Source organism: Dermacentor andersoni, chromosome 8 (genome assembly GCF_023375885.2).
Source record: "Dermacentor andersoni chromosome 8, qqDerAnde1_hic_scaffold, whole genome shotgun sequence".
Lineage (NCBI taxonomy): Eukaryota > Metazoa > Arthropoda > Arachnida > Ixodida > Ixodidae > Dermacentor > Dermacentor andersoni.
This window is the reverse complement of record NC_092821.1, coordinates 42,920,209-42,992,297: the sequence shown is the minus strand read 5'-3', so window position 1 is coordinate 42,992,297 and position 72,089 is coordinate 42,920,209.

Here is a 72,089-nt window from a genome sequence, read left to right as displayed (position 1 = left end):
AATGTGTCAGTGTAACAGCACATGTAAGTCCACAAGCCTTTGTGCCACATTTTACCCAGTAAAACAAAACCGATACGCAGCCATCCCCGTAGACGGTACGATTTTGATCAGTGGCCGATTTTGAGGAGGCCGGTAGGGTGGTGCTGGTGCCGCGTCGTCACGGCACAATTATAACTATTGGTCACGTCGACTTTAATACCGGTGTCGGTGCTATCAGCATTGCCGGCTTCAAAGAAGCGCGATTGAATACCGCGCAAGAGAAAAGTACAGTGTACATCACCGATGTGAAACTGACATACAATTTCAAAGGGCCGCGACGGAAAGCGCTTCTGTTGCGACTTCAGAACTCGGCCGTCGCGACCGAATGTTTCTGTTGCGACGTCAGAACTGGTGTCGTAACGGCGGAGTCGCTGTCACGATATAAAGCTGTTGTTCCGACTTCAGAACTCTTGTTGTCGCGACAGAACGTTTCTGTTGCGACTTCATAACTCTTGGCCTTCGCGATAGAATGCTTCTGTTGCGACATCAGAATTTCTGTCGTAACGTCAGAAATGTCTCTCAATCAAGAAACGTCAGGAACTTCTGTCGTACAACAGAATTTCTGTAGTTGCGACAGGAATTCCTGTTGTCTTTTTCAACTGGGCACTACAGAAGCTTGTCGCATCGCAGAATTTCAGTGCACTTCTGTTGTCATCATTGGGTACATGTTGCGACGATAGCTTTCCGTTGTGGAAGAACAGTTCTCTGTAGTACAACAGAAGTTTGTCGCATTACTTCAGGAACACTTCTGTTATGACAATTGGGGGCATGTTGCAATGATAGGTTTCTGTCCTACAACCACATTTTTCTGTAGTACAACAGAAGTTGGTCGCATTACTTCAGGAACACTTCTGTTGTGACAATTGGGGGCCTGTTGCCACAATAGGTTTCTGTAGTATTTCAACAGCTCTCTGTAGCACTACAGAAGTTTGTCGGGTTACTTCAGGAACATTTCTGTTGGGACAACAGGGTGCCTGTAGTGATGACAAATTTTTCTGTAGTACTACAAGCATCTGTTGTAGAGCTTCAGCTTTCTGTTGTAACAACAGACATACGACAGAGTGTACTTCTGTAGTCATAACAAGAAATGTCTGTTGTACATCAGAAAAGTATGTCGCTCCATCAGGAATCTGTAGTTACTACAGAAAAATCCTGTTGTACAACAGAAATTTCTGTAGTACTGAACACAACCTCTGTTGTCATTTTTAACTGGGGTATGGGTTTCGTTTGTAGCACTTAGCTGCGTTTGAGTGGATGTCTCATTTTCCCTTCATTATAACTTTATTTACATGAATGATAACAATCAAAAACGTTTCTCCACAACATAGTTTCGTGATCAAACTGAGTGAAATTTCTAGAGAAACTAACCAGCCATTTCATACCACAAGAAACACCACAGTATCTGTATTTGTGCCTTTTCAACACCTACAGGAAGAGCTGTGAAAATTCAACATGGCCAGGATTTGAAAACTGATTTTGCTGATTTAGCAATGGTGGGTTAATTGGTTAATTATCAAAAGTTATTAAATGAGAAAAAGAAGGTCAAAGTTGATTTTTTTGTAACTTTTGTGCTGAAAGCTTAGCGACAGCATGTTAGCGTGAGGTCACGGATCTCAAAGTATTGTTTTTGCAAGCTTCAGGAACTTTACCGAGCCATCCTCGATTTTTGGCTCCTTTATAACACAATGTAATACAGTTCTACCGATTAGCATTTCACTCAACTAGGTCCAAGAAGGCACTGTCAAAATCTATGACTTCACGGTGAACTGGTACAAGAACTTCAAGGCTCCATTGCCATCCATCTTTCCTTTTTGCATCTTCTCTCGCTTGCCAAGTCTCTTCTCATAGTAATATTGGCAGTTTCAGAATTGTAGACAGGTAATTTACTAATGCACGTGGAATTATTTTTGTCTACAATTACAATGCTGGTGAGTAAGAGGCCATGGGTTCTCTCGCAACTGCGGCAGGCATATTTCCTTTTTGGGGGAGGAGGCATGCAAACACTTGTAGATTCGTGCTTTAGATTCATATTTAGGCGGCGCCAGGAGGTCAAAACTAATCTGGAGCCTACTCGTAAGTCATCTCTCATACTCCACTGGACAGTTTCAAGATGTTAAAACACCATAATTTAGTATTTTGACTATGGACCATCATCATGCAAATACACAAGACAAACATTATTATATAATTCACTATAAGCAGTAACATTACTGCGCCCGATACCTGTAACATGTTTTCTGCATCTGTTTGCATTCAACTTGCAACTTTTTTTGATCTGCATAATAGCATAATGATTGTGCCGTAAATGTGTGCCTAACAAAATTAAAAACAGGAAAGTTGATTGCTTTACTTTGGATCTATGACGTCTGCTATGAAAGACAATTGAGTGGATCAGGTTTTTGTGCATTCCCTGTGACGAGATGCATGCCCGTCAAACAAAAAGATCCCAGAGAATGCTCTTTAAACGTCCCCCTGATTTTACCTGATATTATTCCCCGATTTTTAAGAAATATAAAACCCACAAATAAAGCACTCTGCTTATTGCACAATGTTAAGACATAACCAAGGGTGGAAAGAAGTTCAGGACAAAAAAGAGCACCACTTGCAACTAAGTTTATTGGAAGCAGATGGGATCTCTACTCATAACTTCATAAGATCTCTGCTCATAAGAGGACTCTACTCATGAGTAAACAGAATGTTGCAGTATTAATGAAGTCACAAGTTTGTCACCAAGTTTCCCATTTGGGGACCAGTTCACCACTTCCATAGACGTCCAGCAGGTATGGCTCGTATCTCTCACTAGCCTCTTGAATTTTCTGTTCATCTGATCTTTGGGTACAATAGCAGTACCGGTGCCTGTCAAAATACTCTACAACCAGTGTTCTCGTGAGTGTATAGAGCACTCTTCTTGCCACAAGTAGTCGCTCAATCTCATAAAACTCTGGACTATCCTCCGTTTTCATGACTAGAACACTACCAGCTTTGTAAGTGCGTCGATCAACCATTGCACTTCTGACTTCATGGACTGTCGTTGGCAGAACTGCTTTGGCACAAGTTGGGAGTGTGCTCCATTCAATAGGCTTGCTTCCTGCTGTTTCGAGTTCTTGGTATAATCGAAATGTGTGCAGTTTACAGTTCTGTTTTATCTGGTGCTTTTGGGCCAGAGTATGCGTCAAATTTCGAAAATTCTTTACAATTGCTGCCTGTCTCTTGAAACTCTGGTGCTTAGCCTCAAATCTCATTGACCAGAAGTTTTTCAGAGAGCCAACCTCACGCACAAACCTGGCATAGTGCACGATGTAATGCAGCTTGGGGATGAGCACTTAAGGGCCATACTTTTCTACAAACTCAACCAAAAAGCTTTGTACAAGGACATCCAAGTATGGAAGGCGTGAAGATGAGATTTCTGAGGCAAAGATGATATCAATGATCTCACCAAACTTCAAAAGTACCTCCCAATCTTCATTTCCTTCCGGGACCCTTGCTCCAACGATCAGTGGGAAAAATCTCAACAAACACCATTTGCTCGATGCAGTTCCTGCCAAGACAGAATTAGCTTTGAGAAATGAGGTGTTTATCGGTGGAGGTTTGTTTTTTGCGTCATTTTGCCCATACTCAAATGACGACACTTCATCAAGATCTTGCTTAGACAGCAATTTACAAGATAAGAGTGATTTTAAGACTTGTCGAAGGACACATTCTGCTCCACCTTCCAAGATATCGTGCATGATATCCGGAGGTAACTGCCGAGTCACATCAAAGTACGGAAGCTGAAGTAGAGGAGAGGCCTCATTGACACCATAAAGCCGTCTGTTGGCTACGTTTACAGCAACAGCTGCTAGATGCAACTCATGCCTGCCCAATGTGCGTGCTTGACACACTACTTCGCTGGTCTTTTCTGCTAGGTGCTTTGCTGATATCATGCAGTAACAACAAACTCGTCCGTTGCTAAAGCAGCAGGAGAAACCACCTAGGCGGTTCAACGACAGATTGCCTCCACAAAAGGCGAACACAACTACTCTGCCATTTATGTCATGTCCTTCAACACTTAATGTGAGGCCCTCCTTGTGCATCTTCTTCAAATCATCCAACCGTGGCTGCAGTATGCTGCCCAGACCATGAATCTTGACATGCACATAGCGCACAAGCATGATCAGATAGATATTGTCAAGCTGGGATCTATACTTGACGTGGAGGTTCAACAAGCCACAGTATACAGCAAGGAGCTTGTGCTTGCCTCGTTTTGCTCCGAGGGTATTTACGACTTCTATCTCATCTGTGTAAAATAAAAGAATAATGCTGTGTGTGCTGCTCTCAAGGCCATCTGTGTAATCTTTGTACACTGAGTGTTCATGCCTCTCAATATTTGGTGTCGTCAAATGAGCTGCAAGGTCTGGGAGCTGACAAATTACGGTCAGGAGCTTTGGCAATGGGACGTAATGATACTTTGCAGCATTGCCTACATAGTGCTCTTCAGCTGGCACAAATGGAAAATCTTGCATTACATATTTTTCCTGTTTCCATTTGCTGTGAATTCCATTAAACAGTTCAGGCAGAAATGAACAGTCAAGAAGACTCTGTAATTCAGGGCCCATTTCTACTGCCTTCATTGTGTGCACAAGCTCTTTGCCATATGCCTTCAGCACAAGCTCAAACACTACTATCAATTCAGTAAATATCTTCCCAGCTGCAACATGCGGCAAGCTATGTTGTGCTGTAACGGAAAAGAAGAAATTCCATATGGTAGATTTCGCTTGTTGCAGAAAGCACTCAAAGTTATTTGGAGCTGTCCTCTGCTGTGATGGCAAATTTTTCGCGGAGGCTTCTTTCTGCGGATTACAGCTGTCATTGTCTGACATGTCAGCGCTGTCCATTTCTTGAAGAAACTCTTCGCTTGATGGCAGTTCAGCGCCACATTCAACACTTGGAAGCTCGAAGGACCGCTGATGACAGTTGCTGCCATTGTCTTCAAGCACGGCTGTGTGGCGGCGATATAGCTGTGACCTATACGAGGAAAAGTTTCTGTACGTGTTGGCACAGCCTTCGATGCCGCACAATATGCTGAAGTTTGGCTCTCCACTGTGCACTAAACCTATGTGCTCCATCACTCTTGTTAGCTGGTAAGAGAAGAACGGGCACCTCGGGCAGTACTTCACATTCATCGTTGTATTTACACACCCTCAGACCGTTTCCGTGCGTTAGAAACGTGCTCCGTTGCTCTCGGGAAAGCCACGTGTCCTTGCTGTTCATCCAAATAACGGGCGAGAGCCGTCAGGAGCGTGAACAAGTTCTTGATAATCGGAGACTTCACACACATCCACAAGCAATACGAGTATTACCATCTGGCACTCGGAAGATACGAATACGCCGCAACGCCGCTGAAAGCATGGTTGAGTAGCTGCACCTTTCGCTGTAGGCTTCGCGAACAAAACAAACAAACAACGGACAAGCACGGGCCGCTAACATGTCATTTAACAGCGCGTTTGGTAACACGACTGGGTTGGTTAGTAATCTTCAAAAGCAAATCATGGCAGAAAAATTGTTTCAGTTACAGTATTCTTCTTTATTTACGTACCACAGAGTTAAAAAAACAATTATTTAGTCTGTTTGGTCCAAGGGGGAGCAAAAGGCCACGTGGCGCCAGCCGCCGCCCGTTTCAAAGGGTGTAGCCTCTATGGTGTAGCCACCATCTATCCATCCACCCAATCCACGTGTGTATATGTAGAGCCATGTGTAGAGCACATGTGCTGCGGTAGGCTTGTGCGAAGCATTCTTCCGATTTGACAACGACGCCACGCTTGTACGCAGTCCTTGGCCTTAGATAAAACGATGGGATCCAAGTGTCTCCTAACCTACGGTGACAGAAATGTCGTCGTCCCTTTCGACGAGCCGTGGACGGGTCGCCAGTTGATCGAGCAAATGAAGGAACTGGACATGTTCCAAGGAGTTTGCTTCTCTACCCTCGTCTTAACGGTGAGTGCTTACTGGTTAACTTATGTGAATAATACATGCATGGTGCACAATCGTTTTTTTCCCTTCTAAATCGTCATGTCGCGTTTGCAGCTGCGTTTTTGATTGAGTTTTGTGCGTCCTAGTGCCTCGTTCTTGTGCGTTTCACATTAAAACCCCGCAGCGCTAACTTTTACATAACGTTCCAATTAGTTTGCTTTCAAACCTCGTTGACAATCATTGTTGCACCAAATTTCAGCCTCAGTTCTGGTCATAGCATCCGCGGAAGGAATTTCCTTTGTGCACAGAAGCCTGCTTCGGGGCTACGCGAAGTGTTAATTCCAGTAGTTTTGGGCCTCTAGCTCGGCTACGCGTGTAGGAGCAGCCTGCGCTACAAGGAGTGGTCAGATCGCGTTGTTAGTGTGTTAACTTTAAATGTAGTAAAACGTCGCACTTATTACTTGCTATTGCGCTAGTTCGAGATATAGAAATAAACGCCGTTGGCAACAGGAGGCAGCGAATATTCATGTTGGCAAACTGGACTTGCAAACTGTGAAGCCCTCTACAAAGTAGTTCTTTTCTTAGTTGTGGCATTCTTATTTTTTAGCGTTTTGACGAGGACTTTCAAGTCTATGTAGACGTCATGGAAGAAGACGCGATTGAAAATAAATCGAAAATAAACGTCAGAGAGACTAGCCAGGTCCGGTGAGTGGTTTTACATATTTATTAGTTCATTTACAGGTGTCTTGTAACACACTGCATTGGAAAATCCAGCGGTGAAAGTTTCCTAATAAAAGAGGCATCTCAATAGAGAAGCCTCTTTTCACAATTGGTAGTTGCTACTGAAACAGATGAGACAGCATCTCATGACAGCACGACAAAATATATTTTCTTTATTGCCATCATAGAGTAGCAGATGTCCTACAAGAGCCACAACCGACGCAGCCAGCACGAGGCAGTGTGTACTGCCTTCCGGCTGTACCACCAGACATCCTGATGATGGCACAAAGGCACCAGGCTGGGAAGCACTTTGCAGGTCGCCAGAGGATCCTACAGTGGCTGCACCATGACCTCTAATTATATGATGTGTGAGTTGCATCTAAAGATACATACTTGAAAAGCATGTTTGAGGTGTCCTGAAAGTTCCTTTCATGTTAGCATGCTCACTTCAGCTTGGGTCACGGCACTTATTCCCCGTCTAGCAGTGTAAGGCTTTCCTGCAGTGTACAAGTAACATATTCCCTAGCAATCAATGGAAAGGAATAGTTGACCATGGATGGATGGATGGACGGATGTTATGAGCGTCCCCTTTGGAACAGGGCGGTGGCTTGCACTACCACCAAGCTCTTGCTATTATACTGCCTAATGTCCTACCTAGGTTAAAAGAGAGAACAAGAAAAAAAAAAACCACTATAACTCCCACAACCAAATTTTCTGACCCCCTATTGCAAAATTTGCTTTTCTACGTCTCCATTTTATGTCGTTTCCCTACTTCCACCAATCTCCAATCGCCTCTTACTAATCCCCCTTTTGCGGACATGTTTACTTGTCCCCTGCTCTCGCGGAACCCAAGGGCTCCAAGGAGGCCAGTGGTGCCTAAATAGATGTCTTCAAATTCTAATAAAACATGCTCTATTGTTTCGCTAGCTTTCCTGCAGCAAGCACATGCTTCTTCCTTCTTATATCGCTTTATAAGTGCGTGTTCTAAGGCATCCAGATCTCGCTTCAAAAAGTAATGAGCTTCCCTTTGAGTTACCATAAATTGTTTCCTTATTTCATTTTTTCCTCTTAAGTAGTTACTCATGGCAGGTTTCTTTTCCATTGCCGCCATTCATGAGATTATTTCAGCCTCTGACCTTCCACTTGACGTCCTTTGTTGTTGTGTTGCCCACCCTACAGGCTGCACACTTGCTGGTAAGCTTCCTAGTTCTTTTGCTGCTTTGTGAGTCAATGTTTTCACTGTACAATTATCTGAGCACTCTAGCAACCCCCCCAATTGACTTTTTTCCATATTCCTCAGTCGTTCTTTAAAATCAATTTTACTGCGAGCTTCCCTCACTTCAAAACTAGTCCAGCCCATATCACCGTGCACAGCTTCATTTGTGGTCTTCCCGTGAACGCCCAATGCGAGGTGTCCCACTGACCTTTGGTTCCCATCTAGTACCGATAGTACCCCTGATTTCAAGCAAACAACTACATTTCAAAAGCAAGTCCTGGAACCACTACACATTTCCACATACCTCGGAGCGCTCTGTGCTTCCACATACCATAGCGCTCTGTGCTTCATTACGGCTGCATTTCTCTTCCCCTTTACTGTTATTGTTTTTCCCTGTGTTTCCATATAACTATTGCCTTCGTTTATCCATATACCAGGGTCAGGGGCGTAGCCAAGGGGGGGGGGCTTATGGGGCTTCAGCCCCCCCCTGAAATTTACCACCCACCCAAGCAATACCCGGTGCCGGAAATCATTCTGAATTTTCTCTAGAATGTCTTTTTCACGCTCAAAAAGACATTTCAGCGCGAACCTTGCAGACTTGGGCTGTATTTCACGGCAGCACCCATGCACCGCGAGTCACATAACGCCAAGCAGCCCCATCCGAGCACGTTTCAAGCGCGTTTTGATGGCGAACGGGCTCGCCACGGCATCTTGCGGAGGCCGCGGAATCTACGCAGCGCATGGATGTCAATTCCGAAACTTTGTGGATATACACTTCTCAAACTTTTGATTTGAAAGGTGCATTGACATTTCCAAAGTTGTGCTATAGATTTTCAATTGAGGAACTTCGTGGGTTTAATGTTGTTATAAACATTTGACATGAAAGGTGCACTGACTTTTCTAAAGTCTTGTACCGTACATACAAAGAGACAAGGGAGTTCAACACACTATCAGACAAGTTGACAAAGCACGCAGCGTCGTTCGATGAGACGAAGCGTTGTGATAGTTCGTTTGTGCCGCCACGTCACACAAAAAATATCAACATTTTTTTTTTCACCTACGCCAAAGCATTCATGTCAAGATATTAAAGCCAGCCAAGGTAAATATGTTCTTATTTATTTTTTCTACTATGGCTTTTACTTACGAGGACCCACATTGAGCCTCTTCAATTTTCTTGTTCTCATTACCCGCGGGCTGTCAAAGCCAACCAGAGCGTATGCGTTTTTCTCGTGTTGCCCCGACCACCACGCGGCGCACTTCGGTGCGCGTTCGGTTTTCTCTGGCCGAGTGGATTTTCGCCTCGCAGAATTTTGGACGTATTCTGGCTGGCAGACGAGAAAAAGAAACAATGGTCGCTCGCCGCCATCACTGTTTAGGACTCGACGGATTGCACCGTGTTCGCGTGAGCCCAATCTCTTCGGAAAGTCTTCTCTCGACGGTGAAGGATGCCGGGCAGTAGGCGTATGGTTCTTGCTGGACCAAGGGTCTCACGTTTTCTTCGATATTCCTTCGGTAGGCACATTAGGTGCCTAAAGTAGGCATCCGATTGTGGCCAACATACTGTCCTTTGAGTTTTATTCATTTCGGTGCCCCCGCCCCACAGAAATAAAGAATACATTGTTGCGGCGCAGCGAATTGTCGCACGGTGAAAGTTCGATTTTCTTACGTCTTCTTTTGCGGAAAGTAATGGGCCGCGGGAGGCTTCAGTTGCCGGATACTCTGATTATATTTGTGAGATAGCAATAATATGGACACTCAAGGCGTATTCCTGCCGCCACCGTCACGTTCATGTTTCGTATAAAGTCTAAGGGCAATAAGATCATAACTGCGCGCCGCATCTGTATGAGCGAGTGAAAGCGTAGGGGGGGGGGGGGGGGCAATCGGTGAGCCGACGATGGTGGCTCAGCCTTGTGTGCGCAAAGATGAAAAGCGGGGAGCAAGCGCGCCGCCTTTTGTCGCGCGCGATACATCGATGGAATGGAGCCGGGATCCACAATTCTGTCAGTCTGTGATTGCGCAACATGTTTACTTGCCTTGTTTGACGCAAAATATACACTGACTTTTTCATAGATACGTATATTTATTGGAGACTTAAACGTATATTTAAATATCTTGTTGCGAGGTTTTGTGTATACGTGCAGTGAACTTTGTTTCCAGTGACACTTTTCTGCCCTTTATCAGGCTTTATTTTCGCATTTGTATATTCCATTGCCATATTCGGATTTTTAAGGTGCGACGGCGAGTCAAATGAAAGCGAGCCCACCCACCCCACGCAATAATGGTTCGGTTCATTATCTGCGAGGCATGCGAGTAGCATATAGGCATTTACAAAAGTGACACACAAGGGAGGGGATAAATGTTTTTGAATGTTCTCATACACTGGATTCAACATGGTTGCGTGACGTAATAGACACTCCAGAAGTTGAGCAGCGTGGTGCCATGAGGGTTTTGACAGCTGAAGGCGTTTCCCAAAAAGAAATCAGTCGCCGTATGGCTGCCGTGTACGTTGAACATTTCATTTCATTGGCCACTGCGAAGGGTTGGATTAAACGGTTGAAAGAAGGACGTGAAAGTTGCAAAGACGATCCAAGATCGGGCCAAAGCCATCGTGCAATCACCCCTAACGAAATTGCAAAGGTTGATGAGCTGATGAGACAAGAACGGCGGATAAGCATCGATGGACTGGCAGTCACGGTTTGGTTCACGCCATAATTCATGAACATCTCGGTTATCGACTCTTGTGTGCGCAATCGATGCCCAAGATTTTGAACGACCGGCAGAAGACAAAGAAGTTCGGCGCTGCCTTGACTCATCGGATCCGGTATCACAATGAGGTTGACGACCTCTCGTCTGCAATTGTGGTCGAAGACGAACCATGGTGCCCTATTACGAGCCTGAAACATGATGGCAAAGCTTACAGTGGAAACATTCGAATTCGCCTCCTCCAAAGAAAGCAAAGGCCGTCATTTCCGCTAGAAAGGTGTTTTCGACTGCTTTTTCGATCGTCAGGGGCCATTACTGATGCAATTTGCTAGATCTTGAGAGGTTATCAGTTGTTTCCGATATTGTGAAACGCCGGATCGGCGGCGTGTCACAATCAAGAAAGAACGACATGGAAAATTGACATATGGGGTCATCTTGTTGCGCGAACATCCGCGTCCCCACGTCGCCGATATGTTTAATACAATACTGGCAAAGTGCAAGTGGGAAACGCTGCAGCGTCCGCCATACAGTCCAGACCTGTCGCCTTGCGACCTCCATATTTTGGGGCAATTGAAAAAACAGCTCAAGGGCACCAGATTCGTGTCGGACGATGACGCGAAAGACTCTGTTACAGACTTTTTGAAGCAACTACCAAAGGAGTTTTATGAGACGGGAATCACACGACTCATTTGTCCCACTGACTATCGTCTAAATGATCATGGAGACAACTTTTAAATAAAATATCCCGTTTGTCATATACTCCGATTGGCTCACTTTCATTTGACTCGGCCGCGTATATTTTGCAAAGTTCTTGCGTTTTACCTGTGCTCTCCGTTGCGACTATAATTTCGGTGCAGTTACTCAGAATTACCCGACCGGTCACAGCTGCTCCTGCACAATACATTGGAACAAAGGACAGCGTCATTGAGGTTTTTCCCTGGCCGTGGCATATGTACAAAAATGCAAACACGGTTCATGAATAACGAACTTTCAATAAAATATTTATCAACTAATTCATTTCACGGCTTTTACATTTTTTATATTGGCGGCATGCACTGCTTTGCTTGTTTCGAACTGATATATAGTTGTAAAGTTCGTGTGCTATTTTCTTTACTTATTTAACAGACAAAAACATGAAAGCATTGGTATCAGTTATTTCGGGTACAATTTTTGGGACATACGAGTATACTCTTTCATGAAAAAATACATATTGTACTTGTTGTGACAGCGCGTAGCATTCTAGAATTTGTTTGCAGCATCTTTGGCATTGACAATGCAGTTATTATTCATGTGTTTGATCCCTCGAGAAATTATTTAAGAGGAAGCTTTAGCTCGGGCCCAACTTCTACGCGGCCTATTTAAATACATGTAAAACGCAGAAACGCTTTTCTCACAGAATCCCTGGATCGCTTTTAAAGCAATTTGTTCCATTTGAGAGAGAAAGTTAAATTCTATTCTCTGTTGGAAGCAAAATTTGATTTAGGGCTTGAATTTTGTTTAAAATATTTCGAAAAATTTGAAAGTTCGAAAAAAATAGAAGCACGACATTTACAAACTAAGAGCTCTGCATCAAGAACAGATATCGCGGTTCTGTAAACGGCATCTATTATAACAGTCAAAGCGGGCAAATTTGGTATGTCAATTTGTATCTTGCGTGAACTGCTTACGTTGCGTACAAGGATTCTGCAAAAGCTGCATTTCCATTATACAAATTTTTTTTGAGATTCATGTGTAACACATCAATTTTCCCGCTGTAGATGTGCTAGGAGATGGAAGTCACAGAATTGTGATATCATTTTTCAGTGTTGAGTTGAAGTTTTAAACTTGATAGTTTCGTTTTCTTAACATTTGTCATTTTGGCCAATTTTTAAGAAAGAATTGACAACTTAACCAAAAAATTCGAAACCAACGGTCACTAGAATTTGTTTTTGTTTTAAATGCAACAGACTTCGTCAAATTTGGTGCAGTGGTTGCCTAGAAAAACGAATTATCCTTCTACATGTATTTAAATAGGAGCACCCGAGCTAAAGCTTCCTCTTACGGAGGAGGCCGAGGGCACTGTGAGCCCCCCGAGAACGATATTTCTGGCTACGCCACTGACCAGGGTACTTATATTCTCTTACCCGAGGTATTTACTGGCCCTGTATTGCCACTGTCTGTTCACTGTTTTCATTGAATACCATAACACCCGATTTTCTAACACTAAATTTCACACCTAAATTCTTGCCTTCCTGTCCACAGATATTAGCGTGACGTTGCAAATCACTTCGTTTGTTAGCTAGCAACACAGTGTTGTCCACATAAAATATACCTTGAAGCTGCTGCTCTACTACTGCACCTGCCTGCTTATATGAGAGATTAAGCCCGATATTGCTTCCTTCTAGCGCTCTCTCCATCCTCACCATGTACATCATAAACAACAGTGGAGATATAGGGCACCCCTGCCTCAGTCCCTTGTTTATATCAACTTTCTCCTCGCTCCTCATCCCTTCCCATTCAATGCAAACAGTATTTGCTAGGTAAATCTCTCTCAAAAGCTGTAGACAATCGCCGCCTAAGTTTCCCTTCCAGAATATCCCACAAATTGTTGCGGCCTACATTGTCATTCGCTCATGTAATGTCTAAAAAGGCCACATATAACAGTCTGCTTTCTACTATTGATATTTCAATACACCGAGTAAGAACAAATAAGTTATCATCCAAACGCCTACCTATTCTGAAGCCATTCTGAAGTTCTCCCAAAATGTCATTATTCTCTGCCCATGCTTGCAGCGTTAATTTGATTGCATGCATTACTAGCCCTGTATATTACTGATGCACAGTCGTCGACCGTTGATTTGAACCTCACGGGGACTGTGGAAATGTCCGAATAAACAGGTGTCCGAAAAAGCACATTAAGAAAAAAAAAGAAAGAAATCCTTTATTTCCATGCACTTATTCGGGCTCGGCAGTAGGCTTGAATAAATTGGGAATGCGCCGTTGCACGCTGTTCTGTTTAAGCGCAATCAGATAAGCCTGAATCTCTGAGAGGGTCGTACGGCTGAAAGCACGGTCACTGCTTGTACACGCTCCGCATGTGGCGGCAGTGTAGCAATGGTGTGTCATCTTCCGACTCGGAGTCATCATCCGGCTGTGCATTAGAAACCTGACGAATGATCTTGCCGTCGTCGAGTGCTGCGCATGTCAGTACAGCAGTGTCAGCACCTGTGAAACTGTCAAATGAGACGGTGTCCGGAATCGCAATACAACCGCTGCACAGGTCTTCGAAGGAACATTTTCGGCGTCAGTAGGGAGCACATCGGAGGGCCACAAATACTAGGCCTCCCGGCACCCGCTTGCCGGCATGCCCCAGCGCAGTCTGCGCGGGCACTGTCGGCGCCATTAGACACTTGACGCGATGTTTCTGTATGCCGCGTTGGATCAGCGCAACCTCGACACAGCACACAAAGCAAACACCACCACGTCGTCACACCGACACCAGTCGCACAAACGAAAAATGTGGCCTAGTTGCAGCGTCGTGCACGAAGAAACAAACAAATCGGCCGCTGGATTGTCTTGACATGGCTTACTAAGCTGAGACCGAAACTGCTGAAGCAACTCTATCGAACCAGGCAGAAACGATGATGATGAGCGGGGATTTCCAGCAGCGCCACTTCGTGGGGCAGCAAGGAGGCTCCGTTCAAAACAAAGATGGTGTTCAGCAAGTCGAACCATGCTCCAGTCACGAGTCGGTGCATGGTGCTCTCGATCGAATTGGCTTAAGGAGTGCCCGGAAAATCAGACGAGAGGTTGCAAGGTGTCCGAACTTTCGGCAGTTTTTACCCATTATGGTCTATGGGGAAAATGGCGGTGCCGCGAAGCAGACCGAATAATCGAGCATGTCCGAATTTTTGGAGTGCGAAAAATCAGTCGGCGACTGTTATGGTCAATGGCCTATAGGAGTGAATTTTATCTTTCTCGCCCTTACCTTTATAAGTTAAATTCATTCTAATTTGTCGCCAACTGTCTGGTATTCGTCTATCTTTCAAACATTTTTTTCCACTGTTTTCACCAGAGCTTCCTTACTTTTTGGTGCTAGTTCATTCATCAGTCTAACGGGAACCTCGTCTAGCCCTGTGGCTGTGCGCTTAGGAATTTTCTCTTCGGCTTTCTTCCAGTTGAAATTTGTCAGCACCAGCTCCTTTACCACCTGGTTTTCTTTCATGCTGTTCTTTTTTCTGCAAATACAACCTCTTCATTGCCTTGGAAACATTCGGCTGTTATTTTTCGGATGTAATTTAATGCCGCTTTTTCTTCCAGTTTTGCTTCCATCGTCGTCTAGGATATGTTGTTGTATGGTTGTTGACTTTCTGCCTAATAATTTTATGAGGTTCCAAAATATTCCAGGTGTGGCCTTCTTTTTCTCGCGTATTTCTGACAAGCAGCATTCACTTTCACCTTTTATCTTTACCCGCCGCGGTTGCTCAGTGGCGATGGTGTTGGGCTGCTTAGCATGAGATCGCAGGATTGAATCCCGGCCACGGTGGCCGCATTTCGGTGGGGGCAAAATGTGATAACACCCGTATAATTAGATTTAGGCGCACGTTAAAGAACCCCAGGTGGTCGAAACTGCGTGCCTCATAATCAGAAAGGTTTTTTGGCACATAAAACCCCATAATTTACTGAATTTTTTTTACCTTTTATCTTTCCTTGCACCAGTATTTGAACCACAGACTTTTTCTCCCGGTATATTTCTTATTTACTAGCTACTTCATCCTGCGGCAACTGCGCCTTCTTTGCCTACCTGTGCTCTCGGGATGCTTTCTGTCGTTCGGCAATCCCTTCTCGTATCTTCCTGTTCCACCAGCTTTTCGTTTTTTTTTCTTTCCAACGAATGTGTTGTTTCTTTCCATATTTCTGTCATTATTACACCTATCCCCGAATGCAGAGATCTAACTTGGCTCGCACTTGACTTCTGACAGTTTCAAGACTGCTTCGCCGCCCGTCTTAAATCGTGCTTGACTTTGCGGACGACTTGCGAACGACTTGGCTGGGTCGAAGTGCGTTCAAATTTCAAGTCTGCTCCCGGGCTAGCTTGAAACTGACTTCGTACGTTATTCCAACATGGCAGCCTCCCGAACGGACGTCGTGCGGAGGTTCGCTGCTTTCGAGTTCGCTTGCCACGCCATGGATACAGGATTTTCAGAGGCGCATTCCTTGCCGAAAATTCTGCGACCCGCCCTACGTGACCCGGACAGGGGACTCTACGGCGCTCGGTACTCCTCGTTCGCAGCACATGTTGCAGTTCTTTTATTGTTCATGACTCCGACCTAGCGTGTTCAGATGGGTTGGCCTTTTCTTGAAAGGGTCGCGTAGCCCGACCAGAACTAGGGGTGTCACCTTCCTGCTGGAATGCCTATAGGCGAAAAGGGACACGCGAACTCCCTCAGAAACCGACCGTGTGCCTCGTCTCAGCCTCTTGCATCCAGTTGCCGGCCCAGACGGCGCATGAACACCTTGCGGCAATCGAGAACAGAAGCCGCTGAAAGACCGCCATACAAACCAACCATTTCGTTCGCTTCTCTACGGTCAGTTATACAAACGCGCAACAAGACCTTTAAGTTAAGAAGAAGGTAAAACTGCAATAAATGTGACTATAAATTTATTTTCACTCAAATACACTGTCGTGTAAAAGTCGAGCACCATCTTGAAAAAATTGTAAAACCTGCAACTCAAAAAGCGCGCCAAAATACCGAATTGAAGACAACTTAAACCCGCCGGTAGTGGGCGCTTTCCGCAAGCAACACTGCTCATTGCAGCGGCGGACGTCGCCAGATAGAACAAATTTACCCAAACTATACTTCAGCACTTATGCCCTGCTAGAAATTTGGAAAGATACATACTTTTTTGCTGTACAGCGTGCCTTACGCTAATAAATTTATTATTAACCTCGAACACGGACAAGCAACCAGCTTTTGCATTGAAGCACAGTCTTCACGATGCAAGTGAGCTTGAGCGTCTATGAAACGCGAAAGCAGACTTGGGTGTTTTGAAGTCTGCTTCTTGCTTCGAGCCGACTTCGTCAAGTACAAGCATGATTCAACTTGGATCTCTGCATTCGGGGGTTAGAAGCTCACTATATTCCCACTCCTTACTTGGCCATTTGCCAAGTTCTTCCTCGATTCTAGTGACTATATTTGTTATTTGTTCAGCCTGCAAATCTGGACTGGCCATTTGGCACTTCTTGCCCTCTTTCCCAACTACATATCCCATTTTCAAAATGTGTTTATGGTCACTCCCTATGCTGCTATACCCTTCCTCATCAGTGACCATTTCTCTTAAGTTATCATAAATTCCTTGTCATCAGACAGTAATCAATGGTTAATTGCCGGTTTCCCACTTCCCATGTAATCTGCCCTTCACACTTAGGCTTCGACTGTTCGTCAGGTGCAGCGAGGCTGGGCGCTACATGATGAAGGCTACAGGGCAAGTCAAACTATAAGCTTCCCCATAGCATATTCAGAAGGTGGACTGACTGGTACGAGCGACGTGCTAGCCATTCATGAAGACGGGCAGCGTGTACGTGATGTCGGCGTGGTATATGGCCGGAACCTGTATTACAGCTCCTGTGCAGTTTATTCACAACACAATATGTTATATATAGCCAAGCAACAATGTTTACATACCTTTAGGAATTGTGAAAGTAACGTCGAAAATTCTGTATACACAGATCATTGACTACTCTATTAAAATAACACATCTTTGCTGCCTTAAGTTTCAGGTCATGATAACTTTGCAGTAAGTGGAAATGCTAGTGGGCCACATTGTTGCACAGCAGTGTAATGACATGTTTCTATTACAAGCAAATACAGTTAACTGCGCAATTTAGTACGTCAGCTCCATGAAATAACTTGCGTGCTGCATTTACATGAGAAAATAACAGCGGTGTAGCTGCATTCAACTCAAAGCAGCAGTGCATGCACAAAAGAAAGAGCGGGAAAAATGGAAAAGAGGGTGGGGGTTCGGCTCGCGCTGTCCTGTTAGTGTGCATAACAAGGAAACGTACAAAACACGGCCAGCGATGGTAGATGCATTAAAGCACGCAGAATATGAGTGGCGGATAACAAGCTAGCCGACATGACAACGAACCACATTCACGTCGGCACGACAACATGTTGTAGCCCTTATGCAAGCATCTACGGTAACAAGGCAGCCAAACTAGTGACAGCCCTACAAAGATTCAAAGCTGAGCAACTCGAATAAACTCAATGACAGGATCCTACACTACTTTCGCAGTCCCTATGCATAGTGACGTAATATTGTGACCCTCAGGGCAGCAATAATAATTTTCTTGACAGCACATTCGTCTCTTAAGAGTTGCAGCCCCTTGGCCTTTTCACGCAGCAGTTGTGTCGCTGTACAGCAGCCTCACCCAGAGTCTTGCTCTATGTGAGCACTGTCGGCACATAGTCCGGATAATTTATCAGCTTCGACGGCAAGTGTACGTTTGACAGAGGAAGGTTACGACAAAGGTTTTTTTATAAACAAAACTTGCCGGTGAAATGCACCCCACAGATTCGAGAATGCTCTGCTGGCTGCCACAATGACCCGTCCGGGTTTGCATGCCTCGCTGCAGATATCCACAGAGCCCTCTTTGCATACATTTTTGCCGTGGAAATCGGAAGAAGCTCACGTTTGCATTTCCATAGTTGTAGTTCTTGCACCCAAAGGTGACACAATGAACTGGCATACTCAAAAAAAAAGTAAATGTAAAAAAAAGCGCAACTTCCACCTGTTTCATAGCAATACCGCCCGAAGCAGCCGCGTTGCTTTCCAAGCAAGTCTAATTACGATAACCACCGCAACGGGAACATATGCCGTGCCGGTTTGACGCAAGCGAAGAAATATTTTTGTACATGGTCAATTGTTGCTTATGAGGATGGTGCCCTTTCATTGGGCAGGCATTCAGAAATGCCCTAGCCACTGAAACTTAAAAAGAAAAAGAAACACTTAATCTGTCCACTGTCAACACACTACAGAAACATCATTCCAACAGTATTGGAAATAACTGAAGTGCCATGGTTTCCTCTCTGCACTTTGAGGAAGTTTCAAAGGAGCACAGCTCCCTGTTGACGCCCCGTGGGTCATGATTAGAAACAAGAATTTTAGGGAAAATGCCTATTTTTTCCTCACATCCTTATCTTATCTAACATAAGCACCAACTATGGGTCTAGAAACATTAGCGGCACCTTTATTGTGCCTTTAAATGCCTCTTTCAATGCATTGCATTTACAGAGCCTACAGATCCTTTTTACTTTCTCTCCTAGCCTTACTTTATGATGTTATCACCCACTAGAGAACTTGGCTGAAGGCAACCGATTTTACTACACATACTTTGCCAGTGTGCAATCTCTTATTAATAGCTTTGTAGCAACGAGAACATCGTTGTGGGAAGGGCTCAAACTCCATTATACACTATGATACACTTAAAGGTGACTTAGTGCTCACTTGACATATTTAGCCGATATCATTGAGAAACTTGAATGCTTGGGTGCAGTGTTGACCTGGAATGTGGGGCTCATTTATGATTTTCAAGAAAGGTTTGCCACCATCTCCAATGGACCTGTTGCCGATACACTTAGTTCGAAAGTTCAATCTCCCTCGTACAAAAAAGCCTGGCTTTTTGGTACAGCAAGAACTATGAAAGGTTCTGACTCGTGAACATTCCGGAATTCCATAGAGCATTGGATCATCGGAGATTCCAGTACCGTATCTACTTGCATAATGATCACACCCCTTAATTTGTTGTCAAAATCAGATTTTTCTTGTTTCCCGCGTAATGATTACACCCCGAACTTGTCGCAGTGATATGTTGTGCGCCAAGTCTAGCTACTAATTATGATCGCGCTTACCATCTGTCAAATGCTACGTGAACGACTCTTCAAGACATACCATGCGGTGTGCACGCGCCAAACAGATTCTTAAGCAGATGCCCCATTTCATTCGTTTCATCAATTTCCGGCCTTCCACGAAAAAAAAAATGCTACAGCCAGAGTTGCCTTGGCCTTATTATTTATAGGCTTTGTAATGGTTGTGGTCAACAACAAAAGGCACCGTTTGATTCCTCTCATCTGCACTTCGTGGGCATGCAACAAATCGCAAGCTGTAACAATAATAGCCACGTTTACACTGATATGTTAAAAGTGTACCCTATTCATACGCTCACGCTTCTAACACAGCTAAGATATTTGCCCACCCTTGACGGAAAAATGCTGTATTAGGATAGCAGTGAAGACAAATGCTGCAGTTTTTGCAGCATGCCTGCCATGTGTTTCTATGTCATTGGCAGCTAAGCATACCCATCTGTTTCTGTCCCCTCAAATCGGACATGGCTATGTTATTGCCACAAACTTGCCAATATTAATGATATTATTCATTACTGATACGGTAGAAACCGTTTCAATGCGCGAAATGTACTCGCAAGAAGGAAAAAATCGTGTTAGGCTTGCTTTGCCAGCCGCCATTTTTTCTTGGTGTCCCACACTGTTACAGCGGCAGCCGGCTGTTTGTTGACCTGTTGTGATCCGACAGAAATGTGGCATGAAAAAATTTTCGCAGAAAATTTAACTCGCTAATGATCACACCCCTGAATTTGCGTGAATGTTTTTTTACACGAAAGTGTGATCATTATGCGAGTGAATACAGTATACAAATATGTGTCCCTAACTTTGGTGGTTATTGAGCATTTCCTTTCTTTACACAAACTAATACTCAGTGAAAAAAGGCAAAGAAACCCAATAACCTTGAGATCATGTTTGTCAACACTTTCACAACTTTTCTCGTGGTGTCTTAGGCACAGTAACTTTCAGATAAATCTTTTATCCTAGGCAACTTAGTTCAATTTGTTTTGTCGGGAGAGTGAAGAGAATTTCAATAAACAGGGATTTAGTGAGCTGTTTCTTAAATATCGAATTTATCCTCAATTGCCCTGCAAATGCGCTTATTTGATACTATACATTCCGATAAGATGGTGCTTGGTGCATATATACGCTTAAAATGACAGCTTTAGTGCCTGTTCTAGGTGCCTAAAGGAGCATTTTTCTTTAATGCTAAACATTGGTTTAAAGTCATGATGCACAGATATCAAGAGTTCAGTAAGTGCTGCTGCAGTGAACATGTTAAAAGGAGTCTAATGTAGTGTGTGTTTACATTTAGCATTTGATCTGAAAGCTCTTTAAGACACTGTTTGGTGTATTGGGAAAGGTCCAAGTCTGTCATAATATCATTCGTTTGCGAATTATTGCTGCCTTTGCTCTCTTATTCTTTCCTGCCAAACTCTCAATAGATACAGCTTGGGTCTGCTAGACAGTGCCTTGCGTTACTGTTTTTGTAATGTATGATTTCTACCAGGTACCTAGGGAGATTATATTGTCACGTGGTGGTGACGTTGAATAACACAGTAGCAATACTGTGAACGACAAAACAAACTTTTATTGGGCGAACCTGTGCCCACAAAACAGGCTACACTTATAGCACAACGATAGCGGCGAACACGCTCGGCGATCGTCGAAAATCTGATCAGCGGGTCAAGCGCGTCGGCTTTTATACGACAGTCGTCGAATGTTCCAGACTAATCATTGGGACCCGCATGCCTTCCACAAAGTTCTACAACATTCGAGTCACGCGATGAAATCAGATAACACAAGGTTCGGCGACAACAGACAGCCGGGTAGAAGCATCGATAACTTTCCAGAAACGTCGGATACATGCACGCGCGTCCCTCGCTGTGCGATTACAGTTGTTAAGCGGCGAAACCTGGTCGGCCGATAAAGATAAGCACACGTGTCAATATACCGAGGCAGCACGGGCACTGACTACCAAGTTCCCCAACCTGGCTGTTGCCACGGGGACCGGCTATGTGAGTGACATCTTGGGAACTAATTTGTACTGTAAAGCCTGCCTAATGATTACCTACTTTAAAGGACCAACAGTGAAGCAAAATCTGTTATGACATTTGAATGGACATGAAAAGATAGGTCTGTAGAATTCGTAGAATTGAACACGGCACTACCTGTTCAATTAGCTAGCCTAATCAGCAAAGGCAGTTGCATACAAGTGATCGATGCAACATTCTATGGTGAAATGCTGCCACCCCCCCTCCTCCCGTAATAGTAAAGATGCAGGCATAACTTTGCTGTTAATATATTCATTGTACTTTGGTAAAAAAGCTGTTTGTTGCAATCTATTAACAACTGTACTAAACCTAAGAGTGAAGCCATGGCCACGGAAGTGCAGCCCAAAGAAAAGAACCGATAGGTTGCGGTGATTACATACAAGCATCAAATCGGCCATCGTCTTTAAAAAAAACGGTGGGCGGGTTGGTGGATGTGTTTTTTTCTACCCCACACAAGCTTTAGTCGTCATCAAGAAAAAGCACCCCTATCAAGAAACAAAGCCCAGTGTGAAGTTCGCAACCGCTACGTGGATTATGTGCAGGGGGTTGTGTACAGAATCCCCTTGAAATGCGGTGCATGCTACCTAGGTCAGACAGGCAGGTACCTCAAAGATCGTCTGCGGGAACATGCAAATAATGTTATGAGTGAAAAGAAAGTTTCTTAGCCCTGCATTGTAGCGCATACGGTTGCACCTCTACGAAAAAACAGAAGCAATATTCACATACAGAGATGATTGAATGCGCATCATCATTGAATCGGCTAGCATGGCACATGAATAATGTCTGTGTATAAGCAAGCCATCGCTGGCCTTATCATAAAGCGAGTTGGCATTCTTAGACACGGCCAGCGCGTACAGTGAGCAATGATGGCATCTTTATAACATTTTACTTCTCGATTGTTTTCAACTTTATTGTTTGTTTTTTACATATATATATTTTTGTTGTTTTCCCCCTTTTTTCTACATAACACCTTGCACCAGGCAACAAAATTTCAGGTGGCAGTAAGTGCTTGTCCTTATTTATACCTGTGTCCCCTGTCCCCCTTCGCACCACAGTATCTAAGTTATGTTTCAGGGAACTGAGAAAAAAAAAGTTAGTTGAAATATTCTAATCTTTTTGCATAGTTCTAGTAATTGCGCATGCTCTTTAGCTAGACATCGGCACTTTCAGATCTACAAAGAGCTAAAGAAGCTACAGCACGATGTTTTTTGTGAAAATTTAGTACATAAAGTACCCACAAAGGTGAGTATATTTTGCCATGGTACATCACATAGCTTAAAAACAATAACAGCTACACAAGAAGTAATGACTTATTTGAAATCTGCATAGCGAACGCTTATCATTAGCTGAACTTTGAAACCTCTAGTATAAGTAATAAAAAAAGTTGTTTCGAGGAGCGTCTCCCCTTAATTGTCAGCGCGTTGCAAAGCATTAGGTTTGAGACTAGATTGAACACCCCACGGGTCTTCCTTCCAGGTGGTCTGTTGCTGCTGGTAGCAGCTGCTCTAATAACGAAGCAGCAAGCATTGTATTACAATCATTGTATATAAATATGCGTTCTTTCTTGCAGGAACCTGCCAAGGTACATTATGTGCCTACAGTGGCATTTCTTGGTAGCTTGTTGACTGCACAAGAATTTACCGTGTGTCTGGAGGGCATTTCCATTCAAGAAAAACCTTGTTGGCAGCTATTGCGACCCAAATGGCCCTCTATTGGGCGCTAAACATTGCCTTCCACAAGAAAGCGCAAAGAACTTTTCATCTTTTGTGTGAACTACTAGGAGTGCCGAGTAGTTTACGGGCTACACCACTCGCGCGTGTAGTTCACACACTTTTTAGCCAGTGAGCCTCTCATGCCAATGCCAGATTTTTATAAGTGGTCATAGTCATACTAGTCATAATACTAGTCATAAAGTATTTTGGCACTTTTTTGGATTGCTTTTGCACAACTGGATATTATTAATGCTCTCTGCTTTACAAAACCTGATGAAAAATCAATCAAGCAGTTTGAATGGGGGCTATCACGTTCCTTGAAACATTTTTTCGGTTGCCACTTGGGAGATCTGGTGGGCCCTTGGAGAGCACTCGAAGCAAGCAACCATTGCTTCCTTAGCAAGCGTTGTAAAATATATACCGCTGCTTCTTTGAAAGGCATCGGAGAAAAGCAGCTATTGGTCTCTAGGGTAGTATTGGGAAAGGGTAATTGTTGATCCTGTGAGGAGTATTTGGAAAGAGTAACCGTTGCTCTCTTGAAGAGTATCGGGAGAGAGCATCCATTGCTCCCTTGAAGAGCATCGGCAGAGAGCATCCGTTGCTCCCTTGAAGAGTATCGAGAGAGAGAAACCGTTACCCCCTTGAAGAGTATCGGGAAAGAGCAACCGTTGACTCCTTGAGGAGCATTGGACAAGAGGAATTGCTACTCCTAAAGGGTGTAACTCCATAGGGAGCAACAGACCATCCCGTCACAGTTACCCATTAAAGGGCGGAATGGCTGTGGCAGATCAGTTGCTCCCCTAAAGGAGTAACCTCAATACCCCATTTCCTCCTCTTCTTCTTAGAGTGTACTCATGTAAGAGTTCCTTAATCAGAATCAGAATTTATTGTTATAAGTTGGGTCAAATTACAAGTATTTAGTATGCAGGAGGAGGTCCCATAGTCGAAGACTGTATGGGGACCTCCTGTACAAGAATAGTTATGATAATTGACATGCCAAAGCAACAGTGTTGTCTAGGTTGTGGAGTAAACCCCTTACGTTCCATTGTATTATCTGTGTATCTATAATGTATGTGTATTGTGCTGTGTGTTTAAGAAATATAGATTAGATTATCTCACGAGACCTTTCCAGGCCCCATGAAACGAAATCTCTCTATCTTCCGGACGCGCTCGAGGGAGCTGCGCCGTTCATTGGGCGTCTGAGACGGTGGATACTGCCTCCGCGGCGGGCTCTGTCGCGGGAATGTTGGGCCGATCTGCTTGGACAGTGGCCGTGGGGACGCTACAAGGGGACGCTACAAGATTGGAAGCCTGCAGACGCCAGCCATGCATCGCCACTATAACCTAATATAATATACCCAAGGTTGGATAATTACACCAGGTTAACCCTTGCCGCCCAGAATACGGAAGTGAGGAGAAGTGAAGAGAAGACAGGAGAGATGAAAAGGCTAGAGAGGAAGACGAAGATTGAAGAGGAGGACAGGAAAAGGCGACTGCCGACTTCCTCCAGGTGGGTCAGTCTGGAGGTGCCGTCTATGTGAAGCCGAGGCCGAAGAGGTGTGTTGCCTCCGCCGGGGGACCTTAACGGTCCGAACACCCAGCATCGGCTCAACCCCCAGGATTCCCCTTTCCCCAGACACGGCTAAGCCGCGCACGGCTACACGCGGGAGGGTCCAACCCTCGTGTGCTCGGGTACGTGGTGTCGCAACACACCAAACGCCTGCTCACGCAGTCGCCCCTGCGGGGACTGAACCTACAGTCCTCATCATAACAAATGCATTCATCTGTACATATGTCATGTCATATAATACGTGTCACATATGGGTCATGACTTTCTTTTTGTTGTTGGTATTGTTGTTTCAATTTTATTTACTTTATGTGCTCATGCTATATACGTTATTTTGCGCGAGTGTTACATCGCTTTTTATGTTACCGTGAATTGTACCTTTCATTACTTTCCCGACAACTCTCTGTATTGATTTACCGTTCTTATTTGTTACACTGTTTTTCAAGCACGTGATCATTATCAACGTTTTAGCTCTCACATTTTTAGCGCTCTTATCTGCTTTCTCCTGTCATATGTTTAATGACGCCCCCCTTAGTCAATGCTCCCCTTGGGGCCTGTAAGGTACTTTGAAATAAATAAATAAATAAATAACTAAATAAACAAATATTGTACCTCAGAAAGTACAGACTACTGCCGCTTCCACCATGCTAACGCCAGCTTATACAAATAAGTTATTGTAACTTAGGTCAATCTTTTTAGTGCCTCATTCTTGGCACTTTGCGGTAGATACGGTACTAGCTCGCCTTGCTTTGAGAAAAAGCAATCAAGGGCACTTCAAAGTTAGTCACAATGGCGTAATCAAAATATATCAACAACAAAGTGCTTCTTTTAGATCGCCAACCTCCCCGGCCAAATGCCCTATAAACCACGAAAATACCCCCCAAAAATGGAGCCTCCTGTGAATAGCAAAGTGGTGAATTGGGCTATTGTTTACATTGTAAAATGAATAAGAGAGCCGCGGAAACACACGGCGGACCACATAAAGACGACAACGCGTCAAGGTGGACCCGTCATCTTCGCCTGGTCTCTCATGTGTTTTCGCTGGATCCGGTTCGAGTAATATTTGTAACACTTCTATCATGGCCAGAAACGTTAAAATTTAGTGACACAATGCACTTCAGATGACCCTCATTTCTATGAGGCGTAAGCTCTGCAACCAATAGTTCCTTCTGGATGTTGAAAAATGCAGCTGATAACGGCACCGGAACGTTTTCCAAAAGTTGCTGACAATGTTCTGTTGTTTTTATTTTTTTTTTCAGCAGCAGCAGCGCTTTTTGACGATAGCGCGTCTTTTCCTCGTAAACACATTCGCTATATCTCTCTGGCCGATTTCTGCTAAACTTCATCTTCGTGGTGCTTGTAATTATGCCAGGGCTACGTCGGGAAAGGGTAACCTCCGTAATATTGTAATATTGCGTCGTAATATTGCGCACCTCCTAAAAGTCACCCATAGTGCTGGAGCACCTCAATAAGTATTTTGTTGCACAAGCTATGATTAACTGAAAGGCTTTGAATTCTGTATATACATAACCCATAACGTTTCCTATATTTTAACCAAATATGAACTTTGCATAACACGGATTTCTCACGGCACACTGCTAAACATAGAGTAAAAATACGATTTAAAGCTTTTAGAGCACTTCACTTCGCACATAAATTTGTCACATTGGCTTCACGTTCACTAAATTTGATCTTGGTAGCGTACGTAGTTAGGCCAGGACGGTGGACGAAATTTTCTGGCATGCGTAGAACGCACTCATAAAGCTGCGAAGTTCATTATTGCGTAATTTATTGCGAATGTCAAATTATTGCTGCAGACGTTGGACTTTGCGCATATATTGCCCATAATGTATTTCTGACGACTTCGAAATATAAACAGCGTGCTTAATATTTTATTTTTATTTTCCCAGCCCTACAGAGAACTGAAACACGGACCCCGTGTTACGCATCGAAATGGGGGATAAATGTGATTTCAGTAATAATTTTCAGCGGTCATAATTAAGACAGAAACTTTAGTATTTTCACCACATTGTAATAAAATTGTGCTCTTGTTCTCTTAAGAAATGGGCAAACGTACCTGATAATGGCAGCGTGAGACTTTGATACACTTGCTCAAGAAATCGTTTGCAGAAGCGATATTTGACTCATACATATTTAACGCCGTACAGACATGTGCCATACTAGTCAGCCTCGTTTATCTATGTTTCATCTTGGTGGTCCTTGTAGTTGTACTAGAGCTTCGTGCTAAATTTTGAGCCACTTAATCGTACACTCCTAGGATCAAGTGAATACGTATTTTTCAAAGCTTGCCTAAATAAACGACGCAATTCTAATTGCACCATAAGAGAATGCAAGGCGTTTCCCCTACTCTGGCGAAATATCAATTTTGTGTAACGCAGGGTTCATTCTGGACCGCGAGAAACACACCGTAAAACGACAATAGAAAACTATCAAGCACATTATAAATATTTTTTTCCAACAGCTGTATGTATTCAACCAGTATTTATTTTAAAACAAGTGTTACATAGCGTTCCCTGCAAATCTGTGAAATTTGATTTTCTTGACTTTTGCGGTTGTGCCAAGACAATGGGCAAAATTTTGCTCCACACGTAAAACGTAAATATGATGCCGCAGAGAATTTCCATGCGCAATTCATTGCAGAGGCCGCCATTAACCTACAAGCTTTGAACATTACCTACAAATTACTATACCGGGCCCCATATTTCCTATTTACTTCAACTAAGTAGGAACCCTTTATGACGCATAAAAATAGGGAGGAAACAGGGATTCAGTAATTATTTACAACGCTTGTGTTTAAGTCAGGTGCGTCAAAGGTTCGCCTCCAATAGGCGTCACAGTTTCCTCATTTCCGCCTTGCGGAAAGGTGGTTACTTGTACACTCGCTTTAGCGCTCCTGGAACCGTTGCTCCTAATGGCTGCATCACAATCTGGAAAGCTTGATTAAGTCTACAAAGGCTGTAATTGAGCTACACAGAGTAAGATTTATCACTCATGACTCCAATACAAGCACCGTACCTTGTATATTTCAAAGAGCAAATCGGAAGGAAGCAACTACCTTTCTCGCATAAATTATAAAAATATCTAGACGGCGAGCATTAGGTAATTATATTCAAAGTACCTCATTAATCTGCACACTTCAAACTTTAGGTGCACAGTGCCCGACCATTTTCCCCATTGCTCAACATGTGAAACCGCTGGCATTTTTTGTCTTCCCAAGGAAGCCGATAAAATTTTAAAGCATTTAATGAAACGCCTCTAAACGGGCCAAAACGAGGGCTTATATATGGTTATTTCTCCCGTAATTCAGACACACACTTCAAATATTCACCGCGTGTGGCCCTTAATACCCTTCGCATTTGTTAACATATAAACGTCGTAAGTAAAACCATTTTTCCAGAAAACTGTAAACTGGACTAAAACGTTCCTGAGCGCTTCAATAGTCCAGTTAGCGACTTCACTATGAAACAGTTTCATATTCAGTCGAATAATAATGGGAAAGCATAATTCTTTCAGTGATGTAGAAGGCGCCGAAGTGTTCCCTTGGCTTTCATAATATTAGAAATTCGCACACATAATCAATGGAAATATGCCCTGAAATAAAAAAGTATATTCCTAACTTTTGTTGGGCGACACTCACATGAAAAGCGGCTCCAGGTGGATTGAAGGTAACCGGAAGCACGTAAATATATTACCAAACAAATTTTTGTTTTGTATCGGAAGGTTCTGTAGGCAAGCAAGAAGTACATTTTGCGAAACTGCCTCGCGCATGCGCCATTCGTGTTGAAGCACAGGAAGAAATTGAACGCCATCACGCATTTTCTTGGCGAGCCTCAAGCTATCATCTTCAAAGGAAAGGCAACCACAAATTAGGCGTTCTATATGTGTTCGACGAATCATACGCATTGGAATAACCGCTTACAGCGAGTTTGATTTATATGCGCTAGAGTCGCTGAAGGCGCATAGTTGGTCGGTCAAACATCGTATTAAAATGTTTAAATCCTTACAGTTCTCTCGAAAGTATATGCGCCTACGACATTGTGCCTGAATAGACCATAATATAACAGGGACTAGAAGAACCATGTTTTGTTTTCTTCTTTCTATTCCTGTTTTCTTTCCTTTTTTTCACATTTGCCGCGACCAGTGATTCAAGTCCACTCTCACACATCGTCTATGGCCTGCTGATCCCGTTGATCACGCGGGCGAATCGTCGCTCTAACCATTGTTGAAGGGCGGAAAAGGGTAAAAAGGATTAGCACAAAAAAGGCGTCGCTGCGGTATCCCCACCCAGACTCCTGCGACATTGGAGGATAACAACCAAATTTCCAGTGAGGGCGTTTGTTTTGAGCAGTTGCAGTGGAAAATTCAGGAGGCTGTGATACAACGAGAGAATGTACAAACATGTGCCGCATAATTCTCGCCACTTTGAAACGATAAATGTATGCTTGTCAGAATTTCCAGCACGAGTCCAAGTCCACAATCCTTAACGTAATTTTTGGAAAAGAAAATTCACAGTCAATTCAGCATACGCTAAAGCGAATGCCTGCGCGCTCACGAGACATTATTTGAATTACTTAACATTCTCATTCGGGTGAGTTGCTACTTTCTAAAGCTTCATTCACCCCCCCCCCCCAAGGCTCTTGGTGTGAGTGACTTAACTTTACTTCATTAAATGTGCGTCATTTCACTTCGCCCTAATAAGCACCAATGGCCGTGGGTTCGAATCAAACCAAAGGTCATTAGGTCTAGTGCCGTATTTAACTATTTCTTAACTGTGCCCTAAGAATACCAAAGGTTGCGGGTTGTACTTCCACTATAGGCCATGTGTTCAAGTGACTTAATTACGTTGATACTAATTAAACTACCTAATGAACCTCTAAGGTGGCGGCTTCAACTCCCACCGTAGGCCATGTGTTCGAGTATCTTAATTACGACGATCTTAATTAACTGCGCCTAATAAACCTTTAAGGTGGCGCCTTTCACCCCCACCATAGGCCGTGTGTTCGAGTGCCTTGACTACCTTTATTCTAAATTATTGTAGCAAATTAACACCAAAGGACGCGGGTTCGACTGCTACCATAGGCCGTGTGTTCGTGCGTAAATTCATGACCATCATCAGTCTAGTTACGCCCACTGCAGGCCAAAGGCCTCTCCCATACTTCTACAACTACCATGGTCATGTGCTAATTGTGGCCATGTTGTCCCTGCGAACTTCTTCATCTCATGCGTCCACCTAACTTTCTGCCGCCCCCTGCTGCGCTACCCTTCCCTGGAATTCAGTCCGTAACCCTTAATGACCATCGGTTATCTTCCCTCCTCTTTGCATGTCCTGCCCATGCCAATTACTTTTTCTTAATGTGAACTAAGATGTCATTAACTCGCGTTGTTCCCTCACCTAAACTGCTCTTTTCTTATCCCTTAACGTTACACCCATCATTCTTCTTTCCATGGATAGCTCGTTGCGTCCTCCTCAATTTATGTCGAACCCTTTTCGTAGGCCCCGAGGTTTCTTCCCCGTACGTGAGTACTGGTAAGACACAGCTGGGTGGGGGGGGGGGGGGTATTTTGTAAGCGTCCATCTAGTGGGCTGTCCATTTCGGCCATTGCGGATTGGATGCAGGTGTACGAGAGAGGAGGAGAGGAGCGGCCCTAGCAAATGAGCGGTGGCCGAAATGGACAGTCCACTAGGTGGACTCTTACAGAATACCCCTCCTGTTATACACTTTTCTCTTGAGGGATAATGGCAACCTACTGTTCATGACCAGAGAATGCCTGCCAAACGCACTCCAGTCAATTCTTATTCTTCTGATTATTTTAGTCTCAAGATCCGGATCCGCGGTGACTACCTGCCCTGAGTAGATGTATTCTCTTACCATTTCGAGGCGAAATGTGAAAACACCCATGTTCTTAGATTTAGGTGCAGGTTAAAGAACCCCTGGTGGTGAAAATTTGCGGAGTCCTCCACTATGTATATACGGCGTGCCTCATTATCAGAAAGTGGTTTTTTCACGTAAAACCCCACAATTTCATTACCACTTCGAGTGCCTTGCTACCTATTGTAAACTGCTGTTCTCTTCCCTTGAGACTGTTAAACATTAATTTGGTTTTCCGTAGATGGGACTCCCACCATAGGCCGTGTGTTCGATTGTCTGTCTCTTTTAATCTGCAATGAAAGAATTTCCACTATGATACAACTATTATAATTTTCTTTAAACAGAACTAAGAACAACACCAACCTACTTCCTTTAAACAAAGTGCCTTCTAACGAAAGTAAAAACAGAGCCTACTAACTTTTCTAAAACTTGTAACAAACTTTCTTAAAACGATAGTAAGAAGAGAGCCTACCGACTTCCTTCAAAATTTCTGTTACCAACTTTCTTCAAACGAAAGTAAATACACAGCCTACCAACTTTCTTATAACATGCGTTTATAGGAAGAAACAGTACATAGAATGTTAATGAAGTTGATAGAAAGTCGATAAGAGTTCTTAAGAAAGTAAGGATACATTTATGTACGGGAGCTCCCACGTGGGGACGTCGAGGTCTTGCGTCTTCGCCGCCTCGCAGCCTTGCTGGGTAGCCCACAGTTGGTCGTCGGGGCGGGAGCTGCGCAGGGCGGTGTGCCTACTCGACCAGGGGATGCCATTATTATTTGGCGGATATTGGTGTTTACGTTACTAGAGCATACTCGTTGCATAGAGAATCGCATACTCATTGCCTTCAGACTAAAGAGCTGGTTTTCCTTCGCTTCATTTATGCAACGTCTCCAGAATAGCTGTTCCCACGCCCGACACACACGCGCCCGAGTCAACCCAAACAAGTTTCTGGTTGCTACTGTGTCATTTCATTGTAGTTAACCTAGGATGAGTGATGTTCATGAACTATTGTTGTGACCTTTTTGTCAAAACGCGTACGCTCACTTTTATTGCTACGCTCTTTTGCAAATCCTGCCCTGGTTACATTTGTTGCAGTTCGAACCTTCTGTTTCTTGTGCGCGAAACAAACCGGGACAGAGAAAGGGACCAACCACAAGGACAAGCGCTCATTTCAACCAACCCGACCCGCAGTGCATTTTTACCATATTTGGCATGTGGTCCGATGACTCATGGCGGGTGCAGTCTCCATACAGCAAAAACTGTATTGTCATGGTTTGCTTCTTTAACTAGGTTTCATTTTTTTTCTTTTACCCTGCTTTTCCTGCATGTAGTGTAGTTCTAACGAATCTATTACAACCATCTCGTGGAGCATTTTTTTCCCTCCTTCTTATTCTCGGTTTTTAACAACAGGCTCATGTTTTCTGTAAACCCTGTTTTTCCAGTATATAGTGTTGCTCTGCGAACCTGTTACATCCCGTCGCATGCTTTTGTTTGCGTTTTTTTCTTTTGCTGACGTGTATTGTTGTCAACGAAGGCCCGACCCCGGCCGGAACTTCGAAATCAATGCGTCGTGTTCTTTTTCTTCTGCGCCCTCAACCGACAAGTGCATATATAGCTGTGGCTACGAAATTATTGTATGTAAACCTACAGCATAAGTTTATTAATCGTTCAGGTAATACTTGTGTCGAGCTTATACCCAGTGGTATATAGTTACAATAAATTACTTCAAACACTCACAAGAAAAAACGACAGCAATATGAAAATTGCTATTACAGTAAGTCTGATGCTGGAGCTGTTTCTGACAGTTATAATTATATTGACATAGACCTATTTATCAATCACATAAAGTTAACCGTCGGGGCTAAAACAATTCTGCAAGCACAAGGGGCAATCATGGCCTCAGAGAGATCGTGGGTCCCAGCTGCAGCAGTACAGCGCACATGTAAATTCGAATTTGCCACAACATATTCTAATAATTAAACAAAAAAATGTACTTGATGTTTAAATATACAGCACAAATTTATCAGTCTTTAAGCTAATAGTAGTGCTGAGGTTATAAGGCACGGTATACAGTCACGATAAATTACTTGCATTACTCGCAAGAAAAAAAAAAGAGAAGACAGCAGGTCTGTGAGACCTTGGACAATTACAACCCAATTTTCAGCGAGGCTGTTTCTTTCGAGTAGTTGCAACAAAATTTTCAGTTTCAAGTAATTATATCGCATGCTTCCAAATGTTGGCAGTATTTATACGACTGTTCCGTTTGAAAATTGTCCCGTATGTAATGCTTCGGTACACTTCCTGACGGTAATTTTTGAAGAGGTAGAAGTTCATCGACACACATTTACTTCGACAAAACGTTTACCGTGGTGTGCTCCCTCACTCCTAGTTCCTTCTTCTCTCACCCACTCACTTTCCTCTAGATTTGGTATCGGGTGAGTTCTCCGGGGCAACGGCATCAATTCTTTCTTCGCGAAAGCCATTCGGCAAGCTTCGGCTGGCTTGCATGCGCAAGTTACTGCAAATGTCATAAATAGTGCCCTGTGTGTGAAGTTTGCATACATATTGCCTATAAGGCGCCCTTTATTTTGACCAAATGTACACGAAACGGCTTCCATAGTTTCCAAGGACAATGCTTAAACCATGTCGCCACGTGTTGTGACGTCTGAAAATAGGGAAAGAAAAACGACGGCTTAGTAGAAATTTGCAGCGCCGATAACTGGACCAGACACGTAAAAGTTTTATCGCACTCTGCACTTACAATGACTCCCCTTCCCTTTCCACATAATGCAAATCTATTTGGACTTACAGCTATGTCGGTACACTGAGAATTGCATATCTGATGGCGTCCAAATCAAAACCTCTAACACTTGTACAATAATTTTTTTTCAAGGGATGTGTTTCGTGCAATCGCATTTACTTTTCACAAAGATTTTCCATAGCGCACCAGCGCTTTTCGCTAACTAATGCAGTCGTGGCTTTCATAATTTTGCCAGGCCATCCGGCTCAATTCTTCCCAGCTCCTTAGGCACGCTCATAACAATCTGGATTGCTTTCACATGAAATTTATGGCGAAAGGCCAACTTACCCGTCTATTGTAAACTTCATCTACACATCACCGATTAACTTGTCCTGGTTAACTTGAGATCTGACGGGACGTAACGAAATCTAGCCAATTGCATCAGCGGGATACTTTCGAACAATTGCTTACAATTTTTTAACCCTGTATTTCATCAACATGCATATATAATGGCACATAAACTTGGCGTATTCTTGTTCTTAGGTTCTCAAAATTTCACCGCAGTTGTAGTTGCAATTGTACCATTGTAACGGTCCAATTTTTACACTGCTCATAAAGCAGACTACTAATGCTATGGTCCACTTCCATAGGCATTCCATAGAAAAGTGAGCATTGAACACACCCATTTGCAACCTTGAATATACCTTCGCCTCTCATTCGCCTTATTGTCGCCAGACGTTGATATGATGCGTTGTTTAGCTGACCGAGGACCAGTGGCGTAGCTAGGTCGTCTGGCACCCGGGGCCCATAGGTCTTATGTCACCCCCCTCCCCGGGTGTAGCCGGCGGAAAGAGGGGTGTTTTCAGACGTATATGACATCCCCCCCCCCTCACTGGCCCCTTGCACCCGGGGCCCACGGCCCCCCGGCCCCCCCTGTTGCTACGCCACTGCCGAGGACACCAGAGAAAAGAAGCGATGAATCTCGTATGATGCAAGAAAAACGCATGAAGAAAACCAGGGCTTAGTAATTATCCTCAACCCTTGCACTCAAAGCGGGAAAGAGAAAGTTTCACAACAAATTAAACATAAAATTCTCTTTATTTTCGCAAAATTTTACCAGTTTCTTCCGTTGTTGTTTGGGGGGTCTGGGAAACATTTATATTAGCGGTAAGACACCCTCGAACGCTTAAATTAGAAACTTTCCACAAAGGCTGTAATGAAGCTACACAGAATAGACATACATCGCTCGTCGCTCAGAACATTGCTTCGTACTTGGAATAAATATAAACACCGCGCTCAGCATATCTCACCGAGGATACCGGGAAAAAACGACAAAATACCGTGTATAACGCATAAATATAGGCAAAAAGCGACAATTAGGTAACTGTGTTCAATGCTAATTTGCCACATAAAGAGTGTTCATATACATGACGTGTACCAGAACTTGTATGCCACATACAAGTTCTGGTACATGTCACCATAAGTGGTCCACACGAATGTGAAATATCTGGTGCTGTTGCTGCTATCGCGAAACAAGTAATCGTGCAGCTCTTATTTAAAAGGAGCATGAAAATGAAATCGTCAAAGTTAGAAGAGATAGTTGCCTTTGCAACAAGTTCAAGACTGCATTCTGTTGGTATATGAAAGGCTCTGCAAGCTCAATCAAGGTAATCTTCATGAGCATTTAGGCGATATTTGTGATTACACAGTGAAATTAGACAGTTGTACCTGCAAGACGTTTGAAGAGATTTGATGGTGATGAGATACTGAGGCTGCAACGCTATGTAGGCTATCTCTGGACGGATAATAAGTTGTTCCATGATTTGATAACCCAGCGATTCCGTGCCGTAAGGCACACCAGTCTTTGGGCGCGGATGATAATAAATGTTTATACGGACCTTCCCCTCGCCCGCTGGTCAAGTTAAGCACGCTAATTCTGTTTTCGAAAATGGATATAGCTGTCTAAAAAAACTGGCCATGGTGCAGGTTGCGCAAAATCAAATTTCCAACGGCGGGAACTGAACAGCTCCAGGTGATCTCCGCAACGCGAGACTGTATTTTGAATCCCCCGCATCGTCCGGTACTGGACGCGGCGAGAAGGCACAGAATACTATCCTCATGTTCCAGGCAGGGGGTGCGTAGTAAAGAAAAGCATTACTTATGCGGCAACTCCAATAAAAAGAAAGTTACGCGTCAGCTTGGAATTTCCAGTGTGCAACCCAAAGTGCCCGCTTTCAAATATGGTGGGGAGGAGGCAAATTACATACTTTGCCCCTCCCCTCCCACCACTAATGAGAGTGGCGGGGATAGTGGTCATATTGCTCTCCCGGTAGATAATGGTATGCACGCGTACCACCAGACCTGTATATGACAAAAAAGAGAACGCGCAGTTTCATGGAAAATGCACTAGCTTTAAATCAACGACTGTGTTCGCTAACGCCAGCTCTCCTTTCCAAAGCGAGAGGCAACGCGAAGAATTTAGAGAATTCACCAGACAATATCATGACTTCACAGTTCCCCTGTTTTTGACAACCGGGCAGGAAATCATTGTGTCCATTCGACACCTCTCATTAAATCGCAAACTCGGCAAATAAGACGTTCTTGCAAGGAAGCTGTTCAATGGGAACATTACTTCATTCTAGCCTTCTCAGGTTTAGAGTATTTTGTGGGGAGGGTACCTTTCTTGTGCATTGCACTGCCACATCTACAAATAAAAATGTTATGCAGATCCCACGCACTGTGGGAATCGATGTAAGCGAAGCCTTCTGTGCTTGTTGCTGTGATTCATGATAATTAGCGGTGATGTTAACGGTGGAAGGTTAATTTCTTCAACACGAGAGTGGGAAGTTGATGGTAAACGTTATCTTGCATGCACCACTGCTATTTGTCTGTGTAGTACGCAGAACACAAAGGGAGAGTGATTTTCTTGAGGCGTTCCTCTGAGCCATGTTCCATAACCTTTGAGAAGGTTGAACATTGTCACTGCCTCACGTTGCACATTGCATCGTGGCAGAAGTATGAAACATGAATTGCATCATGGAGCTGTACGTGCCAAAGTCACAATCGGATATTGAGGCATGCGTAGTGGCGGACTCCGGATTAATTTTGACGCCGTTGTGTTCTTTAATTTGTCCCAATATCTAATTTCACATGCGTTTTTTTTTCAACCCGTCCAACTGCGGCTGCCACGGTCGGGATCAAATCGGCGACATCGAGCAAAGCCATAGCCGCAAAGCTAGCGCAGCCGGGACGCAAGTGTTGATTTCATGCGCGACCACTTGCTAGTGTCTCCTGGACCCTGCGTTACGTTTTAATTAGTAGGACGCCCGTTTGTCACGCATTGCGTAAGTTGTTTATTTTTCAGAAATAACAGAATGGCAGCGCATTATGCTAAATATCCTCCGATTAGCGTCCATCGATGTACCTAATCGTTCTGGCAGAGAACTGTATAATTTGTATTGCCCCAAGAATTGGGTTTAACCATGTACCTAATCCTTTTCATTTTAAGAGTTTTGTGTATCTATATATCTACATTGTTCGTTTTTGACGAGCTGTTTCACATGCGAAGCAAATTGTTTAAGTGAGATCGATGTAAAACATGTCATTACTCTCTTTCCTTTCTCCAATTTCGTTGTTCCTCCTTCCCTTCTTTTCGTTCTTTTTTTTTCTCGCTCCTAGCTCTCTGCTGCCTTTTGGACCTTCTGATTTTTGGGACCAGTCAAGTTGATTTTGTAGCAAATCTTTCCTAATACCTCGGCATTTTGTTCCACTTGTTTTTATGAATAAAGGTATTTTTATTATTATTACTATTATTACACTTACAATTAAGTTTATCGAGTTTCCCCACAACCATTGCCGTGATTAAAGTAGTAGGTTTTCCTTATCTTTCCACCTTATCCCCCCCCTCCCCTGCCCCATGTCTGGGAACTCGCGCTCCTTCCCCCTCCTCTCTAAAATTCTCTGTATGTCTCCTCTGGACTTGTCGATTAGTAGAAAAGTGAGCGCTGCACTTTCTGCAGTGGCTTTGAAGGGGGTCACGGATAAATGTCAAAGGGCTAATGCGACTATGCCCCGAGAGCTCAAGAGTGATTTCTGCACATGCCATGCTGTAGGCTTCGAGGAATTTCTCGCTTCGCCTTCCCTTTCTGCTTCGCACCTGTCATGGGTGCAGAAGCCCTGAACCACCATTCGACACGGTGTACCAGACAGCAGCAGAAACAGCTGCAGTGGGAAAGTCGAAGAAAGAGGGAATGAAAGCTTCGCTTTAAAAGGTTCCCGGTGTGTCACGGAGAACGCAGTAGTCTTGGAGCTACGATTGTGTTTGCAACTTCACGTTTGCTATCTAGTGGCTTCTGGTTGCGCTATCATGGACACCGAGATGGATGTCGATACATGGGCCCAAGCAGTCGATAAGGCGATAGCCGATATGAAGAAGGGCAGGAAAGATTTGGCAATACACAGGCACCTCCTACTGAAGACTTTTTTGCCAGGATTTCCACGTCTGGAAGAAAAGGCGAGGCAGCCACAATGGGACAGCGCCAAGAAACGGCTTCCGTAAATTACGGGATCTTCTGGAGACCGCCGACTGCAAAGGCGACGTGCTGAAGGAACGGAAGGTAGGCTGATTTCAGAGCACTTCACTATTAGGATAGCATGTATATGGAGAATACAGGCACATTTTTCCTATTAACATGATGTTCGTCGCCGCGCGCTTTATGTGCGAGTGAATACGTGCGGTGATGAGCCTATGATTATGGCTGATTGTCGCGCGCTCAAGGGAGGAAGGCGTGCAGGAAGCGAGCCGTGTTCCATCGATGGAGGGGCGTTCTACTCCAGCAGTAGTCCGGATAGCGGGGCTGCAAACCCTATCTTCAAGGTGCCGTGAACAATCTCTCGGGCTCGGTGAAAAAAAAAAAACATATTCCGCGAATGGCACACGCTGCTGTGAATATCTCAGCACAGTTTTTCAATCGTGCGCGGCGCGTGGAGGTCGCAAGCGGAGCGTGTGTTCACCTTTGACTCAAACACTCTAATTTCAGCACAAGCCTGCTCATCCCTCTTTTCTGGACGCTTAATTTCGTAATAAAAAGGGGATTCCTATACGCAGCTTCTATTCGCCAATAGCTGACGTCAATGAAGAAGGGTGTTTGGATTAGTCCGCTTCTTTCCACAGTCACCATGCATGTTTACGTGCGAAATTCAATAAACAGGCATATGTAAGCGAAAAGGTGCCAGCAAATTTTGATATTAACCACTACCGGAGGAAGCCGAATATCGTCTGCTGAACTGGGCCGCGGCATTTCACTTAAGAAATAAACTATGATCATCCTGCTTATCGGCATCGGAGCCATCGGGTCTCGTCAACTTCTAGTAGTTTTGAACGCTCAACTACCCACGATATCCGGGAAAGTTAAGGCCAGACCGTACTCGTGCTTCCCTGCGTGAGCTGATTCTTGGCCACACCGTGTAGACGCCTCGGAAGATTAATTGAAAGCGCTTCAAAAATATCCATATCGCATGCCCGCAGTGTGGGAATCGATTTAAACGAAGCTCTCTGTGTGGCTAGCTTTGATTGACAACAATTAGCGGTAACGTTGACGGCGAATGTTTATGTTAATCAACGTGTAATCTAATACGACAATGGTAAATTGATGTTCAATGTTACCTTACGTGCACCATTGTTGCATGTCTGCACAGTACCAGGAACACACATGCGTAAGTGTATGCTTGAGGAGTTGGACGTCATATTTCATAAAGTCCGAGAAGGTTGAGCACATTCAAAGCTTCATATAACAATAGCATCGCGGCAGAAGTATAAAACTTGAATGCGAGTGTGAGGCTGTGCTTACGCACGCCTTGCATATGTTGTCGACTTGACATATTTGTGAGGTGTTTATTTTTCTGAAATAGCCGAACAATACCGTATCTTGAGCTTCAATTTCTCCCGTTCAATCGCACCCGCTATCGTTCCTTCCTTCTCATGTCACATTTACACTTTCACGTCCACCCCCCCCCCCCTTGTATGGGAATGGCGAGCGAAGAGTGGCGAGGAAGTCATCCACTCGTTGCGCGACTGCATTGGTTCTCCCCATTCTTTGCCTCCTCTCCCCCTTCTTTCTACCATTCTATCTAGATTCTCTCTGTATTGCACGTCAGTAGAATGGTAAGCACCGCAGTTGCTGGAATGCTATTGCGGGGGGTGGTGGGGTCACACATGATAACAGCTGTGTGATAATAACGGCGTGGCGAAGCTGAGGAAGCCTCATAGGGCATTGTGCAAATTCGACACCGTCCACCGTCAAACGAGTTTCTCGCTTCACTTTTTCTTTCTGCTGCGCTGCCTTCATGTATACACGTTCTGAACCACCCCCCGACGCGATGTGCCAAGCACCCACAGCAGAAGCGCCAAAGTGGAAGGAAGGGGCAAAGAAAGCTTGCTTTCAAATGCACAAGTAGGATGCGGCCACTATCGGTCGGTCGAGCTGGCGAAGCAAAAAATTATGCAGACCCCATGCACTCCCATCGATGTAAGCAAATCATTCCGTGCTGGATGCTTTCATTTGTGATATTTAGTGGTGATGTTGACGGCTAAAGGTTTATTTCATCAAGGTTCAGTCTAACCCGAGAGTGCTGAGTTGATGTTAAACGCTTCCTTGCGGGCACCACTGTTGTTTGTCTGCGTAGTACACAGAATACACAGGGAGTGGTGTTTGTCTGTGGCTTTGTTGTGCGCCCTAATTCGTAACCTCTTAGAGGCTTGACCATAATCGTTGCCGCACGTGGCACATCGCATTGTGGCAGAAGTATTATACTTCAATTGGATTATGGGGCTGTACGTGCCAAAACTACAATGGGATAATAAGGCAAGCCGTAGTGGTGGACCCCGGAATAATTTTACACAGTGATGTTCTTTAACGTGTCCTAAAATCTAAGTGCACGTGGGTTTTGTATTTCGCCCCTGTCGTCATGCGGTTGGCTCAAATCCACGGCCTCTATTAATGCCATAGCTGCAAAAGTAACGCGGCGGGCACAGAAGTGCTGATTAGACGTTCGACCACTTGCGCAGTGTCACCTGGAGCGTGGTGCGCTTTAAATAATTCGGCTGTGTTTCTGCGCACCCTCGGATAATTTCCCGCTTGACACATTTACATTGGGTTTATTTGTCAGAAATAGCAGCAACGTACTGTACCGTACCTCGAAATTAAAAGGGCCCTCACCAGGCCCCTTGGTACATTTTAGTTATAAGCTGCAAGTTGTTACGTGTCGTTGAGGGAGTGTTCTGCCGCAGAAATTTTTCAAATCGGTTCATTAATAGCCGAGGTATAAATATGTCAGTGCAGCGAACCCATGATTTCAGCAGCCGGGCTCCACTGCCAAGAAAGACTCTCTCCATTCGCCCCGCGTAGGTACCGCAAGGGAAATTCCTTCCCTGCGTTCTCCCGTACCGGACCTCGAGGATCACGTGACGCACACTTGATGGCCCCGCCTTCATTTTTTTTCTCCTCGCTTTTTTTTCTGCGCTACGCACTTCTGTGACGGCGTCGCGCGCGAGGTGTTATCTCGTTCGCTCAGCGCACGAATTTTCTGCGCTGTGTACAAGGCTAAACATGACTAGCGGTATAACTCAGTGCTGTACGAATATTGAGGCAGAACCAGCGGATCGCAGAGCATGATCACGCGCTGGAACACGGTGGAAAATGGCATGGCTTCGGTACCTGCGCATGCAACCGCATGACCGTGTGAACAAGCCGACGAAGCGGAAGTAGATCTCTCTTGATTCGGTGCGAAGTCAGAAAAAACACGCAGCCATTCCGTTTGTGTTTTAATATTTCTCTAAACTTCAGTTCGTCGATTCAAGCAAAAGATTGCACAGATAATGTTGCCTTGAATAATTATCAAAATCACGTGTCACAACGAGCGACGTCACACTGCGGACACCAGTACGTAGGCGCAAGCACACGAGTGCGTCATCTCCTGCTTAGTGTGCGGCGGCCGTGAAAAGGAAAAACGGCGTTCGGTTTGAAATTTCACAACTTTCCTCGACGCGCAGCGAATAAATTCTTTGCAGACACGGTCGTTATCGCGCAATGTATGCTCTGCGCTTGATAGCTTAAAATGGCCAGACCTGGTGACAAGACATTTATGCTTATCCTGTGTCCCCGCAACAGCGGTCGTATAGTAGTAGGGTTTCCGTGCCTTCTCACATCACCTCCCGCCCTCGCTATGGGGACTGCCTCTTCTACTCCCTCTATTTCTTTTGCTCTTCTCTTTACAGTTTCATCTTCGTCCCCTCTGGCTTGGAACGTTAGTAGAAAGGGAAGCGCTGCAGTTTCTGCAATGCTTCGGAAGGGAGTCACGGATAATTACTGCTGTCAAGCGGCTATTGAGGTGACGGCCAGGGAGCTCCAGGGGGTATTGTGCACATTCGACGCAGTGGGGTGAAGATAAGTTTCTCCCGTCGCCTTTCCTCTCGTAGTAGCGCCTGTCATCGATATACACCCTCTGAACCACCCCCCGACGCGGTGTGCGCGACAGTAACATCCACAGCAGCAGTGGGAAAGCCCAAGAAAGAGGCTAAGAAAGCTTCACTTTAAAAGACAGCACGTAGCATGTCCAGACTGCTGTGTAAGAGGGCGAGCATGATCTCAAGCATTGTTCGGCACAAAGCTAACGCTCAGCGTACGCAGTACGGTTCCATTGAGCTGCGGTCTGCTCGTAGCGTAGCTACCACAGCCACCGCGGCTGGCCGTGACGAGTCCCCTGGCTAAGCGCGACAGGCTAGCTGGGAACAGACCTGTTTTTGCGCATTGTAGGCGCCAAAATCGCTAGTGGCGTCATCTTTGAGCTGAGTGTCTCACGGCTGCCATCTTGAATGAAGTTCAGATTCTCCCACCATGCGACACCACTCTGTCATCTGTGGTGATCTTTGGAAAAAGGGTAAAAATCTGTTTTTAGCCATAGCAGCATATTCCGGTCTGTCCCTGTCGCGACGCTGCGAAAGGTGACCTGCAGTCTGGCGTTATGGTGCAAAATGCCCACTACCTCCTTCTTTCAAGGAGAGGTTGTGCCTGGCAAGATTGTTTTGTTGCTGAGCGCGGTGGCCTTGCCCCCCTGACACTTTTAAAATGGCTCGGTCGTACTCATTGCGATGTAACATGACTAGTGCTGCTGGTGGTGGCTATAGCAATAGTAAGTTATTCGTCATTGCCGCTTTTGACGTAAAGCGGCCCGCATATGCTTGCGGGCCGCTTCTTCGAAAACTGTCTCGGCGGATGGCCTACAGACGGCAGTCCTCACGAACTCTGTAGAACACCTTATTTGTAAAAATAAACACACATTCCCATTTAATTGGACGCAACCTTGAATGACGATTATAGTCAACTAGGTTCACTTTGTTTTTTTCCTAGTGCCTGCTTTTTTGTTTTAGCGTTCTGCGAGGTACTGACCCACTGAAGAAATTTTCTAGACTTGAAATGGTAGATGTAGCTTTGTGCCTATAAACACATAGATAGAAAGGGAAGCAAATTGCTATTCACCGCAGTAACTGTCTAGCGCCGTCTGCTGAGACCTGAAGTGCGGTCAGCAGTGGAGGAAGGGTGGCATTAAGAGGAGTAGGCTTGAATGTTAGTAGACAGTGTAGAGTAAAAATGAAATAATTACGATAGTGCGACTATGTAAAGAATAGCAAAAACGACAGTTCGTTTCTGCAGTGACTTTCTCAAGAAAGGTTGTCACCGGCACTGTGAGATCGCGTGGAGCAGCGGGGTGGCGAGACCCAACCGCACAAAGTTCCAGTGCTTTTGCAAACAACACATGACCACGTGCACGTGCATAGAAATTAGAATTGTGTGCGCCGCTTTTCGACCGCATGTTCCGCGTGGCCTGATTCCTATACTTCTCTACGTTCAGAAGGCCCCATAAAGTCGTTTACATTACTTCGGTGCCAACATTACACCAAGCCCCTTTGCTTGCCTTAGAGGACGTCAAAAAGGATAATTTTATATACACGCGCCAGGGAAAGGCTTTGCGTGTAGGCGACTAAAGCATTATTAGCTTCATGCATCCCGAAAGAGAGGTCGTTCATGTAAGGGACGCCGCTACTTCTTGCTTTTTTTTCAGTTGTGTAAGCAAATTGCATAAACGTCAATGGGGAGTAGGCTGGCCAACAAATGTTCTTGAACCATCGTCGAATGTTTACTCCTGCAATCGTCGATGCTAAGCAGCGTTTATCCGATCGAGTACATAAGAGGGGGACTACTTCCAGGAACGCCGACTAATGATAGGGCTCCCTGCTGTGCATTTCTTCAAATGCTCACATTATGCGATACAGTTATGCTGACGCCGGCGAGAGATGTCTCCTTCATCACACTCGACACAATTTCTCATCATCGAAAATGCATCAAAAGCTGAAGGAAGTCGAGCAAATGCTGTCTACACAAGGGTCGAGATAGGGGGATGGGACTGGACAGCGTCCCTACTTTATGTTGATGATGTTGAACCATCCGCGTTTCATGCGCTCCCACTGCCTAAGCAACTTATTCACGAAGAATTCCACAAGAGAGCACGTGAAGGAAGGAATGCAACCTAAGCAATTCTGCTTCCGTTTTACTGTATACTCTCAAGATAAAAGCACAGGTAAAGCAAGGCATTATGATCGCACTGATAAGTGTCACTCAATGATATAATGAATAGGCATACATAAAACTCTATTATTTAGGTATGTTTCAACGTTTCACACCTGTAAATTACTGATGTCCACTTATTTGCGGGTAGACACAAGTATACTGCGGTTGATTAATCGAAAAGTAAAGTGGACAATGTGGGGTTTCGAGCATTCTGCGAGCCCGATGATTAGGCGGGTAAATAGAATATATCTTGGTACATGGAAAGACCCCTTACAGGAAATCGCCTGTTTCAAAACTTCTGTTGGCGTCGTAATGAGACATGTCAAATTTCATGAAATTTTCAGGGGCACAAAAAAATAGGTTTCTTTCATTTTTTTCAGAATAAATCAAAAAATAAAACGAACGATTATTGTGCACCGAGCTATGAAAAAATCTGACACATAAATTTCTCACATACTGACAATAATATAATTAATACATTAGTGCATCAGAGAAGTCCAAGCAGAACTTCATCGTTCCAAATATTGGCATGATTTGAGGCCAAGGCGTTGATTTCACATCATCAAGAGCGACATTTGTATCAATACGTGTCCAATGACTATCCACTTGATAATTCAACGCTTCGCTGTGTAGCATACGAAGCTTTGCGGACATTGAGGTTCGAGTGCACGTACACAAGTTATTGCACGCGATCCACATGGAGCCTGTAACTTGGTGTGCACATTTTCAAACTCAGACCACTTTTTATCACATGCTGCTGAAGAAGGGGGAATTTGCAGTATGCAACAGGCGAGGGGCCTCAAGGGTTAATTGAAGCAAATTCCTTGCCACCACCTAGACGGATCCAGTGGGTATGCAGACAAGCTTTTAGACACGTCGAAAGGAGTCGCATCGCAACAGAACAATTGTGCGGGGAAGCTGTTCTTTCTTTCTTTCTTTCAATTTTATCCTGGGTAAAAAAAAAACACGTAACAAAGTTCTCTCCCGAAATTTTTAATTTTTTTTCTACCCCATGCATCTCCGGTCAGGACACGTGGCGTTCGATTACTTTCGCCCAGCTTGGAATGTTGAAGATTATGCAGCCATCCACACTTTTCGCTGCACTTGGGGAAATAAATGCTCGCTCATTCTTTGCTTCTAATCCTAGCGATCAACGGGCGTTGCTTAGAACAGGGAAACACGGGAGATGGGCTATCAACGCTACGGCTGTAGGTGTACATTGGACATAAGTTTTTCAGAACTAAGATACTAGTAGGGATTTCGGAAAATTGAATACCTTCTACAATAACGTCCTATTCGATTCGGAATTATTGTTCGATTCGTCATTGGCAGTATTCAATTTGGTGCCAAAGCACCAAATTCGCGCGTCCTACAAATAGATAGCATGGTACTCATGTTTAGGCTGTTTCATTGGGATGGAAATCACGCGAACATCAGGCACGTGTACCGTGTTTTCGCTGGTGCGCTGGGCACCCGCTCGGTAGCCTGCTCAGCTCGCGCACATGGTATTAGAGGTCGCGTCGTTCGCCTTCCACAGCAGGGGTACAGGGAAATGTTAAAATCAACGGTAGCACAAAAGGCTCGCTTTACGAACTAAAATGCCACGTTGGGCTTGTTGCCATATTATAATGGCGGCAAAAGGCGTGGCGCATCAGAACCAGGACAAAAGAAGAACACCGACGACATACACGTTTGGCGTTAACTTCTAACAACGAGGAAATGCACACGCGCTCACCGCAGCTAGCAGCCTCTTAAACAAACTTGCACCCTATGGGTCGTGTCTCGCCAGACAACAATAATCGTCATCTGTCGTGAATGCATTTCGTTGCTTTAACACTGCGAGCCCGGTGCTTCCAAGTCACGAACGGCACACGCCTTATCAGAAAAACAGCATTCTCGAAAACAAAGCATTGGGCTCAGCATTTCAAGAAACGAAACGCAAGCTAGGCAGATGAGCATTATTGTTGTGAGGCAAATATACACCCCAAAGGGCGTACAAATTGTCTAAGAGAGAATTAATCGCGCAAGTGTTAAGGTCGCAATGGCCATCGTAAGCACTCGCACATAGCCTTGCGCACAGCCCTCAGATGTTTCCCAAGTTTATCCGACGGCCGTTTTCGTGGCTTTCGCGAATTTTAGTTTCTCTAATTCCCATGACATAGGCGTCCAATGCCATGCCCTCGCACTAGCCTTTGGAATAATATCACACGCTTTTCACAAGCAGGAACTGTATACAATATTTATTTGCTAAAACTACTTTTTTTCTAGCTGCCATCAGTCTACGTAGCCTCAATTGTGTAGGTATTGTCTGCCTGTTTTGCTTGGTTCGTGCTTTTATATTTTTCTCTACTTCTTTTTTTTTCTGATGAATTCGGCGACTTTCGAGCGCTTGTGCTCTGTTGCCAATGCTATGGCGGAAAAGCTTCGCAAGAAAAAAATGGTGGAAATATCTGCTCGATCGGCCCCGCAACATTCACTGCAGCAATTTTCGAGGGCACAATGATTACTCGAAAAAGTGGTCAATGTTGGGGCTCCAGCGTTATGCGAGTGCGGTGATTACGCTGGTAAATACGATATAGCTTCGTACACGAGAAGGCCATTTATTGGAAATCACATGTTTCAACGTTTCACCGGGGGTCGGAACACGTGGAATTCGGTTTGCTACGCGGCGCTTGGGTCTCTACAGGTCATGCAGGTATCCGCACTTTTGGCTGCAGTACGGTAATTAAAGACTGGCTCGTTGTCTTGCTGCTGATCCTATTATTGTACCGGCGTCCCGTATATTCGGGCGAACATAGTGCTCCGAAAAAACATCGCACCTCACCACGTGCGGAAAGCAAGTTTCCAGATATCGTCGTACGAGTCTGAGAACTAGGAGGAGGGGAAGGCAAGTTCTGTGTGCACTTCAAAAATGCTTCCGTAGTCACCTGTGAACAAAAGTGATCATCCAGGAAATTTCTGGAACCTTCCTTTATCTGCTATTCTCCTGGGCACAATGTAACAATAGCATAACCTACTGGTTAGTTGGTATACATCAGTGATTTACCGAGTACGGCGCTTTTCTTTTTCTCCCAGCTGCCACAAATAAGTGAGCTGCGTTGGGGCCACGTTTAAGGCCTGGTTACAGACAGGCGTGCTTGAAGGAATGTGGATTAGGCGCAGCGACTAGACTGAGTCAAACACACAGATGTGGAGAAAGAACCCTTCCGGGTTTTGCCTGCGTTCTAATATTTGGTGGCGCCACATTTGACAAATGTTGGAAATGACCTGAAATAGCTTGATATTTTTTGCACAGATGGCGCCAGCACCATGAAACGCTGATCGGATTTATTATTCATGGGAAATCATTTCGTTCAAGCACTGTTTAGTAAAACTCGCATGTGCTAGTAATTACAAATCATTGTGTGACTCTACTAAGGTGCAACTCTCATCGTGAATAAGCATGTATATGAAAATGAATGTCTGTTTTCCGCACTTGGCCAGCAGAAAAGTTTGCTAAATTCATAACTTCCATGTAGAGTCCTTCATCAATATAAGGAAGTCTTCTCTTCATAGAATCGAAATAAATGGGTTGTTCCATGGCTATTGAAAACTTGAGTGTTTCAGCTTCAATAGTTCTGCCACATCTTCGGTAATGCGTGACAAAGTATAAGCAGCAATTGCATATATTAAGTAATAATAACTCATTCACGAACTGTACATCAGAACACACATGGCACAGTATAGCCCAGAAAAGCACTAAATACTATTGTTCTGCAATGGAAAGACGGAAAGATAGCCATTCATAAGTTTTGTTGTTGTGCCCATAGTTATTAAAACTATATGAATTTCTAATTGCTTTAAATCCAATATCTCTCTCTATAGAGAGAGAGAGAAGGGAAGACGGAAAGGCAGGGAGGTTAACCAGACTGAGTCCAGTTTGCTACCCTACACGTGGGGAGGGGAATGGGGAGTGAAAGAGGGAGAGAGAGAGAACTTAGATGTAGGATGTCTATAGTCGGGCACTCAAGTCTGTTGCCCTCAGGTAGCGAAAAAGCGCTCGAACTGCTTTCTGGGCCAATGAACTGTGAGGCCAGGCTCCCAAGATCTTCGCTTCCGTAAATGGCCTGTCCTCCAGTCTATTTAAGGCACACTGGAGAGTCTCGCGTTGATTATCGAAGCGAGAACAGTGGCACAGAAGGTGACTGATGGTCTCTTCACACTTGCACTTAGCGCACATTGGTGAATCCGCCATTCCAATACGATAGCTGTAGGAGTTGGTGAATGCTACTCCTACCCACAGCCGACACAGCAGTGTTGCGTCAAGTCGTGGAAGGTTCGCTGGTAATGTAAGTTTCAGTGATGGGTCAAGGCTGTGTAAACGACACTTAGAGTTCTGAGGTGTATGCCAGCAACCTAACGTGATTGTACGAGCGAGACTGCGAAGCTCTCTTGCAGCGTCGACTCTGGATAAAGGTATAAGGAGTGTCGGTGAGCCAGCCTGGGCACGTCGGGCAGCGTCATCGGCGAGGTGATTACCAACGATGCCACAATGTCCCGGCAGCCACTGAAATATCATATGATGTCCTCTTTCAGAAGCGCAATGGCAGGTTTCGTTGATTTGTGACACCAGCTGTTCATAATTGCCACGTCGTAAACTTCTCAAGCTCTGGAGGGCTGCTTTCGAGTCACAAAATATTGCCCATTTGTTGGGCGGTTCTTTTTCAATGTATTCGACAGCAGCGCGAAGAGCGGCCAGTTCAGAGCCTGTAGATGTCGTTACGTGTGATGTCTTAAACTTGATGATGACCGATTGAGATGGTAGAACAACGGCGCCCGTAGAATTTTACGAAACGGAACCATCCGTGTAAACATGAATTCGGTTAGCGTATGAACAATGCAGAAGTTCCAATGTGATCTGCTTGAGAGCCACGGTGGTCAGGCTAGCTTTCTTCACTATTCCTAGAACAGCAAGGTACACAGGAGGCTTCTTCAAGCACCACATAGGGGATGGCGTTCTTGTTGCGGGTGAGTGCCTCAAAGACAAAGAGTGCCGGTTAGCCACAATTGATATGGAGAACGCTGCCCTGGGTCTTTTCTCAGGCAGTCGAGCGAGATGGTGGTCAGGGACTCTGGATATATGGCGAACATGCACCCGGAGTGCGTCGATATCTATATAGGTCCTTATTGGGTGGTCTCTCGCGGTGGCAATTGTTGCCACGGTTGAAGCATTTCGAGGTAGCCCCAGACATGTTCGAAGGGCTTGGCCTTGAATGCTCTGTAGGACATGGATGTTAGTTGTGTTAGCATTGGACAGCACTGGTGAGCTGTATCGCAAGTATCCTAGGAAGAGCGTCCTATATAGTTGAAGCATAGATGCCACGGATGTGCCCCACGTTTTACCGGCAAGAAGCTTTAGTATATGGGAGATAGAAGTAAGTCTCTTCTTCAAATATGTGATGTGGGGGCTCCATGAAAGGTCTCTGTCTATAATAACGCCTAGGAATCGGTGAGTTTTTGCGTAGGAAATTGGTTGGTGGTCAATAGAAATGGGGTACCGGGTCATGGGCTTGTGGGTAAAGGAACTAAGGCGCACTTCTCGGTCGAAATGCTGAGGCCTTGCGCACGCAGGTACGATGATGTTAGGGTCACTGCTTTTTGGAGCCGTGCACGCACCTGGAGACGTGTAACTGCCGAGGCCCATATGCATAAGTCGTCAGCATATATGGAAAGGTTTACTGTATGTGGTAGAACGTCGGCAAGGCCAAGGATTGCAAGGTTGAACAAAGTGGGGCTAAGAACCCCACCCTGAGGGACGCCACGGTAAGTGTAATGGTCAGCAGTTCGGCCATCTGCACTGTGCACAAAGAAGGATCTTTTGAATAGATAGCTCCGGATCCACCGAAACATGCGTCCACCTATTCAATTATTTTCCAGGGCATCAAGGATGGCTTCATGCGTTACATTATCATAGGCGCTTTTCACGTCGAGGAATAGTGCAACCGATATACGCTTGTGGTGTTTTTCCTGTTGTACAGACGAGACTAGGTCGATGACGTTGTCAATAGAGGAACGGCCTCTTCTAAAACCAGTCAAGGCATCGGGGTATACGTTGTGGCGCTCAAGATACCATTCTCTCTATAGAAACCTTGTATAACATTTATTGTAAATGCACAGCAAACTTCATTTGTTATGTTGAGTACGATTCAAGGAAACGCAGTGAAACGAAGTCTAGTACCGCAAGAAGGCCATTTTCTTGCTCTCACTCTTTTGAGTGCCGTCAGATAACGCTTCAGACTAGGCAATAATACTAGGTGTAATTGGAAAGCCCAGAAAGTAAGCGTTCTAGTGCAATATGATTCACATCCTTCCGCTGAGCACAGAAAGCACAGTGCGGCCTGAAACAATGACGAATAGGCGGGGCCCCTGCCACAGGAGTGGGACCGCCGCCTTAACATCGAAAACTACACTACCAAATCAAAATTTTAACTGCTCAGTACAATGAAATTTTTAAGGCAGAGTTCAAGCGGAACGCGTAGTGACCCTTCTCTCAAACGCTCTCATTTCAACCCAAGGCTGTTCCTCGCGCTCTACTGGACACTTTATGTCGTAATAAAGGTGATTATCGTACGCAGCGGCTATTCGCCAATAGCTGACGTCAATCAAAAAGCGTGTATAGATAAGAGCGTTTTTTTTTTGTTACTGTGTACTATTATTGACGAAGTTCAATAAAACAGGCGGAAATAAGCGAGCATGTGCTTTCAAATTTCGATAATTACGTACTTCTGCAACAAGCGGACTATCGTCTGCCACGCTCGTAGCAAATAAACTTGGAAACCCTGCTTATCGGTGTCGTAGCCGTCGGGATTTGCCTACGTCCACCACCAGTTTTGAATGCTCAACTAACCTCGATCCACGCCTAACCTACAGTCAGAAGATACGCTTGCCAGCGCGCGATCGCCGGTAGACGCTCGAGCTAGACGCCTTGGCATACTGACTGATAGCGCTCGAACAATGTGCAAGTCGGATGTAGCTGTCTTGTTTTGGTCAAGCTGGGTAAGGACCAAGCAGGCACGCACCAAGTAACATGGCCAGACTGCTGAATATGTGGGTGAGCATGCACTCAAGCGTTGTCGGGGACAAATCTAAGACTGCCCATGCGCATCACGGCTACGTTTGTCTGCGGTCTTCTCGTAGTTTAGATACCACGGCCGCCACGGGGTGCCCCGACGAGTGCACTGGTTTAGCGCAAGAGGCTCGATGAGAAAATCGCCTTTGGCACGTATCGGGCGCCGAACTTTTAAATTCCGTTGTCGTTAACATCAAGTACTGGACTACCAAAATAACATTTTAGGTGGGGGCACGATGCCATTATGACGGCGAAGTGTTGTGGGAACAGCCCGCTCTGTCGTAGCCTTCACTCTGCAAGGTATTGATCAGTAAGTGGACGCACCGCTGGGGCCGTGTGTGGTTGCCACTAACTCCGCTTCTGCTAAACACGTTAAAGTACCTTTTGCGGCAAAGTATTTCGGAAACAGGCTATGTTCATTTGAAATGTCTTTCTCAACTGCGATTAGGAGCGGTTCAGGGCCCCTTCGGAGCGATTTTCGAGGGGGGAAGAGTCTTGGTGCGCCTACGCGTCGTAGCTTTACATGTGCCGTGTTCTCGCCGCTCAGCTTGTGTTGAAGCGATGGACAGAACGAAGGTGTCTTCGCTCGCTGCGGCTTCCACGCTTCCTCACCTCACCGTTTAGACAGCGAGTGGTCGGTGTCATCCAGTTTGACGTGTGTGTGTGTTTGCTTGTGCGTGCTTGCACCATGCTTGTCAATTTTGTTAATAATCAATTGTATTAGTTTATATGGCCGATAAATCTACTATCCTTATTTCTCACAGATAACTGTATATTAATTTTGTATCACAATCCTGTCTTCGCCTTTCGCTTGAAACCGCTGCATTTTTCTCTTTGTAACAATAGGTCAATGCATAAAAAATTTCTTAACTAAGAGTACATGTAATACACCAACAATGTTTTGACTGTTTGTTTCCATGGGATTCGAGCTCATGATTCCTTGAAGGATTATTCGAGGAAGCTCGTTGCATAGGTTTACGAACAGTAACATGAACGCCTTTCATAACAACACAATTTTATTTAGGAACATGTTTTAATAGTAATGAAACGTCAGTTCCAGCACACGGCTGTGGCCGTCGCTGCAGCGAACGACTTGTGTCTTCTGTTTTCTTGTGCCTTAGACTGTCCTAGCAGTTGTAGCTCTAAATTTAGCCACAAAGCCAACGACCCCGCGACATGCTAGTTTTAATCTTCGCTTGAAGCCAGGTCAGCTCTGACAGCTGCCTACAGGAGTTGGTGAAAGTTTCTTGTTTCTAAGTTCTTTCTTCTTGTTCTTTTCTTTCTAGGTGAACCCTTGAGGCCCAAACGGAGAAAGATCAGCAGGCATGATGGCCACCGAAAGGAGACCCAGCCTGGTGGTTCTTGTGTTGTGAACAAGAAGCCGATCCAGTATCCAAGAAAGTCTGTCCTTCCTCGCCGATGACATCCGTGGACTGAGTTTCGTATGGACCCGTTCCATGTAACACGAACGAGTGGGACTGGCTCCTCATGGACTTCAACGAAATCCCTCCCGATGCCCCTGTGCCTTACTGTAACTTGTCTTTTCTTAAAATAATGAAATCTGTATGAATATCCGGTCCAATTTAGAAGTTGTATTTTCTAACGCAGTTTCTTAATGCAGCTGTTAGGAATACCGAATTTTTTTTTCATTTCAAAACACACAAATCTAAAGGCAACATCAAGCATTTTGGTGTCAACAATAGAGTAATTATTCGCAATTAATAAATACTCGCGTTTGCAATGTCAGTCACAAATGGGGTGCTGTAGAATAAGAAACTGCCTTTTACTCCATGTCAAGGACAATATAAAGAAAGAGACAGCGCGTCACCACTATAAATTAGAAGGAGACAATAAGTGCAGTAAAACACCACCAAACATTGCTTTCATTGTGATGCAGACCTAGTGAGACTCGTAAACTAGCAAATTCCTTTGCTAATTATCCCAACGCACTTGCACAACACATAGGATGATGAGAGCTACCAAGGTACCGCGCATGACTTTTGAGATTAGGGGGCACATACAGTGCACAAAAACTGTTCTGTTTGCAAAAATATGTACCAAGCCTTGAAAGCACCTGGAGCATGCATCTGCTGTTTATGTACGTGCTATTTAAAAGCTATTAATAAGAAACCTAGACAATAACTAGCACTGACGATTGATTCAGTAGCTTATGCTCTTTTAGCCAACTTCACGAAAGTGAAATTTTGTTGCAGTTGCTTTTCATTATTGTGAACTGTGCCATTCATAAACATAACCGTTAAATGACAATATACATGCCATAATTTGAAAAGAAACAACTGTATAGATAACATTAGGTGGTACACCATTTAATTCAAAACTCCTCTAAAGCTTCTCTTCACATAGATTCCAACATGTGAATGGGTCGTACATAATCCGTTTGAACATTGTATTGAACATACGAATCCTTGTTATTGGAAGGTCGGATCATTGATGTGGATAAACTGGTGTATCGATACTGATGTCCACCCAGCCTGCTCCGAAATGTACGGTGGCATGTTATCTGCAGCAGTGGCACCTTTCCTATTTTACACAATAGCAACAAATGGTTCCCCACTACTCATGGAGGTTACTGTCCAAACCATTCAACCTTTCACAAAAGACTTGTATTTCTCGTGCACGATGCATTTTTTCGTAGTTCTAAATATGATTGTTGTCGCGACAATGGGCTAACTTGGACCAGCCGGTACATACTTTAGCAAAGAAGCACCGATATCTATTGGGAAAAAGGCAGAAAGGTCATACACAGCAGTGCTGTTGCGCATTGCACTTTTTGGAACTGTGGCCTGCAAGCAGCTGTCCCATTACACTTTTCAATGAATCTACGTAAATCACAAAGACTTTTAGGGAGGATTTTGCGTGCGCATAAGAGCACACTACACTGTAACCATTTAATAGCTCTGTTATCTGAATGCTAATAAAACATCCCAAGTCTTTTGGACATCAGGCGTTTCTGGATTTTATTTTGAGAATTTTACATTGCAGGATCTGCAATAAATTTTACATTGCATTTCTTTGATCTCATCTAACACAGGTAACATGCTTATCTTTGCAGTGGCAACATAAGTGAACGATACTTTATTCAGTACGTTACAAAGAACTGCTATTGCGCTGTTACCTCAAAATGCAGTGTTATGACACATTTATAAATTGCTTTCTCGAGGTGTGGGTGCAGTAAACTGAAACGTTTGTGAAATAAAAAGAAAATGTAGACTGCATCAATATTTTGATATACTTGCTTTCTGTCAGACACCATAATATCTTTCTCACAAATCATGACCACTCTTCAGGTTCTGCAATCTGTGTGGGCTGCATCAAATCAGCGATGTAACAAATATGTTCCCAGGGGATCTGAGTACCACACAGAACATTTGGTGCAGCACTTCCTTATGGCCTACAAAGAATCAAGCCATAGTTTTTGACGAGCATACGATAAGTGAAAACTTAGTTTCCACTTGTCTAACTTTTCGAGTATGTTCTAAATGACATCAGCTAACTTTGTAACGCTATTTTAATTTTTTTTAAAAATACTGTGTACGTTTGTGTACATCAAGAACGGCATGTTACTTGACGTGAATGTAATCGAAGCAATTCACTATTCCATTCTCTCGAATACTGAAAGTGAGTAGCAGGCGTCGACCGAAAACTACTGAAGATATAGAGGTGCGCTTCACACTTTTTTTTTTGCATTTTAAAATTGTTCACTGCAGCAGATTGAAAGCTGGGGCACTGTTCTGTGCCGGTATTTTAGGCGTTATGATGCGTGGCATTTTACCCGTAATAATAGCGTTGCCAGGAATTTGAAGCGACTTACTCGTATGTAACTAAATAACCGAACTGTACAGGGAGTTTAAGGCTTTGCGCACTCTATGTTAGATGACACAAGCCACCGGGCATGCGAAAGGACGCAAAAAGGTATACAAAATAGCACAATTATAAGCAATGCGTAGGTTTTTCATGTATATAGGCGGTTGCGTTTGCAATTCCTAAATCTCTCCAATGCGGCATGTCTGATACTGCATCTAATACTGCTTTGTGCTTCTATTGGGGGCGAGGACTTAAGGAGTCGCCACCGGTTGGAAGCGCCTCGCTTGCGTAGCATGAGGGATAACGCGGCGCGCTCCTCATAGGTTTGCCTTACGGCGCCCAATAAAAGCACCACGCGGCAGCCCTCCTGGATATTTCTGTAAGAACTCTCAAAACGAGGGAAGTTTTTATTGTCAATATAATAATATTGGGCAAACTCAAAGCACCAAATCCTTTACAGATGCTATCGCTTTACTGAATATGTACAGTGAGCACCTTGCGCGTGGTCGCCCCAATGGAGTCTCCCGAACTGGCTTCTTGCGTGAAACGTAGGCAAACGCTGAAAGCAAACTATGTGAAATATGTTCTTACAGTGGCCTGTCTGTATAACCGAATGGAGCATAACAGAATGAAACCTCAATGCAGCGATCGCACGGGTTCGCAGCGACCGACTGCGCGTCTGCATGCATGTCCGCGCACAATGTTTTGCTTTCGCTGCGAGCGCGTTTTCGTACCGTGCCGTGAGTTAAAAGGCCGCATAATATCAGCGTTTGACAGTATGCAATCAAACATTGTTGCGTGGACGATATCAGAGCTGTTCAAAAATAATATCGTGATGTGCCGTCGCGACGATTCAATATTTTTTTCTTTTCTTCTAAATTCTTGAATGTTTCGGTATCATTACTTGTCATCTTGCTTTATCGTGCTATTATTTTCTTTTTTTGTATTTCTTGTGTTTCTTACTTTTATTTTCTTTGGCGTTTCTTCTAAGTGAGAATAAAAATTGTTATTTCTGCTAACGCAGGCGGCCTGTCGAGCCTCCTAGTGGCAACTTATTTGGATGCTACTTTATTGAGTAGGCTTTAAAGCTTCTACCGCAGCTTAACTGCAATAATAGTGTAAAATAACTCCCCGGACAAAGTTTTGTCGCACAAATGGGCAGAGTAAACTCAGACGTTTAGGGAATGAGAAAAAGGCAGGAAAGAAAAACAACCAATAGATTGGGGAGTGTGCTTTGGCAGATGCCGCCATCACAGACACTACTATCTTCATGAACGCCATTCAACATGCCTTTGCTTAAATCCAATGTTCTTGCACAAATTGTTTGTTATGCTTAGCCCACTGCTTTCTGTTGTGCCTCCGGGCCCTGAAAGTAAATAAATAAATAAATTCATTTCCCGCAATATGCCTTTCTCTAACACACGGGCGGAACCAATAGTGACACAAGTGTTTATGAGAAATGCGTGTCTGGGATAGAGATGAGCTTTGCACTTTCGCTTTGCCCTGTGCCACTGAAGTACCTTTCAACACTATTCTATTCAATCCACACGACCTTCGACACTGAATAATCCTGTGTGGTGGACTTCATCGCAAGAAGTTAAGGAATATGGTTGGCTAATGTGGAGATTTCGCGCTGAACCCACGGCGTACTCCACAGCTGCACATACAACCATCACATGGATCTATTTTATGGTCTGCCTATATAATGCCGCATTTTTCTGCAAGTAAACATTGTCACTTTTCTAAAGAAAATGCAGGGACATGAGTTAGCTTCGGTCTCTTAATATATTCAAAGCTAAATAACAAAACTTTATTTTATTCTGTCCTTGTGCGGTAATGCGAAGTACTGCATTACATTACGAAGTTTAGTGCCATATCTGAGAGTGAAAGCGTGAATGCTTTTCAATGTGTTCTGCGAAGTTGGGAGCTCCTGTGGCAATGTATGTTGCTTAGCTGCGATCAGTGGTTCAGTGTTTTAACCTGCTGCATATAGTACGTGCCCAAAAATTTAAAAACTATATTTTGATGTAGCGTAGATGATTAGAATTGCTCTCAAAAATATTTCTCTGCAATGTAGCAACCTACTTCACTTGCGACCAATACACACAAATGAAGCCGTTACCTCCAGGCACATCAGTCCTCTCAACATGTGACGCAAGAAAGAGAGTACAAAGACCATAAACTCAATCCTAGTACAATGTTAGCTCATGAAATGGAGACTAGTAAAGGAAAAGTAATTTTTTTTATTTTTACCTAGACCTAGGAGTACATATAAAGTCCAAATTGCGAGCAACTGACTAGGAAGCACGTAGACCATTGTCAAAAATTCTACACAGCATATGCGCTTCATTTATGAAAATATTACGGCAGCACAAGGGCGATAAAACATTATTTTGCAAGCCACGGTCTCATTTGCTGTTTACGCAGCATCTGATAACGCGGGATTCTGTAAGCTAAGATCCCAACTATGGAGGCGACATGGTTAACATCAGATTAAGATCTCTGCGAAAGGGCACCTGCTCAGTGATGTCTGCACTGACTGTGTTATTTCTTTCAATTTTATTTCATTGCGATGCAACTGTAGACGCTTGTGGTCAAGTGTAGTTATGTTTTAAGGTCCGTCAATACAGAAGCTGCACCTTATTGCCTTCATTTTATACAGCGCCAATGCTCATAAGGGGCGGTGAGGGCCCTGGCAAGCCTGATTGCTCCACGTAACCTCTTTTATCATAGTGAACAGCATGCCTGCTACTGCACTGTGTGATTGCGTGATAAGTCTATTCACGTCCCCTCTGCAGGTGTTGCCATCTACGCGGGTCGAGAATAAACTCTGATGTAGATGCATGCTACTATTTGCAAAATAGAGTTCTAACTAGTATACAGCAATTTTGGTAGATTGCTATCGCAACATATGCTGCCAGTGGGTTACAAAAAGTTGAACTTGGTTAAATCACCTTCTAACATAAGTGGCTCCAGTGATCACTATAAAAGATGAGCTGTGATGCCATATTTTCATAACATTTTGAATGTCCGAGCGCCCTCTACCACACCATGCAATTTGTATATGTTTATTCATTTATTTTATTTATTTATTTCCACATACTGCAGCCGAATAGGAGGGCTATTGCAGGAGTGGTAAAAAACAGTGTTGAACAAAAAATAAAGTGAAATCAACAATGACTCTTACAACATCGTTACAATCGTTTACATCTTACAAATTGTTTTCATCGAATCAGAAAAAGCAACGACACAGCAATACGCACACATAAAGTATAAACTAAACCTAACTTAAGTAGTTACACATACTGGTTTTCATAGAGAGCACTTTCGATGCTCGCTTATCGGGAGTGAACGAAGGCAGCCAGATAAGGAATTTCATGCTTCTATTGTTCGGGCAGAGAAGCTGTGCTTGAAAGTATTTGTACGGGCATAGAGAGGGTTATGATTAAGCTCGTGGAGATTACGCGTGCAAGAAGGCTTGGTGAAAGATATGCAAGCTGCCTTCGAAGTATGATAGAATTTCTTAATTATGTTGTGCAAAAATTTTAATGATTCCAAATCACGACCTATTGACAGTAACGATAGCTTCAGCGTAAAGAGGGCAGACGAGGGCGAAAAATAGCGGTCATACCGGTCAGAAATGACACAGACAACTTTTTCTGAATTGCTTCTAGTTTGATTATGTTGTTTTGGTTATGTGGTGACCAGACTGTTGCCGCATAATTGATAACAGGGCGAACAAGTGTTTTATACATTAAGAGTTTAGTTGCCTTCGGAGCCTTTTGCATAGTACGACGTAGGTATGCAAGTTGTTTTAGGGCCTTTGAACATCTTTGGTCAATATCTGTAGTCCATCAGAGATTGTGAGTAAATGTTATGCCAAGTTGTTTGTATTGTCGAACTCTGGTTAAAGTGACCCATTCAAGGAATATGTCGCAATTACAGGTGCTGCTCTTTTCGTGAAGGACAAAGCAACCGTTTTTTTTAATTAATGTCCATTTTGCACTTTTCTCACCAAGCACCGAAAGAGACAAAGGAATCGTTCAGTCGCTTAAAACTATTCGCCGAGTCAATCACGTCGCATCCGACGGAATCGTCAGCATAAAGACGAATGCTTGAGGAAACATGTTTGGGAGGTCATTGGCATAAATTAAAAACAATAAAGGATGCAGGACGGATCCTTGAGGAACCCCGGTGCCTATTTCAAGTCTGCATGACCTTGCAGAACTAAAGTCGACGTACTGGGACCGGTTAGAAAGAAAACTAGCAATCCAATCGACCAGACGGGAATTTTTAAGTATCGCATTTAATTTTTGCAAGAAGTGAGAATGAATGAATGAATCGAAAGCTTTAGAAAAATCAATGAACGTAGCGTCAATCTGTTTACCGAGATCCAATTGCTAAGCAATGTCATGGGTGAAGTCAGTTAACTGCGTCATAGTACTGAAACCACGTCTAAAGCCGTGCTGAACATTAATTAGATTGTTGTTCGAGTCATGAAAATGTATTATGTGTTTGTAAATAATATGTTCCAGAATTTTGCACGACTGGGAAGGTAAAGTAATTGGTCTGTAATTCGTTACGTGTCTTCCTGCCTGTTTTATGCAAGCGTATTACTTTTGCAAGCTTCCATGATAAAGGAACGATTCCTGGATCTAGAGACTTATTGAATATAATTTCAAGATAGCGTGATGTCCATTGTGAATAGCGAAGTAAAAACGAATTTGAAATACCGTCGGAGCCACTGTACTTGTGTATAAATTTAAAATCAAATTAAGAACGCCATTAACATCAACTGAAATGTCAGAAATAGAAAAATCTGAATCATTATCAAAAGCCGGGTAGACATGAGAATCGTTTGCGTACACCGAATGGAAATATTCATTGAATGCATTAGAGATGCGTGCAGGGTCGTTTACAGTTTCATCATTGATAGTCAATGAAGATGAAGAATCAGTAGTAGGCATGACAGAACGCCACAACTTCCGAGGTTGATTTCTTAGTAATCCTGGCAGCTCCACATGAAAGAAAAAGTCTTTGGGCATATTCACTTTCAAATTTAGTTCCTCTTTGGCAGAGGTGAATCTAGTAATTGCATCAGGGTCATTACTGCGTTTTGAGCGTCTCAGTCTTCTAACGCGTCGTGATAATTGCAAAATTTTTCTTGTCATCAAGGGATGGCACGATTTTTTTCTTATTTTTAACGGGACCATCCATAAATACACAACTTTGTAATGTTTTGAAATTGGCGAACTAATATATTCGCATCACAATCTTTACTGAATGTGCATAACGATTCAAAACGTTCTGATAAGACACCCAGAATAGACGTGTCGTCAGAGTGATTATATCCGAAAGAAGTTTGAATTTCAGCACGCGGTTTACAAACTGTGCAGCTTAACGATATAAACACTGCCTTGTGATCTTGTGAGCACAGGACAGATCCGATAATCGCGGAAAACAGCGTGGGTGGTGCCAGTGCTCAAGCCCGAGAACGATGCTGCGAGCCTTGCCTCATATCCGCCAGTATCGCTAACATCATGCGCATCAACATTGATAGAATGATATATTAGCACGAAATCAACAAGGTATCTTGAGCAAGGAAGTAGACTTCCACAATGTATGATTAAATTTCGTCCACAGTTGAGTACCTAGGACAGTTTCTTGTAGTTACTAAGCCACATCGAGCACGATTGTCTCGATGGCTTTACGAAACTGGCCATCTTTATGGAAGTTGTCAAGGCATACGACTGTGTGCTTCATGCAGGCGTCATCCACGGACTCGAAGCCATGACTGTCTCTCAAAGTACTGTTCTATTAAGATCGACGTGTTCAGGATGAGCACAGAAATATGATGAGTGAAAAGCGACGCATTTGCCTTGGCGTCCCATTGGGAAGTGTCTGATCTCCCTTTCTTTTTATCGTTGACATGGCCAGCTTGCCAGAAGCACTGAAGGTAGGTGGAACTGCAGTTAAAATGTCCATCTATGCAGATATCATCTGCATCTCGGGGCATCAACACAAAGGCGACGTTTGGCCTATAATTTATCACCGGGAAAATCTGCCTTCATGTTTTTCCGGGGAGTGAGGCTGAAGTGAACACGTATGACGCTGAATATTAGAGGCTATCCAATTCGACGTGCTACTAGTGTTCTATTCCTAGGCATAACCATCGACAATAAGCCACTATGGGGACGCCTAATTGAGTCTTGCTGCATAGGTGCAAAGAGTCAACGCAGTTCTTCCCATGGCAGGTCCACATTGGGAAAACACTTCTATGTCCATGCCTAAACTATGCACTGATAACAAGCAGTATTCTCTATCAGCCGCCTGTGATGTCTACATCACCGAGGCAATTCGAGCTCTTGGAGGCAGTGCACAAAAAGGCGACTTCGCTTGGTGATGGGAATTCCTCAGGCGGCTTTAAATAGGAACGTTAGTAATGAAGCAGATCCTTTTCCACTTCCCCTTCTGGCATTTGAGGCCTTGCCGACGTAGCTAATAATGCTGGGCGAGTCCCCCGCAGGCACGCCGCTTTCAAGGCGGCCAGGAACAAGAACTCGCTCCCTTTCCATGCCCGGCTGAACGCCTTCCGAATTTGAGGACAGGAATAGCCTAAACGGAGTCGCGTCATGACCTTTTTCAGTTTTTCCGATGTTACCTGGAGCCTCAGTATAGCCCACGTCTACACGCGAAACGCACCATTTCAACGGCTGAAGCAAATTTGGACCGTTTTCATCAAATTGCGCTAAAGACGAAGATGAAAGGTCCACATACCACAGGACTGACGCTACTTCTAACTGGTTTTTATTTCAGGCAATCATCTAGTTATTGTTTACGCATAAGTTGCATCATGCACTCATTGTGATGCACACAAAATATTGTATAAGTAAATCAGATCATACAAACGATTGTACGATGAATCAATTCATGTTCCTGGATGCTTCGAAAGAAACGTCACGTCTTTTCCCTGCAAAACCAACAAAAAAAATTCAACGAAGGTAGTTTGCTTTTTCTCCCAGGAGCTGTTGAAAATGACTCAGGGGCTGCGAAGGTTTGCGATCCCCTAGCTCTTCAGTTTGGATAAGCTGCATCAGCCGTCGCTATTCCGACATTGCCATGTGTTCTACGAGTTCGCTCTTAAGGATGTCAAACGGTCTGTCGCCGGGTTAGAATGATCAAGTCGCGAAGCTAGGTGGCAATATCGGGTGGCAGCGAGGATACGGGATGGTTGAATTTTTTAGTCTGCGACGTGATTTGCGCGATGGCAAACTGGCTGTTAACTTTAGTGGTTCAGATTTGTGGGTTCGCTCACAAGTACTAGGGCAACCTCAGTGATAAAGCGGCCACGTAGCGCTGTGCTGCAGGGGTTGTGCGATCGCTGTCATCCGCGACAGCGGTTGCGCGCTGATCATTGAAAGCGTTGCTGCTGTCGTCAGTCATGGCCACTGTCCGTGGTCACCAATGAGCCAGGGATTTCGCGTAAACTTTCAATGGATCGCACCCACGTTCAAATCGAAGGAATTTAAAAAGCTAAGGCTTTTGCCCACCTAAATCTGGTGTGCGTACCAAAAATAAGAGTGCAAACTTTTTCAGAGCCCTACACCACACCACTACCACCACCGCCAGCGCCAAGAAAGTACTATTGTTGTTGACAAGGACTGGAACCGGGAGTCAATAAATGACGATGTCCTAAATTCTGAAGAGTGAGATAAAGTGAGAGCGTCCGCTAAGAGACAGAAATTGCCGCAGCAGCAATGTCAGCTTATGTCAGTTTCAAAAGAACGTTCGAACTTCAATTTAAGAGGCTCACTGCTCTAACTACTTGTGTAGAACTTCAGGTCGAGTAGAAAAGGCTGGTAGAGACAAGAATAAACGCTTAGCATATAATTACCGCGTTGTACAGCACTGAGCCGCAATGTGGCGATCGAGAGAAGCCAAGGGAAGAAGCCGACAAGCGCGTGCAAGAGGCAGCGCGACAGCATGCTCTTAGGATGAAGGAGTTTCAAGGACCAGGTTATATGTTAAGGTGGCAGTTAGTACGACGGCAGCTGCACACTTTAGGGACAGACGAGGATATATTTAGTTTCTTCGGTGGTTTGGAGAGGTGTGAGAGAAAGAGACCGTCAGCCGGGACCTATGGACCGAAAAATGAAAAACGCTGCTTTCGTCTGGTGTCGCCTGTTTAATGACGTGCGTGTGCATTGGAAAAGCGAAAGACTACGGAACGAGCAACAAAGTTTTAGTTTAGTCAAGCACCTGAATATTGCCATTCAGGTTGACTGCGAAGACAATACCACAGTGACCAAGCCAAGCCTGTCATGCATGAAGCTAGCCTTGATAGAGCTAGTTCAGAGAACGTGGAAAAGACTGTGGTGCCACTAGTTCTGAGAAACAGCGACAGTGGAGAGAAACAGCTGTTTCGCCATTTCACGAGGGTAGTGGAAGCAGAGGCCGACCTCGAAGGACTGCGAGAAGCACTGAATGCTGTCGACGGCAGTTATAGAGCTACGCCAGCCGTAGGCTGACTTCATGTCGAGCTAGCTTGCTGAAAGGTCAGGTTTGTTGATCTTCTATTACAAAGGCAGGCGCATTGCAAAAGCCATCAGGTCAGCGCAACGTCAAATGCAATTAGCCATACTGCAGGCTGTGCGAATCATGCAAAGCAGAAAAGACATAGGCGCAACATGAAAGAGGCGGACGCGGTCGGTGCGTCTAAAATCAAACATGAGAAGTTCCAAAGCGACATATGTAAATGCGCAAACATCACGATCAGGCCAGAAATAGTGGAAACGCTAAGGAGGGTCTATCCGGAGTTAGCGCGCTTACTGTGTTCGGGAATCGGCTTTACATGCGTCGTGAAAAGAAGACTTGCAAATATTCAGTCGCGTTAACGGCCCCTTCAGCGAACTCGCATTGTAAGCAAAGGGACATAGTGAATCGTGCGGTATGCTGCTGCAATAGGCGATCAATCTTTGATAGAAAGAAACGCGACAGACCGGCGAGTAATGGGAAAGTGCGAGCGCGACTCTGGGAATGCGCCGCTGCGCCATGCTGGTCGTCGAAAGCCGCGGCTGCGAGTAGTTTCAGACGAAGTCGCGGCTTTTGCTCTTGTGTCAACCGCACCTTCCTAAATCTAGTGAATTCGCTACCTCATCGAGCTTGTCTGAAACAAAAGGTAAAGAAGACGCCAATCGCCTTTGCAAGCCACCGCTTCACGCCATCCTTGGTGCGACGGTCCACCGTTTACAGGGAAGCGACCGCGACAATATGGATTTTAAAGAAGTTTGATTAGAGTTTTTTTTATGCCACAGAAAAACGTCGTCTCTGGCCACAATAAATTGTCGTAATTTAAAACGTCGACTCCGCATAGGGAAAAATGGAAAAGACGGACGCTGGTTTTACAGCGACATTGACGCGTGTACTCTATGCACACGACAACGACGATGGGGTCATTAGCGGACTCCAACTAGTGTGTCAGTGAGACCTGGCGAGGACGAAGAAGATGTGTCGCTATTCTGTTTTGAACAAGTATATCCAATCCAATCTAATCTGTTTGTTTTTAAGCATGTTGTCCTGCTGTTCTTCAAGTACGTCTTCCTGTCTTCTGTCCGAATTGTACTACGATACTGGCGGAGGTGCGGGGTACGGGCCGCGCCTGATGCCTACAGTCCTTCTGGGAGTCGTTCATCAAGCCCGGACGCATTGTCAGCAGATACGATACTCAAGCATCGCTTCAGTCGTGGACTGCTAAGCCTTGATTTAGAGTTCTCCCCTCTTCAATTACTTCTCTCCTGGAACTCTTCGCATGTCGCAATGGACGAAACCAGCCCACCGCAAGCACCCCAAGGCAGCCGGTTTCCCAGTCCATAACAGATAACCGTTCTGCATACGCTGGATCACGATCGCTATCACGGTGCAGTCTTCGAAGACAGTGAAGACTGCCTTGACAAGTATGAACGCGTCGCATAAGTTTACCAGTGGACTGAACAGCAAAAGCTCTCCCACGTTGATTTTGTCCTTGACGGCAGTGGCCGTACTTTGTACGAGCACCGCGAAGCTAGCCTAACGGAATGGAATGACTTTTGGTAGAAAATCACGGATACTTTTGCGAGTGCCGACCGACGCGATCGCGCCCAGCAGATTATAAAGCTACGGGTGCAACAACCAAATGAGTCGGTCACAATGTTGGCGGGGGCCATGACCTGCCTCTTTCTTAGACCCGACCCGTCCATGACCGAAGGTAGGAAGTTCTGCTACCTCTTGCGAGATGTAAAAGAGAAGTTGTTCGCGGGACTTGTGCCGAATCCACCAATCACCGTCCCTGACTATATGAAAGAGGCTACGGCTACTGAGCGGGCCCTTCATCAACGATACAGGCAATACGATCGACTGTCGACCAGCACCACAATCAATGCCGCCGCAGTGACTGCAGAGTATCAGAGCCATTTGCGTGAATTGATAAGAAAGTAAATTCGAAAGATTTTGACACCGACACTGGGTAGACCCGTAGCGTCAGTCGCCGAAGTGGTGCGCAACGAAATCAGGCAGGAGTTCCCGGCAGCCGATCTTCAACACAGCCAGCATCCTTTCAGTTACGCCGCCGCTGTCCGATGTCCATAACACGTTACAAACACATCGCCGTACCACCAGCCTCCGACAGCCGCTCCTTTGTCGCCGCCCCAAGAGAAGGCTTCGATGGGCGCACCCGTTATACTGCTGCAGTCATACCGCCAGCCGTCGTTCTCCACGCCTTGGTCAACGCCGCAAAACGACACTACGGGACGGCCGCATATTCTGAGTACCGACATATGGCGCACCGTCGATAGGCAACCACTGTGTTTTTACTGCGGCGGCGCCGACCATATTTCGCGTGATTGCGGGCATCGCGACAGATCAATTCCACATTCCTGACGGTAGACGTGCAAATGACAACTCCATGATACGCCACGACGACGCTACATTTCAGGAACCCATAATAGCACATCCGAATTACGAATCCGTGCCGAATGATCCGTTCCATTTCGACGATCAGACGCACTCTCCAACTCCTTCACATCACATGGCTTCTCCTAGTGGACGTACTTTTGGTTACCTCCGAGGGGGTAAGGTTGTGAGCCCGCCGCAAGACAAGCTTCCAACCATCCCTCTGTAGAAAGCCGTGAAGCCGATAAACACTGACGCCAAAGAAATTGTGAGAGCCGGTATTGATGTATTCGTTTCTTCTTCCGTGGTCGCTTTCATTTCTTTCTGTGTGCCGTGAAGATTTGGTTATTCGAATGGATTTTTTAAAATAATATGGCGCCGCAATTAACATCCCGGACCGTATTCAGAGGCTAATTACTCTACAAATGAGAAAGGATGGCTCGCCGTGGTGCGGGCGGTTATGATATTTAGCCCATATATGTATGGCGGCCTCTTGAAAGTTATCAACGACCACCATTCACTGTGTTGGTTGACGAACCTTAAACATCCTAATGCGCGATAGGCGCGTTGAGCCCAACGCTGCAAGAGCTTAACATGACTGTCACGTACAGTCGCGGACAGAATAAAATGGACCACGGGATCTCCGAAAACGTTCAATTCCCGAGCAGCCTGTAGCAGTAACCAGTAAAACTGCCCACGACAACGTTGTTAGCATATTCTAGTCGAGGTCCAAAATGCAAATACCAGATTGCGTTGTGAGGTTGCGGAGATATCCAGCTTTTTCTTAGATGTCATGGTCCATAATATTCTGTCCGCGACTGTACATGTAGGCGGAAACGACTTGCGGATGCGGACTGCCTGCCCAATCGCCCATAGAGTCGCCTGCTCCCCCCGAGCAAGAACATTCTGCATTTCTTTTTGTTCTGGAAAGATCCGTTATCGCGCAACAACAAGTAGACGACCGTGAATTGCTTGAACTAATCGATTGCTTAAGGGAAGACCTGCGAAACCGGCTAGTCCTTTTTGTAAGAGAAGTGTTATATTTTTTTTTACGCGCCAAACGCTCTTACAGAAGAAAGTTTTCTTCGTTCGGGTCCTCCTATCTGCCCTTCGTACAGAAGTACTTCAAGCCTGTCACTACGAGGTGACTGCTGGTCACTCAGGCTGCAGTAGAACTTTGGGCAACGTGCAGAAAAGGTACTATTGTCCGAGACTGATCACCGCCATGAAACATCGCGTTTGCAATTATCTCAAGTGCCAGAGGCGCAACTCGCCTCCAACAAAACCAGCTTGTCTCGTATGATCCATGCAAGTTCCTCGAAGGCCATTTCACCAAATCGGAATGGATATATTGAGCCCACTTCCTATTTCTACTGGAGAAAATCGCTTTATAATCGCTCAGCCGACTATCCAACACGTTACGCTGAAGCAAAGGCAATCCGGAGAGGCACAACAACAGAGTTGGCGCGCTTTTTCATTGAGCATGTTCTGTGGCGACACGGCGCGCCAAGCTTCGTAATAGCCGACCTAGGAACTACATTCATGGCTGCACTTTTAGATCCCGTCTTGCTTCTAAGTGGAATGTCTCGTCAGAAGTCAACCGCTTACAATTCAAAAACCAACGGATTGACCAAGCGCACAAAAAAAGAACAATTGAAGATATGTTCTCAAGGTACATGAATGTTGAACACAAAAAGTGGAGATAACACACTTCTTCATATCACCTTTTCGTATAACACGACGAAACAAGAGATGACGCGCATGACTCCGTTCACCCTTGTTAGCGGACGGTGTGTGCGAACGATGTCGGATGCGACATTGGATGCAGTCGCGTCACTTCTCGCACGTTGTCGTCCTCGCCATCCGCAGCTGGCTCTCATGCTTCTCATCTGGCCAGCGTTCCCATAGTGCGCCTCCCTCTGCGCAGGCGCTGACGGCAGTGGAGAACTTCCAGTCCGTGCGGTGATTTTGGTCCCAAATGATTTACCTCGCTATATCACGATATGGAAACACGTGTGCAGCTGCCCTCAAATTCAGTATTAACGAGTATTGTACTCATCGCACTTCTTTCTTTTGATGAACCTGCCTTCACCTTGCTGAATTTCAGAGAATTTATCTGCTTTCCAGTTAAAGCAAGGAACAATTTCCTTCCGTGATTGAGAAATAATGTCCTTCACCAAACACGCTTGATAGCTCTTTTGTAGATTGTCGCGATGCAGTGTTGTGTTTAGGCATTGCGCAGCTCTTTGGCGTGCTCAGCCTCTGGTAAAGCAGGGGGAGCGGTAGGCATACTGAAAGCGCGAGATCTACAAGATTCTGTTTCCGGGTTCCTGCAGGCTATGCAAAAATTTAGCTTCCCGGTCAAGATCAGACGCAAAGTTGAAAGGAGATACTTAATTAATGGAGGAAGCAATGCTGTGCCGCTTACGCTTGGCGCAGCATTGACCAATGCAAATACATTCATGATTGGAATGGCTGATAGCGCCGAGTGTGATGCCTGCGGTGTCGAGAAAACCATAGAACAGTTACCGCGCTACTGTCCATCTTTCGAAAATGAAAGACATGACCTCTCCACAGTTCCCAATCAGTGAGAAAACCGTTGACCTTGAACAAGATCTTGGGACCATGGCCTGACTTATCGCAGCTACAAACGGCCACAAAAGCGCTGCTGCGATATTTGAAAGTTACCGGATTGAGTCAGAGCCTGTGACCCGGACTGGGTGACCAAACGATATCCCCAGTTGACCTCTTCTTTTAATTTTTCGGTCCCTTTTTCCCTTTTCCCAGTGCAGGTTAGCCAACCGGGATTAGTACTGGTTTACCTCCCTACCATTCAGTTATCATTTGCTTTTAAAACATCCGTTCTACCTTCGCGACGAAAAAAAAGCCACCCGCGACTTATACAATACCAGTCAGAACGTTGCCCCTTCTGGGACGGCGATCACCAAATGGGGCGTCCGTGCCCACTGCCTCACCATGCGGGCAGCCAGCGGCAGAGCGTAAAGAAACACGAGCGCTTCTACAGCTCAACCGCGCGTGGTCTTCGTGCGAAATCGTTTTATTATTTGCGAACGATTTTCACAAGCTTCCATCGAGTATGTGCCACGTGCACTTTTATAAAGACGCAAGACTCCTTGTGAAATCAGGAAGTGTTTATTGTAATCTATATAAATGCGAGTAGCGGGCTTTTCGTGCATTCATCCCACGTTGTGGCACCAAGTAAACAGCAGTAGTTCCCGCAGGAAGCTCCACCGGACGACGTCAGCTGGAAAATCAAATAACAAACGTTATTTTGGAATTAACATGTAAGAATAATGCATGTAGAGGCAAAGCATGAGAAAGTGGTGAATGGGCAGCATTGCAAACAAAAGTAGTTCGCTTTTGCATACACGGCGTAGAACATACCCGTCTGATCCCAAACATTAATTAATTAATTTAATTATGGCGTTTTACGCGCCAAAACCACTTTCTGATTATGAGGCACGCCGTAGTGGAGGACTCCGGAAATTTCGACCACCTGGGGTTCTTTAACGTGCACCTAAATCTAAGCACACGGGTGTTTTCGCATTTCGCCCCCATCGAAATGCGGCCGCCGTGGCCGGGATTCGATCCCGCGACCTCGTGCTCAGCAGCCCAACACCATAGCCACTGAGCAACCATGGCGGGTTCCCAAACATTACCGTACATACCACGAAAACATCCTATTTCCACGCATTCCCCTCTTCCTGGGCCTCTTTTCCTTGCACGTTAATAGCGCGAATACACGGGCTACTGCACGTTTCCAGAAATTGCCTAGAACTAACGAGATAGTACGCTACGAATACATAGAGGTGGCCACAACACAGGCTCCCAACCAGCAGACCATGCTGGACGCTCGCAGAATTCCTTCTACTTGCACTCAAGACAAATGCGCTGCTGCCGTTCACAAGACAGAATTTTAAGTTACTAGTTCCTGACGTTTGAGCTCTTTGGCGTTATCTTTTGCAGGCTCTGCCGGCGCAAGCAGAACACTCCCGTGTTATCACTCGTGGCAATCGTTCCTTGCGTTTTCGACAAGCGTGAGCACCGAAAGAAGGTTTAAGTTGTTGCGGGGCCATAAAAGTTGTCACGAACTTCCCGTAGTAAGATTCAGTACACGCGTAATTTTGCCCTATGGCCGAGCTGCTTTTCGCTGTTCCCGTCACAGCGCCAGGCGCACCCACTGTGCTTGAGAAGTACAGCAGAAAGTAAGGAAATTAGTTACAATAATGTTGGCGGTCAGCGAAAGCGCCAAAACTTGGTCGCAGTAAAAGTCGGTGCACGCGAAACTGCGTCACAGCACCCTGTGCGAATAGCGTGTCCAAAAACTACCGAAATAAGTTAAAATAATATTGGGGCTCATAAAAGTGTCGCAAACATCTCCAAGTACGACTCATTAATTCAACCTAACTGCGCCCCGAGGGCCGCACTGCTTTTCGTTAACGGCGTCACAAGTCTAGCCTAGGTGCCGTGCTGTAAGCCTAATTGCTTGAAATGCATCGCAGACTGCCGAATTAAATTGCTCACCTTGCCGTAGTCCAATAGTGCTGTTGTGTCATGTAGAAGTTCAGAAGGAATGCAAGAATTCACCGGAAGCCCACCAAAAGAGGCTAAATCCAAAAATAGAAAAACAGGCAGACGGGTGGCCGAACAGGGCAACGTTCAGATGCGCGGCCGGTCCCTCTCGCTTCAGCGGTGTGTCTGACGAATGACGCATGCACCTGGACCGTCATTCACCGATTCGCCTGTCGCCAGGCAACGGAAGTAAGCCGCAAAGCTTAATGTCGTTTATACGCAGATATTTTGGCTTTGGCCGAGAAAGAATTTAAAAAATGAAACAATTTCTGTTAATCTCATTTCACATTATTTTTTTCTATGCTCGCGGCAGAAAACGGTCGGCGTTAATACTACAGCGTGACGTATTTCCTGCTGCCAGTTTTCGCTGAGGGTTCCCTCTTGTTCTATTTTTTTCTCTATGGTCATATAATTATGGAGCAAACGCCCCCTGATTTTATCTCTCGCGGCCGCTCTTACTTGGGCCTCCGCGCAAACGACTGGGGATCCCTCAAATGAACGTCTCGTGGCACGCTCGGCAGAAGCGCCTCCCCGCATGCCGGCTCAACCCAGTTTGGAGTCAAACCGGATATAAGGAGGGGCCAGTGGTGTACTCCCTGCCCCCAGATAGGTACTTGTACGCCTAGGAAAAGACGCTGCTTGGTGCTGCTGCTAAATCCCTGTGGTTTCTGCCGGCTCACCTAGGTAGACATTCACGTGCTCTTGTTACCCCTCATATCCAGCTTTAGTGGACACGTACCAACTAGCGCCCCAAGCGGCCCCGGCACGAAGCTAGCGCGTTTTCAATGGAACGAGCGGGTTTTTCGCGAATAACAAGAGCTGCAGGTCGATTATCGAAAAAGGCAGGTAACAGACGTGTTCTGGAAGACAATCCACATGAGCCAAATGCAGTGATCACTCTGTGGCACGTAAGAATTTTGTTCCCACAGAGGTTAAATATTTAGCAATAGAAGCCTATGGAAACGACGAAAATTTGTACTCGATTTTCGAGGCAAGAACGGTGCCTGTAATGAAAGTACTACGTCTATCGTAATACCCCGTGCAACGTATGTAGTCCGGAGACTCAGCTTTCGACTGATGCCTATCTCGACTCTCCACACATGGCGTAACACTGTTCCCAAGAACGTTTTTTGTAACACTGTCGTGAAAAATGCATGTGGAATCTATAAATGGATGAGCGTACCACGGGGCGAAGCCTGGGAAGCCGTGGCTGAGTGGTGGAAGCGCGCTCACCTTTAGTCCCGTTTCGCGGTGGCCGCGGTTCGATTCCCGCTTCGCACTTGTTTTTAAGCCGCATAGGACCTAGTTTTGTAGTCTTTCACTAGATGGAAGAAACACAAAACCCAACATTTCTTTTCGGTTCTGGCTTTTCAGCGGCGCAGTTTCCTTTTTAAAGCCGCATAGGACTTAGTTTTATAGTCTCCCACAAGATGGCAGAAACACAAAACTCATGATTTGCTTTCGGTTCTGGTTTTCCAGTGGTGCTCTTGAAATCAACGTTACTAGACTAGCTTCAGTTTTAAAACTCGGCGCCGTTGCG